This window comes from Nicotiana tabacum, chromosome 22 (genome assembly GCF_000715075.1).
Source record: "Nicotiana tabacum cultivar K326 chromosome 22, ASM71507v2, whole genome shotgun sequence".
In the NCBI taxonomy this organism is placed as follows: Eukaryota; Viridiplantae; Streptophyta; class Magnoliopsida; order Solanales; family Solanaceae; genus Nicotiana; species Nicotiana tabacum.
Genome location: NC_134101.1, coordinates 174,085,793 through 174,157,881, shown reverse-complemented (window position 1 = coordinate 174,157,881; position 72,089 = coordinate 174,085,793). Strand labels below are relative to the sequence as shown.

The 72,089-nt window shown below is 37.7% G+C and overlaps 1 protein-coding gene and 1 long non-coding RNA gene across 2 annotated transcripts; one reads left to right on the top strand and one right to left on the bottom strand.

The window, feature by feature from the left end:
• The first annotated feature begins 11,267 nt into the window (after positions 1 to 11,267).
• LOC107828014 (uncharacterized) lies at positions 11,268 to 14,623 on the top strand. The gene is made up of 2 exons (XR_012705087.1): positions 11,268 to 11,802; positions 14,424 to 14,623. It is a non-coding gene; the product is annotated as an uncharacterized LOC107828014 (long non-coding RNA).
• A 4,503-nt stretch (positions 14,624 to 19,126) lies between these two features.
• Positions 19,127 to 28,684, bottom strand: LOC107828013 (transcription factor PIF1). Its single transcript, XM_016655263.2, has 8 exons — positions 28,057 to 28,684; positions 27,068 to 27,953; positions 22,803 to 22,901; positions 22,638 to 22,703; positions 22,479 to 22,544; positions 20,102 to 20,485; positions 19,654 to 19,732; positions 19,127 to 19,313 (listed from the first exon to the last, which is right to left on the bottom strand). Exons 1-8 carry the CDS (start codon positions 28,143 to 28,145, stop codon positions 19,309 to 19,311), a joined length of 1,674 nt encoding a protein of 557 aa, XP_016510749.1. The 5' UTR covers positions 28,146 to 28,684; the 3' UTR covers positions 19,127 to 19,308.
• Positions 28,685 to 72,089: the final 43,405 nt, after the last annotated feature.

The following is a 72,089-nucleotide window of genomic DNA, read 5'->3' as shown; positions in this document are numbered from 1 at the left end:
GGAATTGGGATCCAAAGATTCCAGCAGGTTCGTATGATGATTTCGGACTTGGGCGTATGCCCGGATCGGGTTTTGGATAACCCGGCAGCATTTTGGCGCCTATTGTGGAAGATAGCATTTTAGAAGAAATTGCATCAGTTTGGTTTAAAATGTATTTCAGTGTTATTGATGTTCGTTTGGGATTCCGAGACTGGGAGTAGCTCCGTATGGTGATTCTGGATTTGGAGCGCGATCGGAAGTGAATTCGGAGGTCCGTAGGTCATTTTGGAGCCGTTCGGCTAAAGATGGAAAATTGAAGGTTTTTGAGAAAATTTGGCCGGAAGTGGAAATTTTGATATCGGATTCGAAATGCGAATTTTATGGTTTGGATAGCTTCGTTAGGTTATTTGGGACTTAGGAGTGTGTCCGGAATATCTTTGTGTTGAAATATATGAATTATGGGAAAATTTTGAAAAACTTTTGATATTTAATATTGTTAAAGTTGACTTTGGTCAACATTTTTGGTAAACGGACCCGGAACCGTGATTTTTCGGTCTCGAAAGGTCCATAGAAAAATATGGGAGTTGAACGTGTTTTTGGAATCGAATTCTGAGGTCCCAGGCCCGAGAAATGAATTTTTTCGTGAAATTGTTTTCTGAAAATGTTTAAGGAAAATGAAAGTTGATCAAAAAGTAATGGTATCGGGCTCTTATTTTGGTTCCGATGCCCGGTACAGGTCATATATGTTGGTTAAGCGCTTCCTGTAAAGTTTGGTTACAACGGACGTTGTTTGACGGGTTTCGGCCTTAAATTTGAAAATTTGAAAGTTTATGAAATTTAAAAGAATTCTTGGATTTAAGGCTCAAATAATTGATTTTGATGTTATTTTGGCAATTTGATCGCTCGAGTAAGTTCGTGTGATGTTTTAGAGTCAGTGTTAATATTTGGTTTGGAGCCCCAAGGGCTCGGGAGTGTCTCAGAGGTGTCCAGTTTGGAAGCTCATATCTTGTAATCTATAAGAAATCCGAAAAAGTGCAAAACACGAAAGTTGTAGTCCATACATTCTAGTTTTTGGAAAGTTAAATCATTTACGATTTGGATATAATCTCAGAAAGTTACAACGGATCGAAAAGGGCTGCTGGAGCAATTTCGGCAGAATTTACGATGCACTTTAGAAGCTCATATCTCGGGATATATAAAGAGTTATATGGTGTACAACCTATAATATTAAAGATCTTTGAGTCTAGTTTCTAAATCTTCAAACCGTTTGTCATTTGGATATTTATACAATACGTTATGAGTGTTTAAACAGAAGGTGTCCGACAAGGAACAATTTTAATAGGATGTACAACTTGTATAGCACAAGTGCAAGGTACAACTCGACGAAGCACAGGCAAATTCTTTTATACACGGATTTAGCTCACTTTTCTTCATTTCTTCAAAGTATGGACGATTTTTGGGGAGCTTCAAGAGGGGAGTTTCATCATCAATGTGAAGGTAAGTTATCCCCACCTATTTGAGTTAAGTACATCAATTATGTATGGATTTGAGCATGAAAATTGTAGAAAAATTAAGGATTTAGTCCTAGGGATTTGAAAATAAGATTTGGTGATTTGAGGGGTCAAATGAACTCCGATTTAGTAAATTTTATATGTACGGACTCGCGGCGAGACGAGGAATTCGGTGATGTGACTTTCGTAATTTTTCGAGAAGTGGGCCTGGGGCTCGGGTTTTGCAAATTTCATGATTTTCGATATTTTTTGAGTCTTTTCGATTGGATTATATTCCCTTAGCCTATTGTAATATATTCCTTGTAGTTTTGGCAAGATTCGACGCGCGAGGAGGTCGATTCGAAAGGAAAGGGCATCGCGGAGTAGACTTTTGGCCATCTTGAGGTGAGTAATAGATGTAAATGTTGTTATGAGGGTTTGAAACCCCGGACTTTCACATCGTAACGCTATATTGAGGTGTGACACGCACTCCATGGCAAGTGCGGGGTCGGATACTATTGGGAATTTTGACTTGGTCCATCTCGTGTGATGTTTATACTATACTGGTGATTGATACACATACTTCATTGATATTACTGGGCTTGATGCCATGTTTGGGGCCTTGTGCCGATTTGTAAAATCCTTCGAGGATTGATATTACTGCTTAGCATGATTTGCATATCATTTAATTTCAGTCCAAGGTTTTAAATGTTGTTTTGCAAACTCAGCTATAATTCTAAGTGTTGAAAACTTAAATGATATTTTTAAATGTATTCCGAGCTGGGAACTTCTGTTTTGTAAATGCCCAAGGGGCTTATTATATTATTTTCTGGACTGATTATAAAGTGACTTGAAACAGTGGTAACAATGACACTGTGTGATATACTTGAAATAGTGGTAACAATGACACTGTGTGATATACTTGAAACAGTGGTAACAATGACACTGTGTGATATACTTGAAACAGTGGTAACAATGACACTGTGTGATATACTTGAAATAGTGGTAACAATGACACTGGATGATATACTTGAACAGTGGTAACAATGGCATTGTATGATATAAATTGGTCAGGTAACAATGGCTGACCGGTCAGGTAACAATGACTGACCAAGATATTGCGCTTGGGCTGTAGGAGCCCCTCCGGAGTCTGTACACACCCCTAGTGAGCGCCGTCGACGATAAATAAATGTGGATGGCTCGGGTTGCACGCCGCAGTGGGTACTGGAATGTACCATCATATGCATTGCATTGCATTCATGTATTTGTATTTATACTGGTGTTTAGCTGCTCAGTTCCATATGTTGTTGTATATTCGGATTGTAGCTTACTTTGTGTATTTACTGGATTTTCTTACCTTCGAAATGTAGTTACTTTTATTACGCATTGGGTCGGAGTACTCACTTTACTCTCTGCACCTTGTGTGCAGATCCAGGGCAGTCTTAAGCTTAGTAGATCCAGTTGATCAGCAGATCCAGCCTCTGGGAGTATCGAGGTAGCTGCACGGCGTTCGCAGCCATTGATCTTCTCCCTCCTATCCTATCTCTTTATTTCCGCATTATCGGACTTTGGATATACCGTGTATTAGGATGATATTCTATATTCTAGAGGCTCAGATTCGTGACACCGGGTCCTAGTGAGATTATATTGTATATTTTGTTAAAATCTTCAGTACTTTAATCTTGCTTAATTGATATTTCTTTCCGCTATTTTTGATAAATTGGGTTAAGTGTTGAATATTGATCGGGCTTACCTAGTAGTGTGTTGGGCGCCATCACAATCGGGATTTGGGTCGCGACACTGGGTCAATCTGGTCATTGGTGCAGTAATAGATGATAAACCCTCTACGAATCGATGGTGATACCCGACCAAACCAAGAAAACTCCGAATCTCAGTAGTTGAAGACAGTCTGGGCCAACTCTACACTGTTTCAATCTTTTATGGCTCTGCCTTGATTCCCTCACTCGATACCACATGATCCAAAATCGCCACCGAATCAAGCCAGAATTCACACTTTGAGAACTTTGCATATAACTTCTTCTCTCTCAATGTCTGGAGCACAATCCTCAAGTGTTTCTCATGATCTTCTAGATTGTGGGAGTACACCAGAATGACGTCAATAACCACAATGACGAATGAATCAAGATAAGGCTGAAATATAATGTTCATCGGGTGCATAAATGTTACTGGAGCGTTGTTCAGCCTAAAAGACATCATGAGGAACTCGTAGTGACCATACCAAGTCCTAAAGGCAGTCTTCGCAATATTCGGATACCAATCTTCAATTGATGATAACCTAACCACAAATCAATCTTGGAGAATACTCTGGCACCCTGTAGCTGATCAAATAGGTCATCAATGCATTGTAATGGATACATGTGTTTCATTGTAACCTTGTTCAACTGACGATAACCAATACGCATGCGCATAGTACCATCCTTCTTCTTCACAAACAAGATCGGAGCAACCCAAGATGACACACTAGGCCGAATAAATGCATTATCAAGAAACTCTTATAACTGCTCATATAACTCCTTCAACTCTGCTGTGGCCATACGATATGGTAGAATAGAATGGACTAAGTGACCGCAACAAATCAATGCCAAAGTCGATATCCCAGTCGGGTAGCATGCCAGGAAGATCTGTTGGGAGTACATCTAGATAATCCCTCACTACTTGAACTGACTCAATAGTAGGAGTATCAATACTGACATCTCTCACATATGCTAGATACGTATCATATCCCTTCTTAACCATCCGCTGAGCCTTTAGAAATGAGATAACCTTGCTAGGAACATAATATAAAACACCCTTCCACTCAATCCATGCCAAATCTGGCATAGCGCGCATCATAGTCTTGGCATGACAAACAAGAATAGCATGATAAGTCGATAACTAGTTCATGCCCAAGATAATATTAAAGTCTACCATACTAAGCAGCAACAGATCAACTCTGGTCTCAAAACCACCAAGAACAACTAAACACAACCAATACACACGGTCAACAACAATGGAATCTCACATAGGTGCGGAAACTTAGAAAGAAGAACTCAAGGAATCATGGGATACACCCAAATATGGAGCAAAGTAAGATGAAACATAGGAATAAGTGGAGCATGGATTAAATAAGACTGGTGCATTTCTATGACAAATCAGAACAATACCTGTAATGACAGAGTCGAGTGCAGCAACCTCTGTCCTAGTAGGAAGAGCTTAATATATGGCATGGCCTCCCTCTCTAGGGCGACCTCTACCTGCCCAACCTCCACCTCTAGCTGGCTGAGCAGGTGGAGCGGCAACTGGGGCAGCAATTATGGTGTGAGAAGTCCACGGACCTGACTAAATCCGTGGAGCCTGAGCAGTCTGGGAAGGTGCACCCTACTGAGTCTGGGCAATTTTTGACCATGTGGCGGGTATCACCATACTCAAAACAAGCTCTCAGAGGATCTGGCAGCTAGGACTGGCTCGGACCTAGTCGATTGGACAGACCGATGTAGGTACCCCGTAAAGTAGGTGCACTAGATAGTGGCTGAGCAAAGTGTGCAACTTGGTACCTCAATACAACCGGAGCACCGCTAGAAGTTGTAAGTGCTGAATGAACTAGGCGGCTCACATAGCCCCTACCATAACGAGCTAAAAATGCAGTGTGACCACCACTAAATACCTCTGTGCCATGAGGCCTCTTGGTGTCCCTATCCTCTCTATCACGGTCTCGCATACCCTCCAACCTCTGTGCAATCTCAACCACCTACTGATGCGGATTGTCTGACAACTTCCTAGATATGCTGTATCTAATACTCTGGTTGAGCCCCTCGATAAATCGACGGACATGCTCTCTAACTGTGGCAACCAAGGCTAGTGCATGCCTAGAAAAATCGTTCAATCGCACAACATACTCCGACACTGACATGGTACCCTAGCACAACCGCTCAAACTCCATACACCAAGCATCCGGAAGGGTGTGAGGGATAAACTCTCTCAAGAAAAACTCTGAAAATCGATCCCATGTGTGTGAAGCTTCCTAGGTTGGGCTACCCACCTCGTATGTCCGCCACCACTGATATACTGCTCCCTTCAGCTGGAACCTAGTAAAGGCAATCACACTCATCTCCACAATACCCATAGTGCAGAGAATGGGGTGACACTCTTCAAGAAACCCATGCGCATCCTCTGAAGCCAAGCCACTGAAAGTATGAGGGCGATACTTCTTGAGCATCTCAAGCCTAAGCTCCACCTCCTCATATGTTGATGCCCTAACCACGGGCTAAACTGGAGCAACATGATTTACTGGAATGACCTCTAGGACCTAATCAACCTGGACCTGCTACTCTGAGGTACGAGCCGCAAGAGTCAATGCTCCTCCCTCAGCCTGAGATGTGGCTGATGCAAGTGGGATCAACCTCGCCTATGCTAAGGTACTGAACATGCTCATGAACTATGTGAGGTCTCGTGAAGTGTACGGGGACGGCAATAGGCGCGTCGGGTGTCTGAGCCCCATGGAGCTACTGGTTGCTCCTCTATCGCAGTTCGGGCAGGTGCTCTAGCTGCACCCCATGCTCGTCCTCAGCCTCTTTCCGGCTTTGGCCTCTCGCAACTCGGTCAAGATTTAGTTTTCAAAATCAACCTATTTGCAATCAAAGAAGTGAAGTTTTTCCTAACAGTTCTAGAGCCTCTCGAAGATAAGTACAGATGTCTCCGTACCAATCCGTAAGACTCTACTAAACCTTCTTATGACTCATAACACCTATGAATCTAGTGCTCTAATACCAACTTGTCATGACCCCAAATTCCCTCCGAAGGATGTCGTATTGGCACCTAGTCTCTACGATTGGGTAAGCTTAATAGATAGCAACTACTGAATAGATATGTAAATACCAGATACTGAAAATGATTAAATAATAGATAAAACCATCTGTCAATAGAATCTCACAATCTCACACCCACAATTGATGAAACTGAGTCATAAGCTCTACAGAGTGTAACAAAAATAATTACTACATCACTGTCTGAGAATAAATACAACAGTAGATGAGGATAGAGGAAGGTGACTCCAAGGCCTGCAGACGCCGAGCAGGCCTACCTTGAAGCCTAACCTTAGTAGAGTAATGACGAGGCCAGGTCAAGACACCTACTAGGATATGAAACAGACAGTATAAAATGGAATAAGCTTTTCTTTTTCCTTTAATTAAAAATCCTAAATTAATCTAATTATCTATTTATAAAAATTATAAAAATCACTTAATCCTAAAAAGTAAAAAATCAAAAACTCTAAAAAATAAAAGTGAAAAAATGTAGAAATGGGCCATTTTTGCGACTTTCATTTTTAATAAAGCGAATAATTAATTAATTAATACTAAAAATGTAAAAATAAACCTAAATGCAATGCATGATATTTTTTGTCATTTTTTCATGATTTTTAATAAAATTAAATGTGCACAGAAATGCAAACAATTAATAAAAAACTACAAAAATTATAGGAGTAGTTCGTATATGGCAGAAATTACATGCTCACAATGAAGATCATGTCTGATATGATCAAATTAATCAGTTTCAAATTATGGCCAAAAAAAGAGCCACCTTCAGCAAAGATTAACTGTGTCCGGATAAATCATTCCACTTCGTTTTATTTTTGTCAGATCCACCAAAGTCAAAACAACCTGAAATCGTTATTTGACTTGGACCTTATTCGGGATTTAAAAGTCGATGACAAAATTTATGCTATCGCATCGATGTTATATTAGTTACACTGAGTCCGAGACACAAGTTATATATTCTAAGTCCTAAGCAAAAACAAATACAAAAAAGTTAAAGGACACGATATATAGCCAAATGGATAATTTCATATGTTCACCAAAAAATATCTAGAGAGGTATGAGAAAATAGACCCAAAGTACAAAATATACGAGTACAGAAACCCAAAAAATAACACAAACTAAGGCATTCCCTGCCTAATCTTCATCAGAGCCCAGGTCGTTATCCGATCCTTTGGGATGATACTTTGCTTTAACCTCGGCTTCAAACCTCTTGCCCTCTTCAATATTGTCTAGGCTTGGATCTCCCTAAGAGTCTCACTCTGAAATAGCCACTTCACGTACGCAGGCTTCGTTATAATCTGGGCTTCTGGGCTTCTGGACCAGCATATCCCGAACATCCGAGATCTCGTTCGAAGCCACTTCCAACTTGGACTTTAGATCAGTATACTCTTGGCCAAGAGAGTCAGCCTCTACAACGGTAGAGGTGAGCTGTGCCCGGATCTCCTCGTTCAGCCGAGACCATTCTTCGGTCTTGTCTTTCATCACTCGAAGATGCACTTTGATCGACACCAAATCCTCTTTGGTGGCATCCCGCTCAGATGATAGGGGATCCATTTTGCCTCTCAACTTGTCGGCTGAAGCCTTGACCTTGTTCACCTCCAACCTGAGCTAGTCGATCAAAGTTATCTTTTCCTATACCTGTGAGGTTGCGGCATTAGCATTGATGTTTAGCCTCTCATTATCGATCTCAATCACTCATAAGAATTTCACAACATATAGACCTTAAATGAATGTAGGCGTGGAAGCCGCCAACAAGAACATTTGCATTAAAATGGGTAGAGATCCTGCCTATACATGCTTTTATGTGCTCAAATGTGTTATTATTATTATTATAGAAATCCTACCTATAGGAATTCTATTTGCTCAAAATATGGCATTATACTCCAACATGTTCGATTATTATGTGTTAGTGATCCTACTTATAGGTACTTCATTTGGTTTAAATGTGTTCTATTTTTATCTGTTAGAAATCATTCCTATAGGATTACGTTGATTCACAAATACCTATTCTTTGCAATGTTCACGTAGAGATCATGCCTATAGGAGCATAATCAGATGCCATTTATGTTATTCTCATTACACTGTCACCCGCCTAGAAAGCATGCCTTTAAGGATAAAAGATTGTAAAATCAAGTACAATTGTCAATTGCTAGAAATCCTGCCTATAGGGTGTTCTATTCATGCTGTTAACATTAACTCTTCAAACAACTGCATAATCACAATGACTAGATACCTAATACGTCAAAAATTATAGCTTTACCTTTATAATGCTAGAATCCAGAATAACCTAGCAATCATGTCTATAGGATCAATAAGTTATAACATATGGTCTCAATAATGAATATGTAATATCTGATTCCCTAAATTGTGCACCTGTTTAGAAATCACGTCTATAAAATTGCATTTTACATCTGGAACTGCTGCATGTATTAAAATCTAGAATCACGTAGAGATCATGCCTATAAGATTCAAACACATGCATTCGTTGTCAAAGTGTGGAGGCTACTTGAGCCCTTAACTGCTTTTATATGAAGTCCAACCTGTTTTGCATGACGATTAGTTTTTTGAGCAGCCTAAGTTGAAGTCTAGCACTACTTAAATAGAGGTCCAAAGCCTCCTGGACCATAGGCATGGGATGAGTAGTGCACGCATAGGGTACGATTTAGAATTGAATTAGTACGCTTCAGGTAACAACTTAAAGATAGTAATCGGGTAGCAGAAGATGATAGTCTGTGACCACTGAATAATATGAGTAACACCCCATATTGAGGGAGTTATGAAGTAATATTTATGTTGCACGGGGTGATCCTTTAGGCTAAAAAGTTTAGGACCCCCCCCCCCCGTTCTTGTCTTTAAATCAATTATTTGTATTTAATAATGAACTTCCCAAATTCCTTATTTTCCTGTCCTTGATCATATAAACTAATTCATATAATTGAGTTCGACTGGGACCCACAGTTGTGGACCTCAAAGAGTGCCTAACACCTTCTCTTTGAGGTTATTTCGAGCCCTTACCCGATCTTTGGTGACGCAAACTAGTCAAACAGAGTTATCTACAAAATAGGTGCCCTAACGCACCTCAAACCCGTTAGGTGGTGACTCTCTCTTTTAACCCTACTTCCTTTAAAAGAGTTTTCACGTGTCAAAATGCGCTTTCGCGAGAAAAAGGGGCGTGACATATGATAGATGGGTTCAAGCAATGAAACTTGCAATTAAGGCTCTAGAGGATAATCATACTTGGGAGGTTGTGGATCTACCTGCTGGGAAAGTTCCAATTGGTTGCAAGTGGGTGTATAAGATTAAATACAATGTTGATAGGTCAGTGAAAATATTTAAAGCAAGTAGTTGGTAAGGGGTACACACAGCAAGAAGGCCTAGACTTTCATGATACTTTCTCCTATGTAGCCGAACTTACCACTGTTAGGACATACTGGTGTAGCTACTGCTGCACTGAAGCATTGGCCCATCTTCAAAATGAAAGTGCATAATGCATTCCTTAATAGAGATCTTGATGAGGAGTTCTACATGACACTACCCCAGGGATTTGGTAGTCAGGGGGAGTCCAAAGTGTGCAAACTACTCAAATCCCTTTATGGGTTGAAACAAGCTTCTAGACAATGGAACCTTAAGCTCACACAAGCCCGAACAACTGCTGGTTTTCAACAAAGCAAACATGACTATTCTCTGTTCACTAGACTTATCAACAACAAATTTGCTCTAGTACTTGTATATGTGGATGACATCTTGGTAACAGGAAATGATTTAGAGGAAATCAACCAGCTAAAGCTTCACTTCAACAAAATTTCAAACTAAAGGACCTAAGAGAACTAAGATACTTCCTAGGAATTGAGTTTACTAAATCATAGAAAGGGATACTTATGTCACTAAGGAAGTATGCACTTGAGATAATTTCATAAATAGGCTTAGCAGGATCAAAACCAAAAGACACCTATGGAACAAAATCTGAAACTCACAAGTGTGGAGTTTGATAACTGCACTAACACAAGTAACCATGATGAGGCATTAGTAGACAGGGGGAGTTATCAGAGACTCATAGGGAAGCTACTATACTTCACAATTACCAGGTCAGACATCTCATATGTAGTCCAGTGCTTTAGTCAATTCATGCATGCACCAAAAAGGTGACACTATGAAGCATGTTGTGAGATATGTTAAGAAGCAGCCAGGTTTAGGATTACTTATGTCTAGTAAGAGTGAAGAACAGATATATGCATTTTGTGAATCGGATTAGGCCTCATGCCCTATGTAAAGAAAGTCAGTGACATGGTACTGTATAAGGTTGGGAAGTTCACTCATCTCTTGTAAGGCAAAGAAGTAGAACACCATCTCAAGAAGCTCTACAGAAGCAGAGTACAAGAGCATGACAAGCATAATAGCTGAACTAGTCTGGTTGAAGGAACTATTGGAAGGGCTACAAGTGAGTCTAAGGTCACCTATGGAGTTACACAGTGATAACAAGGCTGCACTACAAATTGCAGTCAATCTCATGTATCATGAAAGAACAAAACACATAGAGATAGATTGCCATTTTATTAGAGAAAATATTCAGCAAGGTATTATTAAAACAACTATATTGCCACTCAATGCCAACCTACGGATATTCTAACAAAGGCATTGGGACATCAGCAACACATGGTCCTTTTATCCAAGTTGAGAATGAAAAATATTTTTCATTCACAACTTGAGGTGGAGTGTTGAAATATATAGTTGTACACCATGTAATTATAGTAGAACTCTTCTAGAAGAACAGTTTGTTAGTGAAATAGTTAGATGGTTAGCATAGTAGAGGTGAAGTCGATTACTTGATCTGTTATATATATATATATATATATATATATATATATATACACACACACACTACTAGAAAAGAGACCTATGGCAACGATTTTTTGGCAACGGTCATAGAACCATTGCTATAGAGTATCTATTGCAATAGTTTTAACCGTTCCAATAGACTCTCCTTCCTATTGGGACACTTCTAAGGTAAAACTATTGCAATCGTCAAATAATCTTTGCCATAGATGTCTCTATTGCTACGGTCACTGTAACCATTGCTAGAGAGTGTTATTTGGTAATGGTTCTATGAAAAAATAATTTATAGCGATGCTTTTCAGTTCTACCTTATTTTCCCTCCTACGTTTAATTTTTCCAAACCTAGATTATGTCCATCCGAAATAAAAAGGAAAAAGTAAAAAAAGACCTCATTTAAATTTCTTAAAATCATTCTTGCCTCGAATACATCGAGCCATAGCTCCGACGAAATCAGTTCCAGTACCTCTAACGAAGGCATCCCTCCGACGAGGCTACACATCTGGCAAGGCGTAACCTTCCCAAGGCTTCCTGTCATTTCTCTTTGCTAGAACCCTAATAGATTTCACCCCTCCGGCAAACAGAGAAGGTGCCAAGCCATGGACTTGCCCAACACCTAGAGGTCATCCTCCTTTTGCATACTCGTGGAATCTGGTCAGCATCTCCAACAAATAAAGAAGACCCCTGAGGTAGCAATTGCTTCTTAGATTGTTTGAATACCATCGTTACTAGGACCTAGGGTACAAAGGCCTCTTTCTCTAATCTTCTACATTATTTTTGCTGCCTCGTTTTTGCCTTTGCAAATCTTTATACTTGGACCCGTTGTTTTGATTTATCATTTGTGTGAGGAATTTTGCATTCCTTAAACTATAGATAAACTTTGTTGGAACAATTTCTTGAAGTCAACTCTTCTATTGTCGCTTCGAAGTTGCAGCAAGGATTTATTTAATTTAAGTTTTGGTGTCAAGTTATTAATATTATACTCCTAAATATTCCACTGCTTATTGATGCATTTCGTCATCCAAAAAAAATAAATACAGCTACCATGGATGGCGTCTCTTAAATTCTTTTGCTAGCTGTGCTAGTTGAATTGGTTGATGAAGTGCACCTGTGACTTAAAATGAGTACCACGACCCTCCCCCCCCCCCCCCCCCAAAAAAAAAAACCATCTTCTCTATCCTTCAATTTTTCTTGTACATTTAGTTCCAAGCTATAAATAATTAGAAGTAAGAATTTGTTGGAGGATCTTAGGGAGAGTAAACCATGTCTAGTATGATAACAATACATTTATATAAGATCAAAAACTGATGTATTATAGTGAAGATTCATGATACTCTGAGTTATAAGTAATTGACTAGAGAAAAGAGTTGGATAATAGTGTAATTGCTAAATCATTGAAGACTTATGCTACCACTAATGACAGGTTGCACAGATTAAAGTAGGAGTTGAGAGGAATTGTATATGGTAAAAAGTAATAATTATTTGTTGTTGCTTGATGTCAAACTAACACCATTGTTATTGGAATATTCGAAATAATGCATAGATTCTAAAGTCTAAATCTTTAAATTACTTTCACGGATTCATCTTAGTAATTCTTTAACCTTTGGTTTTATAGGCATATCACAATTTCTTAGTAGAGTATGTGAACAATGATGAGCTGAAAGAATTATTATATTCTTACTTCTTCCATCACTTTCTGATGTTCTTTTGGGTTAAATTTTGTTAACTTGCTAAATGTATTTATATAACTTCTGTTGCAAATATAATTGATGTATATCGGCCAGAAAAAATGAACAGTAAATTTTGCTGACTATTTGTATAAAATATCGTTCTTAGATAAGATTGTTTAATTAGTAGAAATCTAGCCATCTATATACTGAAGTAGAGTGAATTGTATAAGTACTAGTATATAGACTAGAAGGAATTAATGTAGTATCCATTAGCCATGCCTTTCAGATTGGATACGATTTGTCAGTTGAGGCAGAATACTCAAAGAGATTACTACAAGAAGAGCTAAGAGTTTCCAGGCTACCTGTGTCATTCTTGATAGGTACTCACTATTATTATATCTTTCCACAAAGAATAACTACCTAACGGAATCTTGTTTGTGGAATATTTTTGTTATTGTTAGGACACTGGCTACAAAGCAGTGCTAGTTATGATTTGTGCTATTTATTTTTATTTTTTGCCCAGAATAGGTGAACTTGAGAACTTTTATTCTGATCTTTTAGTATTAAATAATCCATGATTGAGGCCAAAAAAGATATTTGAATTCTATATTTACTTGAATTCTCTCTTTATGATTGTCCACAATTGATTTTATAATTTTCATTATAGCGTGTTCACAAGAAAAACTAAAAAGGGGAACTTGGGATCTGAAGTAATTTTACTGTTGTAGGTTAATTTACTATTGACTGAGATTTACTTAGCCTTCCCAAATGATCACATTTTTTTGTCTCATGAATAATTTATGTTTCTGAATAATATATCTAAGTAATTTTATCTCTGAAGTTCTATTTATAAATAATTATTATAAGTACCTTTGAGTGATAGGCTATCCACGTCACACCCCTTGGGATGCGGCCCTTCCCCGAATTCAGTATAAATACGGGATGCCTTATACAACGGGCTGCCCTTTTGACCTTTGAGTGATAAACGTGGTTAGGATACAATAATAGGCGGTAATGCTTGTGTAATATTTTTGGATAGTACAACTAACCTCAAAGCTAATTTCATATACTAAAAGTTAATGGCATCTTGATTTCTTGTCTGCACCGGAAAGTAAATCTCTCTGATTGTACAAAAATCAAGCACATGACTTAACAGCTTTGTACATGCACATAGAGAAACAAAGATTAACTGCACTAGAAGCAGTTTAAATATATTGAGATATCAAGAGAAAGTGACCATCATTTGGATTCCCTACATCTATTCATTTAAACAGATCTCAGAATGCATTTAAAATAATATCATCTCTCTTTTTATTACAAATGTTTTAAAGATACTTCCTACTCTCCCATCACATAAAATTCCCTTGATGTTTACCTGATTACGCTCTTTTTGTTCTTTGCAAAATAAATTCCTTTTTACAGTTTTAATATTAGTCTTTTAAAGTGGAGTAACAAAGAGTAAAGGAAAGTAGTGAAGACCTTACTTAAATATATTGATTGATTAGTGCTAGATCTTCAGATTTTCTAGGAAACTTTTTTGTCTGAACATTTTGTGGACTTGTGTATGCTAACTTTTGAATTGTTAAAAGGTATTGTATGTCAAAAGAGTTATTGAATTATTTATTGGCACTCTTTTGTAGGTAAGACACAAGAACAACGGAAGATGGAAGTTGTGAAGACCCTACTTAATATTGGTTTCTCGCAGCTAGATTTTCACATATTCTAGGAATCTTGTATTGTAGAACCTTTGCAACTTGTGTACACTAACTCTTGACTTATGAAACAATATTCTATATTTTGCTTTTATATGTGAAACAATAACCTCTCGTGATTTGTACAAGTTTCAATTTTGAAGTGTTCCATTTGACTGGACAACCGTTGTGATAGATAGGCCTATGACCACGGTTGGATAAGCGTTGCAATAGACCAAAAAATCGACCACTAAACTGTTGCAATAGCCCTAATAATAATTGCAATAGTAAGCCAAACCGTTATTATAGCATAAACAAGCGTTGCAATAGCCTCAACTACCGTTCCTTAGAATGATAATGCAACGATTTTGAAGCGTTCCATTTGACTGGATAACCGTTGTGATAGATAGGCCTATGACCTCGGTTGTATAACCGTTGCAACAGAGGCCTATGGCAATGATTATCAAACCAACCGTTGCGATAGATCTATTGGCACGCGACCTGATGTGACGGTCCCTAAACCGTTGCAGTAGGCCTATTGCAACGGTATTCTTATCTATTGCAACGGGTTTTGGTGCGTTGCCATAGATCAATTTTCTGGTATATATATATATAGTGTGTGTGTGTGGAAGTACCGTACATTTTAGTTAGAACTATCTCTGCTTAACCACTGTTTTTCTTTCTCTTAGCTATCCTTTCTCACTCTCTCTACAGACGAGCTTCAATTGCATGAATGGCTGCCGATATCTTCACATATTTTGATATGACGAATTATCACTGTTGAGTTTGTGGTCTATTTCTATAATTTTTGTTGGAAACGCTACGTGGTTTGGCAGGCGAAAGCAAAAAAAAAAAAACTACCAATATTAGCCTCATTTATAAATTGCAACCAATATTAGCCATAAACCAATTTTTATTACAAAAGTGGCTTATTTTCTTCTCTGCTTCGTTCTCTACTTGTCCATGCTTCCCTGCTCAGCCATCTTCAATCTTCAAATCCCTCTTCGTCGAACTCCTCTGTATTTTGAAATAGTCTTAGGGCAAGATTACTTAGCAAAGAAGGGAGTAAACTATGAATAATCAAGTTCTAGTTAAAATCTCTTTGAACTATTCTTCTGAATAAAGTATTTGATTTCTTCCCTAGGAAATTTAACAAATTAATACTACAAAATTACAAAAAGATTCCCATAACAAGGTCAAGCATTAACTATTTTTTTGTCCTCTTAGCTAGTTGGAATTGATGGGTTACATATTTTGGAGTAAATTTCGTGCATAGAATACTGTTTTAGTTGCTTGAAAAGTGAAGAAGACCGATGAGCTAAAATTTCATTAAAAGTTATTGAAGCTCGTTTAAGTTTGAGTTTGACAATTTGGGATCCCCTGTTTAGATCGGGTGTTGTTGGAATATATTGGGCCATTTTAAGGAGATTGAATCTCATGTTTAGGAAGTTTTCGTAGAGATTTGAAGTAGTTTAAATTAAAAATTCGACATAGGCAATGAACAAAGAATAAGAAGGTGTGTAACCCCCTATATATCTCATTTGTGTCCCATATATATCTATGTGTCTCAATTATTTTTATTTGACTCAATTTCAACTACTAATTTTGACTCCAAACCAATTTAAATCACTTCCACTCTTCCTCTTGTATATGTTGTCTCGTCTATGTGTATTCAACGAGTTACAAAAAACCCATTGACTTTTTACCCTAGATATTCTGAATATTGTACTTCATTGGTACCGATAGCCAAAAATGGTTAAATGCATAGAAGGCTAAAGTACTGTAAAAGTGACCATAATATGGACATTTCCGTACTAGGTAAAATTTTCATGCCCAGTTTTGTGCTACTCATAGAATTTGTACTCATTCTTTAAAAAAGTTTAATTGATACCAAATTTTTAGTAACTTCATGCTTCTCTTATTCTTAGTTGTTGCTTTCTTTTTTTTCTTTTTTTTTTTTTTGTACCTAGGGCTTCTTTTTCTTCGTCTTCTTAATTACAAAATAGGTTTGTTAAATTTGTTTTTACTTTGACAATTTGATTATTGGAATTTGTTCTTTATGATATTTGAAAATTATGTTTGAAATGTGCGCTCATTTGGAATAAATTTGTGTGTTGAATCGTATGTTGGATTTGAAATTCGAAGAACAAATATATGCTTCAGAACTTAAGATTCGAAATCCGAAGATGCATTGAAGAGATTGGTCTACTTAAGATTTTAATTTCTGAAATTACATTTGAAAGATAAAGAACTCCAGATTTTATATCTGAAATTGTATTGAAAATATTGGACTACTTAAGATTCAAATATTTGAAGCTGCATTTGAAAAATAGAAGAACTTCAAATTTGATTTCTGAAATTGCATTGAAGAGATTGAACTACGTCAAGATTCAAGTAGGTATACTTTGCAAAAATTTATGCAATATGGATAGAACATTAATGGTGGTCCCCAAAGTGAATATATATCAAAATGCCCCAACTTCTGGGAGAAATTCAAAAATAGCCAGATTTACAATTGGTCGTTCAAAAATAGCACAGTTTCAAAATTAATCGAAATTTAGCCATTTTTCATGTAAAGATAAATCTGAGCGAAAATACTGTTCAAAACCCGGAAAATACGTCAGTATATTATACTGGAGTTCCAACATAAGTACGCTAGAACTCCAACATAATATACTGGAGTTCCAACAAGTAAAATTGTCCAGTATAATATACTAGAGTTTGGAGCACCGGTGCTCCAGTCTCCAGTATATTATACTGGAGTCAGCAAAGTATATCGATCCAACATAATATGCTGGAGTTCATACACAGGTGCACCGAACTCCAGTATATTATGCTGGACCGGTCTCTTTTGCAGCAAAATAGTGGCTATTTTTCATTGACTTCGTAAACGCGGGCTATTTTTGAATGACCAGTCCGAAAACTGGCTATACCATGCTATTTTTACCCAACTTTTAGCCATTTCAAAATTTTCTAGGCCCATAAAACGCCCACCCTAGTCAGAGGAGGGGGAAAAACGTAAAAATTGTACGGGGCGCCCTAATTTAACATATACCAATTTTTTTAAAAAAGGTTTAACTTGTACCCACTTTTTAAATAATTTCAGCCCCCTTTCTCCTCCTCCTCCTCCTCCTCCTCCTCCTCCTCCTCCTCCTCCTTCTTCTTCTTCATCTTCTTCTTCTTCTTCTTTTTCTTCTTCTTCTGTTGGTGCTACTATGAAACTTCAGTTCATGAGATGATTGCCATAAATATGTTTATCAGATTATTTAAAAATAAATTATAAATAATTACGTAAGTTAGTAGATAATAATTTATGAATATTTCCACATAGTTCTGTTCTTTTCACGTTTATTATTTCCAAAATTTATGATTTAGACACTGTTGGCAATCTGATTATTTTATAGTAGTAATACACTATAAAAGAATAAGGTGATTATTTATCTAGTATGTTAGAAAGCTTTTTTAAAAACTTCAGCTTATATAGTGCTGAAGTTTTTATAAATGAACTAAATAACTCCAGCATCTTCTACTGAAGTTTTTGAAAAAGCTTTATGACAAAACTAATAAATCCATGACAAAAAACTTCAGCTTATATAGTGCTGAAGTTTTTACAAATAAACTAAATAACTTCAGCATCTTCTGCTGAAGTTTTTGAAAAAGTTTATCCAGGACAAAAAAAACTTCAGCTTATTTAATGCTGAAGTTTTTACAAATGAACTAAATAACTTCAGCATGAAGTTTTTGAAAAAGCTTTATGACAAAACTAATGAATCCAGAACAAAAAAAACTTCAGCTATTTGAGTACTGAACTTTTTACAAATGAACTAAATAACTTCAGCATCTTATCCAGGACAAAAAAACTTCAGCGTATTGCCTTTGCTACTTCAGGCCCGTCTACTAGAATGCTGAAGTTTTGTGTGATTAACTTTGTTACTTCAGCCCCGTATGCTGAAGTTACGCGAAAAAGTGAGTACGCTTGCAATTTTTTTTACAAAGCGGACACAAGTTAAAACGTGACCCAAAAAGCGGGTAAAGATGCAAATCCCCCAAAACACAAAAGCAAACAAAAACACCATAGGAGCATTATGAATTCGCTCACCTCCCAAGCTAACACTTGCTACTACAACTCAATTCCACGCAAGCCCCGAACTAAGAATTAATCAAATAAGTTGGAAGAACGCGTCCGAAAAGCAAAATAAAATTTACTCGCCAAAAATAACTCCAGAATACCTCATGCACGGGGTATAAAATGGAGTTGTCGATGTAGTTTCACAATGAATTAATGGTTGATTTGCATCCCAACTTAAAATGATGATCCGAAGTATCTACGAAATGATTTGAGCTTAACGACTGTGGTTCGTCTTACCTTATTTTTGCAAGGTGGTAGTTGTTATATCACAGAAAAGTAGAGAAAGATATGAAGCAATGCAGCTGATGACTGATGTGCGCCTCATTTTTGTGTACCAGAGTGAGAATTATCATAAATATGTTTATGATCATCAATGTCTGCAGCAGTTAAAAGGGGCAGCGCGCACATAAAATTTGGGGTGAACAAGAATCATAAGCCTGGAAATGCTTAAAGCCTCTTCACCGGCTGAACATCTCTCTTATGCCGGATCACTTGTGATGTTAAACGCTGGCCACAAATTATATCCAAATGCCAAAATGGGAATTGAGATTTCATGGGCCACAATATATAAAGCAAACTGAGTTTTGCAGTAATAATTACAAGTTAGTGGTGCTATATTTTGTATCAGCCCGACTGCAGCGGATGTTCCTCTTACACTACAAAATTTAGTTTGTGAGAAGCTCTTACGTTCTGGCCCTCAGGTAATCAACCTGCAAATAAATAAGTAGTGAATAAAGTCCTAATTTTATGCCATTGAAATACTGCAGGAATGTCCACTTGCACCAATATGTTATTCTCAATGCCAGAGAACAATTGAGTTCTATCCTTATCCTTATGCTGCTAAACGCATATATCAGAACATAAGCCCATCAACAATCGTGTAGAATGCGCGCATATATCAGAACATAAGACCATCAACAATCGTGTAGAATGCATTTTTTGGCACTATGACAAGCAATTTTTTTCTAGTTTCATCCCCTTAGTTTGTTGCATAAGAACCACCCCATTGTGGTATATATATGAGCTATAAAATTTGAATGGTAAGCTTACCAGATTGAGGATTCCCTGGATTTCCAACTTCTTTGCTGCTGCCGGGTTTATTGTAACCTTGCTGTTCTACTGCCTGATTCTGCATTTAAAAGCTAAGCATTAGGCATGACAGGTGAGATCATTAGGGAAAACATAAGGAGAATATCAAAAGGCTCTGGTGGATGGCTCCAAGCTGCATCCATCTTGTAGGTATTCACTTAATAAAACTCGTTTTGGCAAGATTGTATCTAGCAATAAAATATTCTAAGAGTAATTGACCTATGACCATGGTGAAAGTAATTCCTCATTGCAAGATGAGTGGATTTGTAGCTGGTTGTTTCTACAATGGACATATTCATCACAATATGCAACAACTAGACTTTTCAATGGTGGTTGACTGGTTTCTACATGAACATAGTCGGCATGATAATAAATGAACTAAGAACCAAGTCGAAGAAGAAGGACTTGCCTGCGGTAATTGCACTTGTGCCTGGTGGAGACCAAAATGCTGTTGATATGGATCATTAAAATTCGGAAGTCTTGGCTGGTTGGGATTACGTGCTACAAGTGGATTTAGCATTGGATCTTGCTGACTTGAGGCTTGCATCCTGGAAGGATCTGGTACTGGAACTGGTGGCAAATGAAACGGTGCCATAGGAAATCTAGGACCCATTTGTGCTGCTGCAGCTGCATTCTGCATCGCTGCACCCGGCAATAGAGGTGGATATGGAACCATTGGCCTGTTCATGCCAATCTCCATACCCATTCCCACCATGCCCATTCCCATAGCTGGCATGTATTGCTGCATTCCAGGATACATCATCGGGACCATGCCGCATCCCATGGACATCATCTGCAGACAAAAGCAGATATGATCAAACTATGTTCTGATTTGACTAAAAATTCTTTTTTAAGATAACAAGCAGGACTGTATCACCAACTAGCTTCAGCATGCATATTACACAACCAGAGATAAGTTTAGAAATTATTCCATTGACGCTGAACATATGTAAATCAGCTCAGACCAGCTGCGAGCTGAAAGCGCAGGTCAATAAGGAGAAGGATGAACCTTATTTTTAGCAATGAATGCCGCTTCTACAACAGGAGAAGGCAGTGAGAATATGAGGGGAGAACTTTTAGTGTTCACGATGTAACGCTGGAAGATATTGTGCATTCAAATATACTGAGCTGAATAACATAGGTTTCTTGTTCCAGCAATGGTATTAAATTGAACATTCAAGTTCAACTAAAATTCAGTAATAAGGCTTCAGCACCTTCATGGAATTTGAATCAAGAGTGTGCTACAACTAAATTAACCAGTCAGCTCCACATAGAGTAGGGTTTGATTAAAAAGGAGTATTTAATTTTCACAAAGGAAAAAACAAATTTTACAAGGTGAACCGCTCTTTTGGGGCAATGAATGGAAGTACGGAAGAATTAACACCAGAATGGAGCCAAACAGGATTCTATCAAACATTTTTCGGCAAAAGCACTGAATGACCTAAAAGTGGCCCAGTTTAGTTAGCCCTGTCCTTAGAAAGTCAACATTCAAATTTTGTCAATCTTATAGATAGAAGCTGAAGAAGAAGACTTGGAGAATAACAACACGGGTCCCTTCTCTCAGTAAGTCAACATACGACTTTTGTCAATCATATAGAGAGGAGGAGAAGTGCAATCTCTTAGCAATAAATTGTTAGAAACCAGATAGCAGTGTGGATATATAGTGAACATTAATATACCTGTATACATTAGAATTTCGGAATAAACAGCATAAAATGAAAATATAGAATCGGAGTTATGGCCATACAAGTCTCTAATCAAAACACAAGCAGCGTTCGCGACTTCATTTAAATAAGTTATACGACAGTGAAACAAATAATTTCGTACTTAAAATAGCATAAGGGAACACACGTGCGCGCCGGCGGGGCGTGTATGTCCACATATATACATAAAATGTATGAAAAACGTAATGTAATTTGATGCATAGGGAAGGCATGGGTAATATGTTTCACTTTTACAAAAATCTGGTGCTGAAGAAAAGACGAGATGAGTTAAAAATCTGGTGCTGAAGTAAAGACAAGATGAGTTTTGTTTTTCATTTGGGACAATACAAGTAGGAAACAGACTTAAGGCTGTAGTACATGACTAGCATGCAAGTTTTTAAAATTTAGGCAATATCCAAAAACTCAATTAGTGTTATCCACATACTGCTACTGATAAAAAGTGTCCATATACTGCTACATGAATTACAAATGCTGGTAATTCAGATTCTACATTTCTTAGATCTCGTACAATTGCTCCATTTGACTTTGTCAGATGTAATTTACTTGAGAATGTGTAGCGCTGCGAAATAAGGATATGCTGATTGACCCAATTGGCGTTCTCAATAATCTAGTTACATTTACTACTTCCTATTAATACGATAAACAAGAAAAAGTGTGTTATGCCAAAAGAAATGCTAAAGTTTGAAGACACAATGCCAACATAATTATAACTTAGCATAATAGAGAAAAAAGGATTACCATATATAAACTATAAAATAAAGCAATGACTAGCGACTTGCAACCGAAAATGTACTAATATTTACAGTAAATAAGCTTTAGATATTTATAGTAATATCTTGACTTAATATTATTCACATTTAAGATGCAAGTAATAAAAAATGAGGTTCTTGAGGTGTAAATCCAATTTTCTGGTGCTTAAGGGTCAAATATTTTTTAGGACTAAAGAAATTATTCCCTCTTCAGCAAGGACTGTCAAATTCCTTTACTACTAAGAAATCGAACAAAAAGAGGGTTGAGAGGTATCAAGAGGCAATACACAGAGAGGAGTGTTAATAAATATACCTGCACTTGCAATTGCAGTGATTTCAAATACTCAATTGCCTCATCCAGCATTGAAGCTTTGTCTGTCTGAAATTCAACAGAAGATTAACTTGAATATATTAAGAGGACAGTAAACTATCTGTTCTAGACATTGTAGAGAACTTAAAGAAGAGGTCAAACCTTGTTACAGCGTGGTATCAGTTCCTGCAGAGCCCTCATCTTCTCATTTATTCTGTCTCGACGTCTCTGTGTTGATTGGTGCATTGGCATGTTAATTAAACAATCAAACAAGAAAAAGCAGTAGAATTATCAAAATCCTCAAATAAACAATTCCACAATACATACCCTTTCCGAAAGATTATGGACCTCTGCAGCACGAGATCGTTTTGTAGACGTTGAACCACGTGCATGCTTCTTTGTATCACCAGACCCAAATTCAGCGTCCTAGGGCAGTTGAGATATAAGTTAATGAAGCACTAACAGTAAAATCGGGGTCATCATAAATCTATCAAAGAAAAATACTTGAAGCAGACTCAAATGTTCAAAATAAGAACGATTGGAACATCTGGTCTGCTTCAGAGGTTTGCAGTTATATATGATGTGGTAAGCTCAACAGGAAGCAAGAATTTGTTCTCAACTTTCAGTATTTCTTGTCTTTCTCCCGCAAGGCAAGGCATCACAAATGTCAAAGTTAACAATCACAGAAATATTTACCATGATCTCTCAAAAAGAAAGATCGCATATGCTTTCTGGGGAGGAAAGAAGGTAAAAGTGGGCCAGCTATTCCCAGTGTACCTCGACCATCACAACTTCTTTTGAAAAGTTCTTCCTACCTCCTCCTTGTAGTTATTAATTTATACTTCAAAAAATCATGACATTTTCTTGGCATTCATGAGTTCTCCTTTGCCCCCAGTCCTCGCTAAAGTTAGAAAGTGTTTCAACTTCAATATACCACCCTTTTTCTCTTTAATCAACTTCATTTTTTTTCCTGGGAAAATAATCGATTTTACCAATTACTCATAGTCTCATTCTCTAGAATCTAATCAAGTGGCACTAAAGCTGCTAAGTAATACACCGAGGCAGTAAACAGAGGATAAAGTGAGAAATCAATGTTATTAATACATCCAGAAAAATTCTATGACTCTGCTTGGAACAAATTTGTTATCCTGCCAGAGGAACAAACAGATAAAGAAGTTGCTCATAGGTTCACCTGGTCAACTTAGTACACTCTATACAATCTAGAATCAGGAAAAGCCACAAGGAGCTCTGAAGTGAGTTTCACCAGATGTACTGATTATGGAACTGATGAGGTATCTTGTCAAAACAGTTATGCAATCCTGCTGAGGCCCTTTCAGACATTTCAAAGTTCAAAGAGAGCTAACAAAGTTCAAAGAGAGCTGAAAAATAAATGAATTTCTATTACTTTGGGCAGAAGTCGGATCAATTCGGTTGCAAAGGAAGTTCTACTCTGTCAGCTCAAAGTTGCCTCATTCGACCAAACTACCACCGCTGTTATTTGTAATGTGAAACATGCAGAAATTAAGTGCTCCCTCCGCTCCAAATAGAATGATAATTATTTTCTTATCAATAAGTTAAAAAAGAATAGCACATTTCTAAATTTGAAAACAATTGAACTTTTCGTTCTACTCTTAATGACAAGCTTTTATAACCAAACAAATATTATGGTACGTTTAAAACCATAAATTTCAAAAGTCTTATAGCTCAACAAATGCTTATGTTAAAACCACAAGTTTAAGGTCTTCCTTTCTTTTTTAAATTTTGTACCCAATCAAATTACATCACTCAAAAATTGAAACCGAGGAAGTATACAACTAACCGTGCTATATTATTCCAGCAGACAAAGAATTCGATTTCATTACTCAAATGGTCACTCAACTATTCAAAATTATCTAATAAAGTCATTTTTCTTTCGTTTGTAACAGAAAATTCACTTACCTATGCTTATTGCACTCAGAAAGTCACTCAACTAGATTTCTCAAACTTTTGATTGCCAAAATACCTATTTTACCCTCTAAATTATCAACTTTTGCCTTTTTTTTTTTTACTTTTTTTTATAAGGTCTTTTGCCCCCCCCCCCCTTTTTTACTTTTTAATATTATAATTTGTTTCTCTTTTAAATTTATGTTATGGACTTACCTAAACAATAAATAAAAATAAATTTTTTTTTATAAATTGAAAAATTATATTTAATCATATATAATATTGGAATAATAAAATATTGAGCATAGTAAAAAAATTCTTAGATCAATTTGTTCGTAGTAATAATCTTAATATTAACAACAAAAACTCAAAAATTTATTTACACAATTAAGAATGAAAGAAAATAAAAAATTTAAAATACATATCCCATGCACGTAATATAAAAAATAATTATTTAAAATAGAGGTATATTTTATAATATATATTATATATTCTTGAAAACTATGCTCAATTATTTTATTATTCCGATTATATATGCTAGGAAACTAATTTTTCATTTTTTTTTATAGTTTATAAATAAAATTTATTTGTTCTATAAATAAGTCTGTAATGTAAAATAAAAAGAGAAAAATTATAATATTAAAAAAATTAAAATAAAAAGAAGACAAAAGTTAAAATTTAAAGGGTAAAATAGGTATTTGACAATCAAAAATTTGAGAAATCTAGTTGAATGACCTTCTGAGTGCTTATAGGCATAGTTAAGTGACTTTTCTATTTCGTTAAAGATGAGTTTACCAAATAATTTGAAATAGTTGAATGACAATTTAAGTAATGGACTCATCTCCGAGGCAACTAGTTCACATCTTTCCTTTACTTTCTCATTAGAGTATAATTCTTTTCCAAGCTGCCCCCAACTTTTCCAAGTCCCTTATGGTAACCAGCGAGGACTTATTTTTACCTTGTCAAACAAACTTCATTCATTAGATTTACTGATACTACTTAACTATTTGCAGCGCTGCTGTATTAAATTAAACGTTATCTTATAATTGGCCATTTGACCCCGAGGTGAAGGAGTGGAAAACAAGACTTAAAATAGTTTAAGGTGGTTATAAAATATTCCTTTTATTTACGTACTAGTATCTTGGTACTCATGAAACTGGGATTTTAATTATTGTGACTGCTGGGTCACCAAAAGGTCAGCACACCACAGAGTTAGGCTGATTTCAAGGAAACATGAATACAGGTACAGCCCCCTCTGAAGCCGCCCTGTTCCATGGTTAACACAGAATGGGACAAAGTGGAACAACAGTCCAAACAGTCCCGTGACTTTACGCTTAAAATGAAACCAAAATAAAATCCTTGTTGAACAATCTGGAGTGTTCTTCACTACTGGAGGTGCGCTGCCACCTATTACTCTCTTCGTTTTATATTAAATGAGGTACTTTCCTTTTTAATTTGTTCCGAAACAAATAATACATTTTTAAATTTGAAAATAATTCAACTTTAAACTCTTTTATTTTACCCATTTACCTTTAAAGAGAAGTTTTTATAGTCACATAAATGTTATGGTCCCCCAAACTTTTTATCCCTTAAGCTTTTAAGATCACAAGTTTGAAAAGTCTTCTTCTTTTTTCTTAAACTTCGTGCCGAGTCAAACTACCTCATCTAATATGAAACGGAGGGAGTACTTAATCCCCCTCCCCCTACCATGATACATTTTTTTCTTTTTGCTATGTTTAAAATGAATTATCAATTTACATACTCCCTCTATTCCAATTTATGTGAACCTATTTCCTTTTTAGTTTGTTCCAAAAAGAATGACCATTTCTAAATTTGGTAACAATTTAGCTTAAACTTACAATTTTATCCTTAATGAGAAATTTTTTTAATCACATAAATACTCTGGGTCCCTTTTTGACTTGTTTAGGACTACAAATTCCAAATATCTTCATTTCTTCTTAAATTTCGCGCCCAATCAAACAAATTCGCATAAATTGAAACGGAGGGAGTATTTAAAATAATTTATAACAACATAAATATCTATAACTTGATTTAGATCATAAATTTTAAAAATAATTAATGTATTTCTTTTTAAAAATTGAATGCCCAATTAAATCGCACCACATAAGTTAGTACGAGGAACTAGCATCTTAGAAGTACTTAAAATATTCAAAGATTCTTTTTCGAAGAACAGGTACTCCTTCCGTTTCAAATTAGATGGTGTACTTTTCTTTTTAATCTGTTATAAAATAAATGACACATTTTTAAATTTGAAAATAATTCAACTTTAAACTCTTTATTTTATTCATTTTACCCTTAATAAGTAACTTTTGTAACCACAAAATGTCATGATCCCACAAAATTTTTATACCCCTAAACCTTTTACGATCTCAAGTTTCAAAGATATTCTTAAAACAATTTTTTTGGTTTAGTGATTTAGACACGTGTCACGTACTATGACACTCAAATGAACCACAGCCACAAATAATAGGCTCGCAGTACGTCAAGCATAAGCAGATGACGTGGCCAATGAGAAAATCCCTCCTTGGGCTAAAATGCACCGTAAGTTGGATATTCTTGCGAGCCACGAAAAACGACAGCGCTTAGACAGGTACAGGTGCGAGTAATTGGGAATTACAAAGGAAGAAAACAACAAATTAACTGCTCACCTCATTCTGACCATCCCCGTCGTCCGTTTCTATTCCTTTGCGTTTCCGATCATTCGATGCCGCAGCCGTCGGTGTCGCCAACGCCGCCGTTTCCGACAGCGGTGGTTCAGCGCTGGCGTTTATACTGTTTCCTGAGCCGGGAGATGACGTCACCGAAAGCTCACATGTTGTCGCCGGTTCCCTAATTGCCGTTGACGCAGTCGCAGTTCCGTTGACATTTACAGCCCCACATGCTCCATTTCCGCCGGGAACCGGTACTACATTATCCGCTACCTGTGAAACCCTAGATTCAGGCCCTGAAATTGGAGTTTCGTTTGAGTCCACAACCGTTGATTCTCTAGGTGACTTGCTCGAATTTGACGGACCAAGTTCTGACCTTGTTCGACTAGGCAATCGCGAGAAGTGTCCGAAGTTCTGGAACCGATGTGAGCTTTCAGTGCCGGGACGTCTTGCAGGAGGAGGTATAGGCGGTCGTGGAGCCACTGCAATCGGCGGTGCAGGGGATGGATGCGGCGGAGGTGGACGGATCTCCACCGGGGGCGTACGGATTTCTCGCGGCGGCGCAGCGGTTGTAACGGTTGCGCTCGGTGTGGAATAAAGGAGATCGGCGTAAAGATCACGTTCGAAGGAGGAGGAGTCATCGAGTGGGTAGTGAAGCCATGAGGCCATCTCGTCCTCCTGCATAAACAGTTGCTGTGGTGTAGTAGTTTCCTCTACATGTCGGATCTCTCTACTGACAGCTTGTTCGGAGGGAATAAGCGCATCACCGCTGCCACCTCCGCCACCGCCGTTGCTAATGTGAGATTTCTTCAGAGATCTTTGATTTTGGCTCTGCATAACCACTTGTCCATTATGCCACAATAGTTCCATGATATCCTCTTCCGCCCTGTGAAACCATTAAATTAAAAAAGAAGAAACTCTTCATTCAATCACAAATCAGAAAACCTTTCATTTAAATCAAAAAACATTAAAAAGTGCGTAAAGCTTACATTGCAGACTTTTTAGGTCTGGTAAGACCAGAAGACGTAGGAATAGTGTAGTCATCATCCATATCAAACTCAGGAACTGAATGATTCATCTTATGCAGCTCAGCTTAAATTTCCCCGAAAACGAAAATTGATCAAATTTGTAAATCCACTACACAGTCGGCAACAACCAGTCCAAAACTCACCATAACACTCGAGTGTAATAACACCGCTCATAAATCTACCAAATCCCAATGATTCAAAAAGCTTCTTTAACCTCCATTTATAGAAGACAGAGTTAGCTCAAAAATAGAATTAAAAAAAGCAACCTTTTTGGTACTCTTTAATATGGTACTGTACTCTCTAGCAATATTTCTGATATGTTGGGGTTGAAAATGGAGAGACACAGAGTATTGATTGAGAGCAGCAGAGAGCGAGAAGGTGGGCGATTTTGGGCGTGACTGTGAGTACTTTCCTCTTTCTGTTCTTTCCTTTGTTTTCTTTTCTCTTGGGTATTTGCCTTTATTGTTAATGTCCTTTCTGCAAGAGAGATAAGGTGCTCCTCTCTCTTTCCTCTCTCGCCTTTAATCTTCGAATAAAAATAGGAAGGAAAAAGACGAAACTGTTTGTTGACACTATTGCATCGGACACAGTCCTTTCTCTGTCATATAAACACAATTCCCCACCTGTTTCAATCAAGCAGCTTATCATCAACTACTCTACTACTTTCTACTCTTTTCTCCTCAACTTGGATCTTTTACATTTTCGCCCAAATAAAGGAAAAACACTTGCAAATGTGAAAAAAATATGGAAACTTTGCAATATACGTAGTAATTTTAGATTGGAAACCGACTCAAATTTTCATGTTGGTTTTTGAATCAGCTCGTTTAAAGTTTAGTAATTTGTCTAAGTTGATGACTTCGCTTGATTATGTAAGCATATTTAAAACTGATTAGTGACAGAGCGAACGCTTTGTTTGGATGCAGAGCCGTTGATTTGTGGGTGTTTGGTGGGGCCCACACTAGATTAGCATTTGTACGGTAGTATCTATAACATTATTAGGTAATAAGATAAACCCGATAAAGACATAATATATAACTTCATATTTGGATAATTTGGGATTTCCAACCATCATGTATTATTAAATGTATACATACTTTAATGATTAGAATAAAAGTGCATCTATCACCAAAAGGAGTGTGATAATTTATGTTGTACAGTCGAAGTGTTATGTAATGCTCCATAAAATAATCTGCTAAGTACATGTCTAAGATACTCTTACCGTTGCTTATTACTTGAAAAAATACCTTTAATTAATCCTTAAAAGTTTAAAAAGTAGTGATTGCTCTGTATAGTAGCATTATCTATTGTGGATGGTCCAAATATTATAAGCTGATTCGGGCGGGAGCAGTCCAGATTTATTTGTTTAATTATAGCTTTAAGCCGAAAATGACATCTAACGATACCTGTCTCCAATTTAATATAGGTGTTTCATGGTCAAAACGGATTTAAATACGAGATAGAGCTAATTTATTCATCTATACTATTTATAGTGTCCGTCTCTTAAAATAATTATCTTGATCTCTAATTCTTTTGTTGATATCTAAATATATTATTTTCGCATGGTTCAACTCCTAATCATTAAAATTTGATACTAAGTAATTGGGTCCTTTCATCATCTCAAAACGTAAAGTACCACCTTTTTTCTTCCTTTTTAAAGATATGGATACAGTTGAATTTGTCAAAGTCGTGTGAAATCAAAATGAGGAGCGTGGTTGAGAGTGTAAGCTACTCCTTGCTTTCGTGCTATAGCATAATTCTTAGGATATGTCACTGAAGCTAGGTCCAAGTATATCGAATATTATATGCACACGAATAGTGTTTTAAGAATTGAATGTATATTTTTTCTTTGAAGTCGACATTTCAACATCATTTATTTTCTTGTGGCATAACTCAAAAAGTGGTATCTTCTTCTTCTTTTTTTTTTCTTTCTTTTTGTGAAGAGACATGATGAACTATAATTTACACATTATGGATATATAAAGAACCAGATTATGGGTAAATTAAATAATTTTTAAAATTTGAAAAGAAGTATATATATCACATAAAATAACAGGACCAACCCAAGGCCCTTTGTGCAACCTCAAGCAGGTATGTAAACAAGATGAACCCCTCCACAGCAAAAGAAGTTGGTCAACAAAGGGAAGAAAAGAAAGGGAGAAAATGCATTATGTGTCATCATAATCCCATAGATACTCTCTGCGAGCCTACCCATTTACGTTACGAACATTTTGTTTACCTTTCCTGGCAATTTAATCATATTTGCCTCATCATTTTCCTAAGGCTATTAACTGACAGCAGCGACAGAGTGGGCTTCAGTTCGCCCAGATCCATCACTATTAATGCTAGTTCGTCTTTTACGAGACACATCATGATATTCACACCAAACATATAACTACATAGTACTTCCTCCCTCCTGTACCAATTTGTTTTTTTATTTTGATCCAAAATAAGTGTTTATTTATATAATCAAAAAAAAATTTAATTTATTTTTATAAAATTAGCCTTTTGTACATATCTCTAAAAAGATTTTTTACTCCTTACATTAAATATTTAATTAAGGGTAGTTTAGTCATACTAGGTATTTTTGTATAGAAATTAGTATTTTCTTGATGGGCGTGCCAAAAGCAAATTGGTCACTTATTATGGACCGGAGGAATATGTATTCAATTTTACCCAATTTATTTGTCATACTTTTTTTTAAGTGTTTTCCATCCAAAAAAATGTCTTGTTTATATGAGAATAATTTAACTTTTAACTTTATATTTTAAGTAATTTATAGTCATACAAATATTTATGTTAATTTTAAACTGCAATTTCGAAAGTCTTCCTTCTTATCTTAAGCTTTATATCAAGATAAACATTATCACATAAATTGAGACCAATGGAATATCTTTTATATACATATTTATGGTAACGACTAGACCGGTCATTTTGCTTTCTAAATCCATGTTCCCCTAATTAAGACTCCCCGCATGTGCTTTACTATTTTATGACTTGAGCGGATGGTTGGTTTGGGATTGAAAGGGTTCAGATTAAAATCAGAACACTTGGTTCCTTAATAGTGGCCTAAGATGGCCACTTTGACTTGGGTCACATTTTTAGTAAACGACCTCAGAACATGGAATTGATGATTCCAATAGGTTTGTATGATGATTTTTGACTTGGCCGTATGTTCGGATTGAGTTTCTGGTGATCTAGGAGCATTTTGATGTCTAATGTTGAAAGTTGACGCATTGAAGGTTTTCAAGTTCTTTAAATTTGGTTTGAAGTAGACTTTGGTCAAATCAGGGTTCGTTTGGGATTCCGAGCATGGAGATATGTTCGTATAGTGATTCATGACTTGTACATAAAATTTGGTGTCATTCCGAGTTGTCTAAGTACGATTTGACGCGTTCGGAGCTAGTTAAAGAAGTTTGAAGTTCATAAGTTGATTAATGAGGTTTTGAGGTGTGATTCGTGATGTTGGCATTGTTTAATGTTATTTGAGGCTTCGAGTGAGTTAGTATTGTGTTTAAGTACTTGTTGGTATGTTTGGAGGGTGCCCTCGAGTACTATTCAGATGACGTGTGGAACATGTTTGAACTTAGAAAATTGTTGAAGGCTATTTGGATCTGGTGTTTTTGCACCTGCGAAGTTTGGGCCGCAGCTGCGGCGTCGTAGAAGCATCTGCCTAGCCGCATGTGCGAGTTTGGCTAAGTGGGCTGAGTCCGCACGTGCGAACGAGGGAGCGTAGGTGCGTAACCGTGAAAGCGGTATATATCCGCAAAAGTGGACCAGAGTTGGGGGGAGGGCAGGGATGAAGGTGCGGTGGCTCGACCGCATCTGCAAGCCCGCAGATGCGAAGAAGGCATCGCAGAAGTGAAGAGGGCCGGCTGCGCTAGAATCGCATGTGGGGAAATGTTCCGTAGGTGCGAACCCGCAGAAGCGGGTTTTGGACATCAGAAACTGTGGGGAGGGACCTAAATCTACGGTGAATTTGCTGCAGAAGCGAAAAATCGCAAGGCATGAGGGTCTATTTATTTTGGGACTTAGCCTATTTTCCACACACTTCTATTTGGCCTTGGGCGAATTTGAGAGCACTTTTGTGGGAAATTCTCATCAACATCACAAGGTAAGTAAATTCTACCCATTTTAAAGTTAAATATATGGATTATGGGTAGATTAAATATGAAAATTAGTGAAAATTTGTGGAAAACCTAGGTTTTTGATAGAAATGGGATCAGACCACGAAAAAGATTATGGGATTGAGTAGAAGTTATATATTTGTGTTCGTAAGGTTATGTGTAATATCTATTTACAAAAAATTTCGGAATTAGGGCATGTGGGCTCGGGGATGAATTTTAGTAATCTTCCAAATTGGGGTGCGTAATTACTCTAATAGTTAAATTTTGAACTTTTTAGCATATATTGATTAGTTTGCATAATATTTGGCTAGTGTTGGATTGATCAGCACCGATTTGAGGCTTTTAGTATGAATTGTGGACCGAAAAGAGGACTTGGAAACCAGGTAAGTCTCTTGCCTAATCTTGTAATAAGAGGGAATTATCCTCGTAGGTATTATAAATAGTTATTTTCTAATAATTGTGGGTGCTACGTGCGTACGGTGTGACGAGAGTCCGTATGTAGCTAAAATCATGCTTATGTCTGGGTAGTTTTAGGACACTACCATGCATTACTTATATTATTTACACCTAACTTATTAGTTTAATTACCTAAATTTATAAATAAAAGTGGATAAAGGATTTGTAAAGACTGAGCTTCATTACTTTGAGTTTCGACGGAATACTCGATTGTTAGCGGGATTCATGCCTTCCTTGAGTATTATTCTTATGTAGTAGTCGTTAATCGGAGTTTGTAGAGTATTCTCTATTCTTGTGGATCGGGTCGAACACCTCATCAGTATATTAGATGCATCTATGGTTTGCGTCGGTCGACCCTCGGCAGTGTACACACTATTTCGGATCGGGCTGTACGACATTGGCTTAAATCGTGCGTGATATTGTTCGGAGTCCGATTATACTTGATATTTCTTTCTTGATTTGAGAATTGAAAAATTACTTGGTGTCTCTTATGTGTTAAAGACTTGGCCTATGATAGTTGGAGACTTTAAGTTGACATTAAGATTAGAAATCATTATTTACTACTTCTTATTTCATTGTTAGTGTTGTATATCATGCCTACTCATGATTTTTGCATCTTATTTATTGACCTCTAGTAAGTGTCGATGTCGATCTCTCGTCACTACTTCTTCGAGGTTAGACTAGATACTTACTTAGTACATGTTGTTTATGTACTCACACTATACTTCTATACTACTCGCGCAGGGTCAAAGGCAGGTGCATCTGGTAGCTAGTCAGACGCGTACCCCCGTTATCCAGAAATTTAGTGGTGAGCTACTCCCTATGCTCCGTTTTGCAGCACCCAAAGTCTCTTCCTTGTTGTATTTATTTTTATGTCTATCTTACTCCAGACAGTAATATAGAAGTTTTGTATATTCTATTAGTTGCCCATGCATTTGTAACATCGGGTTTTGAAAAATTCTAGAAGATATTTCATGATTTTGATTATTAAATTCGCTACTTCACTCTTACGTTTATTTTAGGCTTTACATTACTACAGTAACCCACTAATTGTCTCTTTATTAAATAAAATCATTGACTTTAAAAATATAAAAATGAACAATTAAATGGTTAGTTCATTGTCGGCTCTAGCAGCAACGTTGGGCGCCGTCACGGCCTATAGTGGGAATGAAGTCATGACAGCTTGGTATCAGGGCTCTAGGTTCACATAGGTCTCACAAATCATGAGCGGGCTGATAAGTATGAGTTTGACCACTTATTAGTACCTTTTTTACTTTTGTTTTAGTCCGAAAATATTGATTTATGTTCCCAAAACTAATAAAAGTGTGCAAATTGCAGGAATGTTGGAGATTTGGGCTAAAACGAAGAAATCCAACTCAAAAAGAAGTGTTCCAGCTCACAAGGGAAAAGGGGCGCAGCAGACCAAAATTGCAGTTCGCAGAAGCAAGTACGGACCGCAGAATTCTCCTTGCAGCCGCTGATCTGTTCCTAAAACTCAGAGATGGAATAAAGAGAAGTACGGATCACACACAATTTGTGCGGCCGCAGAACATGGTCCGCACTAACAAGAATTCAAAAAGTTCAGAGAGTGCATAATGACCAAGATTGAAGCCTTGCCGAAGTGCGGACCGCACATGAATTGTGTGACCATAGAAGCAGAATTGCAACCGCATGCCAAATTGTGTGGTTGTAGAATCCATTCCCCTGCAAAACTCAAGCAATGTGCAGCACATGGAATTGTGCGGTCGTAGAACCTTCCGAGGGGCATTTTTGTCAACGAATTTTGAGCCACTATAAATAGATAGGAATCACATATTTAGGTCAAGTTTTGAAATTTTCTAAGCTGTGCCCTTTGTGCTTTACTATTTTAGGAAATTTATGATCATTTTGGGACAAAAAAATCATATTTTATCATTTTAATTTTATATTATGGGTTTAATTAGTATTTCTTCTTAGTTTTGTTCATTTTCTACTATGAGTAGCTAAACATTTACTAGGGTTGTGACCCAACGCTAGTGTGTAAACCTTATGGATTTAATTTAATTATTGTTTATGATTGGGTGTTTGTTATTTAGCCTTGTTCATACTTTAATTTTAAAATTAATGGTTTCAAACATTGATTCATGCCTTTCTGTCTTGGTCTTTGCTTGAGAAAAAGGGACCTAGTCTAGGAAACTTGGCTAATAAGAAATTGGGTTAGTTAAGGATTTGACTAGCCTAATTAAAGGGTTTAAACTAGAGATAGGAAAAACCCGACTTGAGCTCATATCAACTATTAAACTTGATACCCATTTGGGCTAGAAAAAGCCAAATTAGGTAAAATCATTCTATGACCGAAATGTATTGATTGGGTAACTTAGAGTTGAGAGCTATAACATACCCCGATCAAGAAAATAAGTGTTAACGTATTTAACCCATGGGGCAAACACCTAGGCGAAGGTTACATCCTTAGGCTTTTTACCTTTTTGAAAACAACCAAAAATAATTAGTCAATTTCTAGTTTCATTTCTCTTATTGAGCATTGATAGTGTAGTTTATAGAAGTTAATAGCAAACCAATTTGATTGGAAGTGTATTTAAGTTGTTTCGTCTTCATGTATCAAGTATACAATCTAACACCCATTGTTAGCTCCTTGAGGAAATTGACCCCGACTCATAGTTGGGTACTATTTTTCCAACGACCTCTTCCACTCATTATTGAGTGTGGATTGGGAGTGGATCACGGGCCTAATAGAGTCTTGCGGATGGAGACATCCATATTTATCTTCGAGAGGCTATAGGGTGTTAGGAAACTTCTCTTTTTCATCTCCTATCATGCAGTTGATGTTGTGCTAAGTATCTTTCTCTTATTCTCTCACAGATGGTGAGAACGCGCATGGTAGATATACCCGACGGTGGAGGAGCAACCCCATTATTGCTAGAGGCCGAGTAAGGGCTTAGCTCCTGCTAGAGGACGAGTGCATCCTAGAGTTGTTCCCTTTATACCACAATCGGATCTAATGGAGGATCCTATCATTGAGGAGCAAGACAAGGTACCTGCATCTGAGCTGGCCCCAACAGATTTCATGTCCCATCGGGATTTCAGGAGGTCATGGGCCTTATGCTGCGGTTCATGGACTCTATGACGCAAGCTGGTTTATTTCCACCGGACCCAGCCACTTCTCAGGCAAGGGAGGGAGCACAGACCCCTACAACTCATGCCCCAGGGCACACTAATACCGCATATTAGACCTTTTGTGCAATACATGTGGGCGGGGCTCAGCCAGTTGCAGCGGCTATACCAAAGCCCGGACCAACCACGACTGGTGAGCCACAGAAGCTGTTGGGTAGATGGACCAGGCTACATCATCCTTCTTTTGGCGGTGAGCGACATGAGGACCCCTAGTACTTTATTGATCATTGTAGGGATAGACTGCACAACATGAGTGTATTGGAGTCCCACCGGATGGACTTTACCATGTTTTAGTTGGAGGGCAGGCCCCGTAGATGTTGGCAGTCCTATCTTCTTAGCAGACGAGCAAGTTCGCGTCCCTTGACTTGGGACCAGTTCACACATCTCTTAATGGAGAGATATATTCCACTCTCTCATAGGGAAGAGCTACGGGGTCAGTTCGAGCGGCTCTAACAGGGACATATGTTCGTGACTGATTATGAGGCGAGATTCTCTTAGTTGTCTTGCCATGCACTTATGATACTCCCACCGATACAGAGAGAGTTCGGAAGTTTATTGCGGGCTTCCACTGTGGTATCCAGGTTACTATGGCCCGAGAGATTGAGTTGTGGATTCCTTATGAGCAAGTTGTAGAGATAGCTCGAAGGATCGAGGGTATCCATCAGCAGGGCCGAGAGCATGCACCGAGGGACAAGCGACATCGATATTCTGGAGGGTTCAGTAGTGCTCCGTGTAGGGGCAGAGGTCAGTTTGTGAGGGGCTAGTCTAGCAGGCCCACATATTCAGCACCACTACGTACTCGGGGTGCTCTACTGGTCCTATTTCAGTGCCATTCCAGAGAGCTCCTACCGCTCACCAGCTATTCAAGGTTCTTCCAGTAGGTGTTTTGGTTTCTAGGGTCAAACCCAGGGCCAGTCTTCTTCCAAACCAAGAGGTTGCTATGAGTGCGGGGAGCTTGGTCATATAAGGAGATTCTGCCTCAGGCATCACGACAAGGCAGTATAGCAGGGCCATCAACCTATGATCACCGCACCAGCTGCCGCACTAGCTGTTCGGCCAACTAGAGGTAGGGAGGGGGGGCAGGTGGGTATCGATCGCCCTAGAGGTGGAGGCCAATCAGGTGGCGATCCAACTAGGTTCTATGCTTTTCCAGCCAGACTAGATGCGGTAGCCTCTGTAAGCACGTGATTTTTGCCCTATATGAGAATTACTCCCAAAAAATTCAAAAATAAAATGATTTTTCTTTGGTGTGCAATTTTGTGATATTTTGAATAATTATTTGTATTTGTCTGTGCATGTTTATTTGTTAAATTAATAAAAAAAATACAAAAATATGTCGCATTTGCATGTAGGATTTAATTCTATAATTGTTACTAATTAAATTTGTTTACAAAAAAACGAAAATTACAAAAAATAGGCATCATTTGCATTTTTAGCATTTAATGTCCAAATATACAATTTTATGCTTAATTAATACTTAATTGTGCGTTAATTGTTATTGGGAGTTAATTTGCGCTTTTATAACTTAATTTAGTTCTTACTAATAGTTTATGTATTTTTATAATTTAGTTTTAGAAAAATAAAAGAAGAATAGAGAGACACACAAACAGAAACACAGACAAGAGAAAAACACACACAGATAGAGAGAAAAAACGGACAGAGAATAGAAGAGAGAAAAAAAGGGCTGAACATTTAAGAGAAAGAAAAATTCCGAAAAATATTTAAGCTTTCAAAATAAAAATAAAAACTAAAAACTCTTCTGCTTTCTTTCTTTGTTTGAAATTAGTATTAATGGTTGTTGTTTCATTTAAAGCTTAAAGCTTTTGTTTTTTTGGGATTACTACTCCACCGGTCTGTTACTGGGTTGTTACTGTTGCTGGGTAATTGTTGCTGTTGTACTATTATTACTGCTGCTGATTCTCATCTTCATTTTCTTTTGCTTCCAATATCAGGTATATATTTTAGACTCATGTTGTGGAAAGCTTCAGCATTGCCAAATAAATGAAGTTCGGAATTATAATTATGTCTTTTACTCGTTTAAATCTATTAGTTTAAATTTCAGTTTTGTTTCAGCTGGTTAATATAGTAGCTTACATTTGATGTGAGAACTGTTAGTTAATCATCCTTTGAAATTCGCATAAGCTTTGTAATAATGTTATTTATTTCAGAATTTCATTAATTATAGCTATATTCAAATTATAAGATAGGGAACATGGCAGAAAGCTAGCCATAAATTAAATCTTATGATATTGTTGGCTAAATATGGAATAGTATGGAAGTATCAAGAAACTACATTACTAGCATATTTTGTCACAAAAGTCCGATTTTATTTAAAGCTAGATTGATGAAATTTGTATGTTGTTCGTACATGGCGTGATAACAGTTACATGTATAACCATAAGTGAAAGGTGAGTTGATATAATTCGTCACGAGTTTAGAATATTAGGAATGGTTCAAACGTACAACTATATTGCATGTGATGCAATTTTATTGAATCAATTTGTATAATAGTTCTCTTTCTTATCAACTTGATTCTTATCTACCATTGTAAACAAATTAACCAAACAATTATAACTTTGGACTAAAAATAAGTATATGAGAAGGATATGGGATTTATAAGCACAAATTGCAACATTTTATGTCAAGGATATGTAGAAATAGAGTTCGCATTAAATATAACAATAAAAATTCTTCAGAAACTATTAATTTGTTTATCAAATTAATTCTTTTTCCAGTTTTAAATTCGATTCGATTTTTTGATATATTAATGTTGTATCCACGATAAAAATGGTAGTATTTTTAGTTACATGTTGTTTGTTTCTTTTTCATATCATTAGTTCTTTAAAATTTGAATAGTTTTGAGGTATATAATTCATACGCTTAAAATAAGACTTGTAGCAACGCCTAATAAATTTTGAATTCTTTGTCAAGAAATTTGGTGGCATCCCAATCGGTGATTCTCCATGACTCTTACATTTAAAAATAGATGGATGCAATAAACATTTGTAGAGAATTTATATTACTGTCAAGAATATTTGCATAATTAAGGATGCGTTCGCGTGACTTGATTATACTTCTAAAGGCAATTCGGATTATGCATTCGCGCAACTTCGAGTAAATTTTTATTAAAAAGAGATTCGTCGGAGGATCTTAAATTAATTTCATAAAACCCGAGATGTGCGGTTCACTACTTAATCATACAAAAAGTGCGAAAGTTCTTGATTTTATTTAAAACACAATTTCGAAAAATAATTATTTTATAATAAATATATTATCAATATCATTGTGTACACGTACGCGTGATACAATTTTTCACGTTAAAAAATATATAATATATAAAACGAATACACGTATGCGTGATTAGATTCGAAGAAGGGTCTTTAATTGTAAACAATCTAAACAGAAGCGATAACAAAATCATGCAATAAAAAATGTAAAATCGAGATAATTAAGCCAAATATAACAGTTGAGCGACCGTGCTAGAACCACGGAACTCGAGAATGCCTAACACCTTCTCCCGGGTTAACAGAATTCCTTATCCGGATTTCTGGTGCGCAGACTGTAATACAGAGTCATTCTTTTCCTCGATTCGGGATTAAAATAGGTGACTTGGGACACCCTAAATCTCCCAAGTGGCGACTCTGAAATAAAGAAATAAATCCCGTTTCGACTGTCCTTTAATTGGAAAAAACTCCCTTGCACCCTCGCGGGCGCGGAAAAAGGAGGTGCGACAGCTCAACATTTTTTTTCATTTTCTCGAAATTTCGGTAGAGGTTTGACAATATTTAGGCATTGAGTTTTTTTTCAAAAATAAACAATCAATTCCCTAACCGCTATTTCTTTTTTCATTTCAAAATATTGTTCTTGATATTCAAAAGTCAGTCAACACACAAGTCCGAATCAAATAAATGCGCAAGTAGGAGCAAGTAAGATGCATCAGGATGGTCATTTTCATTTTTGGTACACCTGTCCTAGACAGACCCAACCCCTGTGTTGAGCCTCCAAAGTCAAATGCACGTGATGCCTTACATTTTACAAAAAACAAAGCAAAAATTAAAGGAAGAAAACCCTAAAAAAAACACTAAACCAATCCGCCCCCACCCCTCCTATCTTCTTCTTCTTCCTCAAGCTTCTCCACCTCCCATGGCTTCCCTTTGCCTTCAACCTCAAGAAGCCATGGCTACACACACACACACGTACGTCACCTTCACGACCCCGGCTCAACTAAATGACCCCAGCCCTATCCGCCATTGAAGCTCGTCAAGCTCAAAGCTTGCTCGACTATGGCTGTTTCCCCGCTGCGTTTCAGCTAGCTTTTGCTCCTTCTGTTACGTCCAGCCATGGGCGAGCTTCATCGTCACCTTGATGTTGCGTCGTCCATGGCTTCCCCTACTGCTGCGTCATCCAAACAAGCCGCTACTGCTGCTGCCTGTCGCCGCCGATGCTGCCAGCCGTTGCCGCTGCTCCTCCTTCCTCCGCCGCTGCTTCTGCTTCTCGACGTCGTGCTGCTGCTGCTCGTCGCAGCAGGTGTTAGACAGACAGCTGCTGCTGCTCGTCGTTGCTGCGTTCCATCTTCTTCTGCCATCTAATACGTCCAGCCATGGACGAGCTTCAACGTCGACCATGTCGTCGTCCATGGCTGTCCGCGCCGTGCTGATGTTCGCCGCTTCGTACTGTTGTTGACGACGCAAGGCAGTCCGGTTAAAGTCCGGCAAAGGTCGAGGGTTTTTCGTCAAGTGAAGATCCTATACGTCGTGAGTTCATCGTCAAGTTCGTTGTTTGTTTGGTCGTTGTTCGTCTTTCGATCCGGTTAGTAGTTTTTGAGTTTTATTTTGTCCATATTTTGTTTTGATATTTTCGAATCTAAAATCAACAAATGTTTGTTTTGTTTATCGTTTGAATTAATTTTTAGTTCATGTTCATGTGTTGTTTGTTAAATTAATTTTCAGATTTTAAAATGGAAGTTTAATTAGTTGTTTTCATGTTTATTTCATGTTTGTATTATTGTTTAAGTGAGTATTTGTTAGTTTGATGTTTGTTAGATTCAAATTGAAATTTAATTAACTATTTCTTCAATTTGTTTCATGTGTTTATGTATTGTTAGAAATTGTTAATATTGTTAAGTTCAAGCTTAAGTTCATAATTGTTTATTCGTCGATCTTGTTATTTGTCTAAAAAAAATTAGTTGTGTTTAGAGAAATATGTTGGTTTAATCGTTTAAATCCATCATGTTTGTTGTTTAAAATAGATTTAATTCATGTTCATACTTTGTTTGATTGTTCTTGAATCCGAAATTTGTATAGCTTGATTTCTTGTTTACCATTTGTGATTATTTCTTGAATTTGTCTCATAAAGTTTAATATAGGAATTGTTGGTTGTAATGTTGTTAGAATTGATTTTAAGTTCAATATGATTGAAGTTAGAAATCTAAATATACTTGTTTGTTGTAGTTGTTGAATCCGAAAATAGAATTATTTGTTGCTAAAATATTGTTCAATCAAATTTTATACCCAGTCCAAAAAGATAACCCTTTTATCCCCAGCAGAGTCGCCAGAGCTGTCGCACCTCCTTTTTCCGCGCCCGCGCGGGTACAAGGGAGTTTTTTCCAATTAAAGGACAGTCGAAACGGGATTTATTTCTTTATTTCAGAGTCGCCACTTGGGAGATTTAGGGTGTCCCAAGTCACCTATTTTAATCCCGAATCGAGGAAAAGAATGACTCTGTATTATAGTCTGCGCACCAGAAATCCGGATAAGGATTCTTTTAACCCGGGAAAAGGTGTTAGGCATTCCCGAGTTCCGTGGTTCTAGCACGGTCGCTCAACTGTTATATTTGGCTTAATTATCTCGATTTTATATTTTTTATTGCATGATTTTGTTATCGCTTCTGTTTAGATTGTTTACAATTAAAGACCCTTCTTCGAATCGAATCACGCATACGTGTATTCGTTTTATATATTATATATTTTTTAACGTGAAAAATTGTGTCACGCGTACATGTACACAATGATATTGATAATATATTTATTATAAAATAATTATTTTTCGAAAATGTGTTTTAAATAAAATCAAGAACTTTCGCACTTTTTGTATGATTAAGTAGTGAACCGCACATCTCGGGTTTTATAAAATTAATTTAAGATCCTCCGACGAATCTCTTTTTAATAAAAATTTACTCGAAGTTGCGCGAATGCATAATCCGAATTGCCTTTAGAAGTATAATCAAGTCACGCGAACGCATCCTTAATTATGCAAATATTCTTGACAGTAATATAAATTCTCTACAAATGTTTATTGCATCCATCTATTTTTAAATGTAAGAGTCATGGAGAATCACCGATTGGGATGCCACCAAATTTCTTGACAAAGAATTCAAAATTTATTAGGCGTTGCTACAAGTCTTATTTTACGCGTATGAATTATATACCTCAAAACTATTCAAATTTTAAAGAATTAATGATATGAAAAAGAAACAAACAACATGTAACTAAAAATACTACCATTTTTATCGTGGATACAACATTAATATATCAAAAAATCGAATCGCATTTAAAACTGGAAAAAGAATTAATTTGATAAACAAATTAATAGTTTCTGAAGAATTTTTATTGTTATATTTAATGCGAACTCTATTTCTACATATCCTTGACATAAAATGTTGCAATTTGTGCTTATAAATCCCATATCCTTCTCATATACTTGTTTTAAGTCCAAAGTTATAATTGTTTGGTTAATTTGTTTACAATGGTAGATAAGAATCAAGTTGATAAGAAAGAGAACTATTATACAAATTGATTCAATAAAATTGCATCACATGCAATATAGTTGTACGTTTGAACCATTCCTAATATTCTAAACTCGTGACGAATTATATCAACTCACTTTCACTTATGGTTATACATGTAACTGTTATCACGCCATGTACGAACAACATACAAATTTCATCAATCTAGCTTTAAATAAAATCGGACTTTTGTGACAAAATATGCTAGTAATGTAGTTTCTTGATACTTCCATACTATTCCATATTTAGCCAACAATATCATAAGATTTAATTTATGGCTAGCTTTCTGCCATGTTCCCTATCTTATAATTTGAATATAGCTATACTTAATGAAATTCTGAAATAAATAACATTATTACAAAGCTTATGCGAATTTCAAAGGATGATTAACTAACAGTTCTCACATCAAATGTAAGCTACTATATTAACCAGCTGAAACAAAACTGAAATTTAAACTAATAGATTTAAACGAGTAAAAGACATAATTATAATTCCGAACTTCATTTATTTGGCAATGTTGAAGCTTTCCACAACATGAGTCTAAAATATATACCTGATATTGGAAGCAAAAGAAAATGAAGATGAGAATCAGCAGCAGTAATAACAGTACAACAGCAACAACTGCCCAGCAACAGTAACAACCTAGTAACAGACCGGTGGAGTAGTAATCCCAAAAAAATAAAAGCTTTAAGCTTTAAATGAAACAACAACCATTAATACTAATTTCAAACAAAGAAAGAAAGCAGAAGAGTTTTTAGTTTTTATTTTTATTTTGAAAGCTTAAATATTTTTCGGAATTTTTCTTTCTCTTAAATGTTCAGCCCTTTTTTTTCTCTCTTCTATTCTCTGTCCGTTTTTTCTCTCTATCTGTGTGTGTTTTTCTCTTGTCTGTGTTTCTGTTTGTGTGTCTCTCTATTCTTCTTTTATTTTTCTAAAACTAAATTATAAAAATACTTAAACTATTAGTAAGAACTAAATTAAGTTATAAAAGCGCAAATTAACTCCCAATAACAATTAACGCACAATTAAGTATTAATTAAGCATAAAATTGTATATTTGGACATTAAATGCTAAAAATGCAAATGATGCCTATTTTTTGTAATTTTCGTTTTTTTGTAAACAAATTTAATTAGTAACAATTATAGAATTAAATCCTACATGCAAATGCGACATATTTTTGTATTTTTTTTATTAATTTAACAAATAAACATGCACAGACAAATACAAATAATTATTCAAAATATCACAAAATATCACAAAATTGCACACCAAAGAAAAATCATTTTATTTTTGAATTTTTTGGGAGTAATTCTCATATAGGGCAAAAATCACGTGCTTACAGCTGTCCCTCTTTGCCCATATATTATTTCTGTTTGTGGTAGGGATGCTTCGATACTATTTGATATAGGGTCTACATATTTGTTCATTATCTGGATATCTCTCGTGAGTCCTTGGGTGCTCCAGTATATATGTCCGTGCCAGTGGGCAATTCTGTTGTTGTGGATCGGGTTTACCGGTCCTGTATTGTGACTTTCTATGGTTATGAGACCAGAGCGAATCTTTGTTGCTAGACATGACCGACTTTGAGGTCATCCTAGGCATGGACTGGTTGTCTCCGTACCATGCCGTTCTTGATTTCCATGCCAAGACTGTTACCTTGGCAATGCCAGAGTTTCCTAGATTGGAGTGAAGGGGTTCATCTATCAGTACCTCTATCCAGGTTATCTCTTTCTTGAAGGCTCGACATATGGTCGAGAAGTGTTGTTTGGCTTATCTGGCGTATGTTCGGGATACTATTGTTGCATCTTATTTTGCACAAGTCAAAACAAGATTCAACTTGTGGTTTCTCTGTTGTTGATAAAAGAAAGTCACCGCGTAATATTTAAAAGTATACTAGGGTACCTATTTAATTACTAAAGGTCATATTCTTTATTAGTCTACTAACCGGTGAGATTATGGGTAAGGGTTCTTGTTCTTCTAAGGGGAAGATATTAGGCACCCCTTACAATCTACCTGAGGTAGCTCCATAGGACTTAGACTAGATTTAGGACTAATTGTTTGTAACAAGTGTTTAAAGAGTGTAACCTACCATATATTAGGCATAATTCCTATAAAGGAAGAGTGTAGTTTAAAGAGGTATGGGCTTATAGAAGAATCTTAGAAAATAATGTTAGTATATATATTACACAAAAAGAGCTTTGAAAGATGTATGATGTTTGTGTAAAAATGTGTGAAAGAGAAGTTAATTTAAAACACTTTATTTCCTAAAGCATGGAAGTTCATATTACTCTAATGAGGTGAAGGTGTTATGAGAAATAAGCCTAAGATGTACCTTGGTTTTAAATATTGGGTTTGAAGGAATCATTTGAAAATCCTTGTTTAGGACGACAACACCTTGGTTTTCAAAAGGAGTTGATTTCCTTTCAGAAAGTTAAACTCGTGATTTAGTTATGGTTTTTCTTTTTTGAAAGAGGGACTGCCGCCTTTTGTTAGGACTTTGGGCTTCAAAATCTTTAAGAAGGGTTCGCAAAGCATAATGAACTAATAATATAAACAACTCATGATTAGCGAATGTACAATAAATTACTAACTAATGCTTCTTTTAATCCTATTTTTTAAAACTTGCCTAAGTTATTTTATATAAATTAAAAGATAAAATAAAGCATCCAATCCAATATATAATTATTGTATACATATGAAGTAAAACAACAGGAACACAATAATGGACAACGACATAGTAGACCTATAGAATAGCGAAAACAGTAAATAGAGTAGTAAAGGAAAAGAAAGGACTCTGGTGTTTGGGCCCCAAAGAGGCAGGCCCAGCAGTAACAGGGACGAAAGCTGACTTTGGACCCCCAGGAATAGCAATGCTGGATTTGGGCCCGAGTTCCTTAAGAACTTAGCAGGCCCAAGCCATTGTACATGTTCAAAAATGAAAAGAGAAGGCCATTAGATAGACTATACTATATACATGCTCATATATGAAATTTTCAAGCAAGAATAAAGGAAAGATCTCTAACAATAATTTAAGCACTAAGAAGGTTATAATATTGTGGTGGTTATGTATAGTAAATGATTCACATTGAACACCTTTCGTTGTCATTAAAAAACCTAAAGAGAATAACAAGTGTCAAAGAATTAAGGGCTAAGAAGAGAATCTCACTCAAGGTCGATGCCCCCTTTGAATCCCCCGACACTTTAAAGTTCCCAAGAGTCTCAAGGCCTAAGGCAATGCTTGTGCTGGGGAGAGAAGACAAACCTAGAGTTAAACTCTACTCCCAAATACTCCCAACCACTAACGACTCATTCTTCCCTATAGGTTTGAATACCACTGAGGCACTTTCAATGTAAACCAATTACTGTAATATTCCCTACAATATAAGCATACCCTTTCTTAACAGAATAACACAAAAACAATTTTATTTCTTATGACCATACTTCCAGTCCTAAGTGATTTATTAACATACTAGATAGACTTGGAGCTCAAGTTTCCAAACACACACAAGAGGCAGGGACATCATATTGGTTTTGCTAAAGATTCAAACAACTGGAATCAAACATCTCAAGGATAGATAAATAACACATAATTTATAGCAGTTGCCGCTCAGGGATGCAGATGCTTTTGCTCTAATAGACTAATCATAGATTAGCTCAACTCAACTCTCACACATATAAGTTAACAATGCCATTTGGAACCTTTTGAAAACATCAGCAAAGATTCAGACAAAACAATCATAATCAGGAACCTCTATAGGTATTATTAGGAATACCAGAGTATAATCAGAGCTTATAACATGACTACATGTTTGCAGATTAAAAAAGGAATTCCCTAAAAGTGCTTAACATGATCACAAACTATTAGTCTCATTTTATTTTGGAACTGAAGGTAAAACCAACTTCTCGTGTTTTAGTCACTTATTGCACTCTAATTCACTACACTTTACTTGTGTTGAGCTTTAATTGATAGTGTTTTGCACTTAGTGTGTATTTTATGCCTTGTAGGAGTGATTCCGAGTTATGTGGATGTTGTGGAGCTAATTCGAGCTATTTGGAGTGTTCGGGAGTCGAGGACCACATCTGGACAGCAAAAACCAAGTAAAAAGCAATACTTTGAGGAAATGCACTAATGCGACGCACTAGGCATAACAGTGTGCAACACATTAGTGCAACTATGCATCAGAAGTTTGACAAAGTTCAGAGGCTATATTTCTGTGGTTTGACAAGAAAAAGAGCTGCTGCGACGCGGCCAGCGACACATGGTGCGACACATGAAGAGTAATAAGTTTGCAGATTTTCCCACTTCGGCTAGGAAAAAGGTGGATTCGTTTGGGCTCGACCCTACTTGGTGTAAATACATGGAAAAACTTTATTTCTAGACTTTTGACATACTTTAGACCTAAGGAAGTTCAGGAAGAGTTGGAAGAGAAAAGCACAAGGATTTCATCATTCCTTTCTCACTCAAGATCCGAGTTTGGATTGAATTTATGTTTTCCTATACTTTGATTATATTTGTGATGAGTTACTCTATGTCTATGGAGTATCTCCCTTTAGGGTTTGATGAATTTGTTGTATTGATATTTGTTTGTGGATTATAATTCTAGTTTTATGTATTGAAGCATTTTTGGATGATTCAATCGTTGCGTCTATATTCACTAGTTCATGTAATCGAGAGAGGCATAAGTTGTGGTATATTTGCATTATATTGTTGGTTAAATTCATAGATTCTTTTAAATAATCAAAAAAGGCTAGTTGAATCATTGATTAAAACTAATTACGAGAACAATCGAGAAAGGTTCTCCTAAAGACCAATCCACTACACATTTTTGCATATTTTCATAGAGCTTATCGCAAGGTTGAGTCTTAATAGAGAGAGAAGTTTCTACTAAACGTTTGAACTAATAATTGAGTGAATTTGAGAGACTCGCTTGAATATTAGAAGTAATTATCTAGAGTTAGATCCCGAACAATTATCTTGCACCTATCTTATCAAAACCCTATCTTTTCCCACTAATAGCCTTCTTTGCTTATTCCTTGTTTCGATTGTCACTAGTCAATAACTTTAGATTCTTAGTTAAGTGCATGACTCGAGCTTCTGCGAATGAAGTTCTACCATACAAACCGGAGATAGAAAAATAACTGTGACAACTAAGGAAGGAAAGAAATCTCACCGAGACGTTAAAAAATGTTGGGCAATCTTCAACCAAAGAAACTATGGCTGGAAACGGTGATGATAATGTGGATTTGGCTGCAGGAGAGGCAACCCAACAACAAGAAAAAGCTGCATGGGATACTGAGGAAGCAACTATTAGAGATGCACAAATTATCTATGAAGAAGAGAAGGGTCAGAGAATTACTCAAAATAAACCCATGGTTGCAGACCAGTTCGGAAATATAGCTCCCATGCCCAGGAGACCTGTCATAACCCAAAATCCACTATAAGTCATGATGGCGCCTAACGATGCTGTAAGGCAAGCCAACATTGACTTATCAATTTATTTACTCATTTTATTACTTTCGAAATCAAAATCTTCATTAATTCAATGATATAAAATAGAATTTGCATGGTGAATGATGATAATTACATGATCTATAATAATAAACAACCAGTAGGAACTCCCATAACCAGTGTCACAACTGCATGGACATTTTTCTAAGGAGTACAATAATAATACAACATGTGTCCCAAATATAATAAGACATAATAAAATAAATAATACAATGAAGACTCGGTGAACCGTGGAGCGTAGCCTGGAATGCAGCTCACATAAAAATCTCCTCAGTAGGTGCGCCCACGCACCAAGATGATCACCAAGTGACATGTCAGATCCTGCACATTTAGTGCAGGAGTGCAACATGAGTACGTAAATCAACGCGTACCCAGTAAGTATCTAGCCTAAGCCCGGAGAAGTAGTGACGAGGGGTCGACATCGATACTTACAAGAGGTCCAAATAAATAATATGATAATTCATAACAGATACAAAGTACACATCGATAGTGAGGTAAAATCAGAAATTTCATAATGTTCCGATTATTCCTTTTAAAGCATAAGTTTCTCGATATTGCATTCTACCTTAATATCTGAGAAAATTTCTAGGGCCAATACCAAATAAATAAGAAATACTATAAAGTGTGGGGCATCAGTAGGAAGATTAGCTCGTGAATATTTAGATTACTAGCGATATAACGCATGATTCTGCCAAGGTCGTTCGGCCTAATCCAGAATAACGTGTACATTGCCGAGGGTTGAGCGGCACGAACCATATATGCATTTATATACTATCAAGTCATTCGACCCACTCCACAAGAAAGGAAGAAAGTTACCGAATTACAAGACACGTGTTCACAATACAATACATGAGCACAATAATAGGTACACCTCTATACATTTATCAAATATCTTAGCCACAACTCAAGGTGATAAAGCTTGGCCATATATATATATTTATTTCCAAATCAACTTCAGGTATAACTTTACTTTATAAAGCCAACAGAACAAATCCAAATAATTCAATTATTGCATGATAAGGTCCTAAGTCTACCCGGACATAAACATGCTTTAGTTATGTATGGACTCTCGTCACCTCGTACGTACGTAGCACCCACAACTAGTTGCACATAACAATAAATATCACCTAGGGATAGTTTCCCCCTCATAGAGATAGACATGATACTTACCTCGCTCCGAAGTTCCATAACGGCTCCAACACCTCTCTAATCTTCAATCCCAAGCCAAACGATCTGAAACTAGTCAAATAAATGAGCAATCGGATAAAATACACTCCAATACTCATAATAACTCAATTCATAACAATTCCCAACTCCTGTTAAAAAGTCAATAAAGTCAACCCTCAGGCCCACGTGCTTGAATTTGAATTTTTTCGAAGATAAACATTATGCATAACATTACGAACTCAAATATATAATTTATTCCAAATTCCATGCCCAATTTCGTGGCCAAATTCCAAAAATACCAATTTCTAGGTTTTTCTTCAAAATCCTATAATTTCTACAAATTTCAATGTTTAAATCCTTATAGAATTCATGTATTTAACTTACAATAGGTGGGGATAACTTACCTTGCCATTGACGATGAAAACCTCCACTTGAAGCTCTCCAAGAATCGCCCAAACCAAGAGAGAATGAAAGAAAATGCGCCAAATCCTGTTCTAAAAGAACACACTACCCAACGACCTCTCACACATGCGATCACTTGACCGCTTCTGCGGTAAAAATACCGCTTCTGAGGTCCTCCTTCAGGCCCCTAAAATCCGCATCTTGGGCCCCAACCGCGCTTTTACGCCTTTGCTTCTGCGGCTCCACATGCACAGGTGTGGTCCCACTTATGCGGAACTTGACTGCATCTGCGATCCCAGCCTTCCCTAGCCAGATCCGCTTCTACGACCTTCTTGACCGCTTCTACGGCTCCGCACCTGCGGCCAAAACCTCGCAAGTCCGGTAACACCAGACGACAGCTGCTTCAGCATTTCCTCAAGCCCAAACTCGATCCATTTACCATTCGGAATCCACCCGAGGCCCTTAGAACCTTAACCAAATATACCAACATGTCCTAAAATACGATACGAACTTAGTCGAAGCCTCAAACCACGTCAAACAACATCAAAACTACAAATTGCACATCGATTCAAGCATAATGAACTGTTGAACTTCTAACTTCCATATCGGATGCTGAAACTTATCAAATCTACGTTCGATTGACCTTAAATTTTGCACACAAGTCACATTCGACATTACAGACCTACTCCAACTTCCAGAATGAGAATCCGAACTCGATATCAAAAAGTTCACTCCGAGTCAAACTTCCTAAAAACCTTCAAACTTCCAACTTTCGCCAAATGACCCCGAAATGACCTACGGACCTCCAAATCTACATTCGAACGCGCTCCTAAGACTAAAATCACCATACAGAGCTATTCCCAGGTTTGGAATCCCAAACGGACATCGATAACATCAAAATCCACTCCAACCCAAACTTATGAAATTCATCCAAAATGCCAACTTTCCACAATAAGCGCCAGAATTCTCCCAGTTCATCCAAAACCTGATCCGAACATACACCTAAGTCCAAAATTATCATACAAACCTATTGAAACCTTCAAATACTAATTCCAAGGTCGTTTACTCAAAAGTTAAACCTTAGTCAATTTTTCCAACTTAAAGCTTCCGAAATTAGAATTTTCTTCCCAAATCAATTCCGACTACATGTGTAAGTCATAATACCTGAAATGAAGCTACTCAAGGCCTCAAACCGCAGAACGACACGCTTGAGCTTAAAATGACTGGTCGAGTCATTACATTCTCCCCTAGTTAAACATACGTTCGTCCTCGTATGTGCTAAGAATTGATCCAGAGTTGTCCAAGACCACTGTTTAACACCTCGTGCACCTACACATGTCACCACAGTCCGGTTGAACACATTAGCTCGAGTTTGACTGAAGATCCTTTGTTTTATTTAGTCAATAAGCCTTAGAACCAAATTCCAATCTTTGAATTTCTCTACAATACCTGATTCTAACATATGAACACCATATCAATCACTATACATTGCACCTAATCATGACCATGCTCCTTCGCTGAAATCACACCATGCACCACATAGGTCGCTTGACCATAACAATATCCTATGACAACAATATAACTCCACTTCCATGAATCTGATGCCTATAACACACCTCATGATGCATACAAGTCCTGGTCCAACTATCGCAGTTCCGCCACGATGAAAGCGATGCGTAGAAACTAATAACCGCCTGCCGAATCAACAAATCATGGAGTCTCTCTTTGTGACAAGGACCATTACCTCATTATGAATTGAATAATGATATTTGCTCCTTAATATACCCTTCCTAACTCCAATCGCACTAATCCCAAGTCCAATAACCTCGTCTCGCCAAATACAAGTTGTTCAGGCAATAAGCCATCTCAAATACCGCCAAAATCGCATATAACACCAACAATGCACCAACAAGCTACAAATTCGAATATAACCCATAAGTAAGAACGAACTCTGATAGAGAATTACCCAGCTCGCGTAACGAATAAAACGGTCTAATAGGACCTACCTCAAGGATGAAGACAATGCACATAAAATAAGTGTAAGGAACTATGCTCAACATCTCACTGTTGTAGCGTGCAACCCGATTCAATATGACACTGTTGCGGTGTGCAAACCGATCCAAACATGACAATGTTGCAACGTGCAACCCGATCCACACAACCTACCCGTGGCGACGTGCCACCCGATCCAAATAATATATACGTGGTTGCGTGCCACCCAATCCGCACATAATAATCAAGAAGAAAACACAATCAAATCATAATGCTTATACTTACGAACTACCCGAATATCGACCACAAGCACGCCAAGTGCATAATACAAATCCTGGGGAGACGGACAACGCCATACTCTACGAAACCCAAGCACAACTAAGGTGTGATATATGATCTACATCTCGAGAGCCATCCTGCTCACATAACACTACAACTATACAGGACCTCAACAAATGTGCGAATAATCAAACTGTCTCACAACCCACATGGCATAATAAAGTATTACACGAAATAACTGACGATGAAATTAACATCTAATGTCTGAAGACTCCTCCATAAGAAATGCTATGCTGAATGAACACACCCAGCATGGTGTAGAGCACACATCCACATTTAGACCGATCAACGGACCTCAAGCTGATTCTGATCATACCACACTGGGCTAATAACCTTTCAAGGATCCACACTGACCTATTCATGACATATAAGAACATCAGTCAAATCCAGAAGAAAGTCACAACCTATAGCCCTAGGAATAGAACGACTCTCAGGCATTAACTCTCGCATTTGTGATATTACCATAACCTCCATACTTGGTTTCAATCTTTAACAATCAAGTTACTAACATGTCACACTTATACAAATCTCCCCGTGGGGTACACTCCCATGACCTTCCACTCAGGTAGCTAAGTCCGCATATCCAAACCACCAACCGTTCCAATTCTGTAAAGCGAATCAAAATCTGTAAGTCAATACATAAAGCCTCTTCCTCAGAACATCATTCTCGGGTGACACTAAAGAAAATGCCAGCTTACTTTAAACATCTGAATTCATCCCTGCTCATCCGAGCTCGTGACATACATTTAACACCGAACCGCGACCTTGACCTTCATCTTCCAGTTCCCATGTCGCTCACCGCACCCATCATGCCGCTACGCGATAATACACATATTCACCATAACCCTTGAACTACTAGTGGAATAAACACTTCATTGGCTAGAAACCTTTCACTTAGCTCATTTCAGAAGGACCAATGCAACACGCAACAGAATCCTCAAACCGCAAAAAATACAAACCTCAAGTCGTGATCTAAACTGCCATAACTCTTCCGAAATCCATTTACACAACAAAGACATTTGAACCAAATACCTCTCAAATCAACCAAGTTGTGGTGGAGCTCAAGCCCAAGTGTACAACCAGAAACTACATGTATAACTTCATGCTGAAGAAACTGATCACTGCCACAATCATGCTGATTCAACCATTACTAACTGACCCAACTTCTTCAAATTTATTCTCGACTTGACTAAGAAATAATAATAGCTCTATTCAAACATGTAACGAACCAAATCTTCACTCATCCTAAGTGACCCATATCACGAGATCACACCGTCTCATTGCCCATGAATCATCCCATACTGGCACAATAGCGTCACCGTTGGTACACCTATTCTGCAAGACCTTCCGTGAATCTGAGGCTATTCCTTCCTTTCCTCCAATACTGCACTGCCTACCCAATGATAACATAGAACATCCCAAGTCCTTAGGAACTACACTTAAATTATTGACCCCACTAGGACCACTATTAAGAGTCATCCACTCCGACTTGTTCCCAAATATAAGCCAAACGCTAGTGTGCTATTAGCACGTAAACACCCGATCAATGAAGCACCCGACTGAATTCCTTCCCCTTGTACATTACACCCAACAGAAGTAGAAACTCTAAGTCTTCCCAAAACCGGAACATGAGCCGATAAGGCCCAAATATAGCACACATTCCTCAAATCCTTCGCTTGAATTACCACTGATGTTTTTTTTCCTTATTCATATTAACCTACCAATATGCCGATAACCCGAAACCGCACAAGCAGATGACCACGCGATCATATCGTAGAGGTGGGGCTCCCCTACTTAGCTTGAAGCTACAATTACATAACTTGGGACCCACCAAGGTTCCTCCTTCCCAATTACCATGATCTTGCATAATTAACCCACCAAACTTTTTGTAGTTTCTTATTAAGCTTTTCATGAACATTTCGAATTATCAGCCATGATTTCCTGTTCGACCTTCTACTGGATAGTAAGTAAAACTCTTCGTGAAAACTTCACCAAAATCATGCAACCGCTAACCTACTCACAGGAGATAACCCACCCATGGATTCGCATGCCGACATTTTCCAACGGCGCTGCATTGGGTACAACTACTATGAAATTAGTAGGCCCTCCTGAGCCTGTGCTCATCCACCAGCTGTACAAGTCTATTCATTTCCCATTGACATCAACTGAAAGTCCAACAATACATTTCACACTTGACGTCACACTGCATTCCCCTTCATTTTAAGCAAACTCCTTTTTGCCATATTTAAGGTTCCTCAGTACAGTAGCCATTATCCCAAATACAATCCGTAGACCTCGTCACTTCTCCACCATGATTCCGAAATCACTCTAAATATTCTTCAAATAAGTAGATCCCTACCACAGAATTCATATGCTACTCTACTACTGCCACTTCAGTTATACCTGTTCTTTAAGTAATTGCTCAACCTTTGCTTTTCATACTTGGCCTACTAATAATTAAACCACTGCGAGACACCTCCCGCCATGCCTTTCCTCATACTTTGCTGCTTGATTATTGCCCCAATCAAATCTATACTTGTAGCACCTGAACTAATGAGTCGTTACCAACTCTAAACCTCCTATAAGATCACCTTTCTCAAACCATCAACATTAGAAATAAAAATTCGATCTTGAACCACTACACACCACTACCTCTAACAACCGATCCTTAGGCACCATTTCACAACACCCTACCCCATAGGCAAAAAATCAAAAAGATTATAACACTGGCGAACTTTAATGTGTTCCAACAAAGACGGCGACACCACATATAAAATTAGAATTCCACCCCACTCGAGAATATCAAGTTTCGTTACTCCATCAACTAAAGCCTGAGCATTCACAGATCGATTGTCTTTCCTCCGCTGGATTTAAACGCTGAACCCCTAAATCATGTGCTCAAAAATCCTCCTTTACAGTCATTCACTGCCTTGACACATAAACAAACACCCTACCATTACATCAATATTGTTCGACAAAGCCTTATAAACATCATAGAAACCTGTAAATAGCCTCAGAACTATCAAAAATACAACAATTGAGCTAAAATGATCAAACATCCTTCCGCAAGAAGATGATAATAACTTGCTCGAATGCGCTGGGAGAAATATCCTACCCTACGATAAGTAGGAATTTTAGCCTATTATTTTCCCTCTTTTACTTAGGTTTTGGGTTAAAAATGCGCGAAGGTATTCCCGGAAACTAACTTAATGTGCTTGCTTACAGGGTTTGTTCAAAATATGTCAAAGAAACCATAATCAACTTATAAAGGAGTCAAACTTGAACAAATCCAAGACTGGGATAAGAGCGCGGACCACGACATAAAAGTGCATCCGCATAAGGATCAACGTCGAGGCAACCATATTTCGCAAAACGCGAAGTAGAGATTCAGAGAAGTGGTTTTGGGCACATACATGGACGCGGACAACGACAGAAAGACGCGGCCGCTAAATTATTGGCGCGGCCGCAATTGTAATTCCACTGACAACGTGTGATAAGGATCAGATACTTTGCAAGTTATAAAAAAATGAAGAAAGCGGTCCGTTTCAAGAATACACGGCTGCAAAAAATTGCCCACGCGGACACGATGAAAAATACGCGGTTCGCGAAACAAGTTCCAGCCCATTCTCAAATGTATAGAAACTCGAACCACGCTCAATATTACGTGGCCGCGAAACCTCTATAGAGGCATTTTTGTCTAGAAATTTCTGCCTAGTATAAATAGATCTTTTTCACATCTTCAGGTTATGTTATGTTTTTGCTGAGCACGTGAGACGACTAGGTTTTTCCTTTTTGGGCAATTTTGTACAAGATTTACCTTATAACATTAGAGTTTCATCTTTTAATTTAGCATTATGGATTTTATCTTCTCTTTATCTTTGATTTCTACTATTATCATGAGTAGCTAAGCCCATAGCTAGGGTTGTGACCCAACCCTAGTATGGGTATTTGATGGGTCTTGAATTTTAGGGCTTGAATGTGTATGGGTTAGTGATTTTTAGCCTAGTTCTTGCTAGAACTATTGAATCAGTAGTTGCAAACACTGATTTATGCCTTTATGACTTAGTTTCTACGTGAGAAAGAGGGACTAAGTCTAGGAAAATTAGGCTAACAAGAAATTGGGGTGAACTCAAGAAATTGATAGCCCCAATAAAAGGGTTAAACCTAGAGATAGTAATACTCAACTTGAACTAAAATCACTTGAATTGCATGAGTACCCATTTGGACTTGAGAAAGCCAAATTGGGCAAAATCGCTCAAACTACCGAGAGGTATAGAGTGAGTACCCGGGTGTGATAGCTATATTATGACCCCACTTAATCATATGGTTTCCCTAGATCCATGCTACCCGTTAGATATCTACCTAGGTGGAAGTAGCTACCCTAGTCCCTTTAAATCCTTGAAAACAACCAACAAAAACATTGTACTTAGTTTCAAATACTGCATGCTATAGACTAGAAGTAGAAGTAGAAAACAAACCAACCATTTGTATAAGTGCAATTAAGAGCAAAACCCGCATCTCTACTTGGATATAAACCTAACTCCAAACAAATTAACTCCCCGTGGATTCGATCTCGACCTTGTTAGGTAAAACTGCATCAATCATCCTCCCTACTCAATAGTAGTGCAGGCTTGGATCCGATCACTTTTTGGCACCGTTGCCGGGGAGTTAGACAGTTTTAGCTATATATACAAGTATTCATGTATTTTGTTTTTCTTTTCTTCCATTTTTATAATTTTTTGTGAATTACTTTTAGGTACCAAATGGATCTTAACAATGATGCCCTCAGAAATTTGCCATTGGGGGAGGAGGTAGATGATAATAACGTGGATGAGATTCAACCCAAACCTCAAGTACAAAGGAGAGGCCGACCGCCTCATGATAATATTCCAAACCCTCCCCCACCTCCAGCAAGGGCAACACACCGGGTGTTGCCCAACGAAGGCTATGCAAGTGCAATAGTCCCGCCCCGAATTAGGGTGGGCAACTTTAAAATAACCAATGTCATGCTTACACTCTTGGATCAGAGGGGTTTCTTCACCTGAGCTCCACACAAAAATTCCTACAATCATCTCAAGGGTTTTGTTGACACGTGTTGGGGGAGCAAGCAAACCAACGTTTCTGAGGACGCACTGAGGTTAAGGCTATTCCCATTTTCTCTAAGGGGAAAGGCTTTGGATTGGCTAGAAAGGTTGCCCAACCATTCCATCACCACTTGGGATGAGTTGGCCAAAATGTTCATTGCAAAGTTCTTTTCTCTGGGACATATGGCGATGCTAAGAGATGAGATCCTTGCTTTTAAACAAGATCCAAATGAACCGCTTCATGAGATTTGGAAAAGGTATTGGACGATGGTTAAAGAGTGTCCGAATAATGATATGACCAAAGCCATGATCCAACAAACATTCTACCGTGGCATAAATACAACAAACCAACCTTTGGTGGAAGTGAAATTAAGAGCAAAACCCACATCTCTACTTGGATATATAAACCTAAATCCAAACAAATTAACTCCTTATGGATTCAATCCTGACCTTGTTGGGTAAAACTGCATCGACCATCCTTGCTACGCAATAGTAGTGGCTTGGACCCGATCAATTTTTGGGGTCAGGGGAAGTTCATGAACACGCCATATGCCTAAGCGTGTGAAATACTTAATGAGATGGCAGATACCTCTTCGGCATGGCAAAGTCAAGCTAATGTGCCACAAGGTGGCCTTAATATTATTCACCTAAACAAGGAGCTCCATGACCACAACCAAACTATAGCCGAGTTGACTACTACCATGAACCAATTGGCCAAAGCTCTGTTACAACAAGTTCAAGGGCCAAAACAAGTGAATGCCATGGAAGGAGTGAATATGATGATCAACAAGAGAAGGCAACGAGGTCAACAAGTTCAAAACTATCTGAACCAATTTGAGAAAAGTGGTAGTGGGCATAATCAAGATGATTCCTATGATGATCAAAGTGAATAGGTGCAATATGTCAACAATTATCAAGGTCAACGGGGCTATGCTCCGAATGAACAACAATGGAGATCGCAAGGAAATTGGGAAAATCAAGGTCAACAAAGCAATTGAAATAGTGGCAACAACAACAACCAAGGCAATTGGGGTGGCAAAACTAATAGTAATTGGCGAGGTAATAACAATCAAGGGGGTTGGAACAACAATAATCAAAGGAATTGGGGGCCGGGCTTTCAAAGGCCTCCGATGTATCAACAATCAAACAACCCGCCTCCATATCCATCACAAGGTCGTAGCTCGTACAATCATGAGCTGGGACGGATTGAATCCATGTTTGAGCAGATGATGAAGAAAAATGCCGACTCCGATATTGGCCTCCTACAACACTTCCATCCGCAACTTGAAAGTCCAACTTGGCCAAATTTCTCAAGCTTTGAATACTCGCGTAAGGGGGCACTACCAAATGATACGGTAGTAAACTCGAAGGGTGGAAACAATACGGGCCATGCGATGGCGATGACTACAAGAAGTGGTAGGGGTGGAGTTGCTAGTTCCTCTAATCCAAGAAAGATTGTGAGTGATGATGTGTTGGTGCAAGATGATGATGAACCAAGCAATGAGTTGCAAGTGAATGATGAGAATGTGAATAATGAAGTGAGGATAGACATTGATAACAACATGGAGGAGACACAAAATGATGTGAACCCATCTAGGGAATACGTGATAGACATACCATAAATGGTAGTGCCTAAAGCTAAGGCTCCCTTGCCTAGGCCTCCTCCACCATATCCTCAAAGGATCGCAAATCAAAACAATAAGAATCAGTTCAAGAAATTCATTGATATGATGAAAAGTTTGTCCATAAATGTGCCTTTGGTTGAAGCTATAAAACAAATGCCTGGATATGCAAAGTTCATGAAAGAATTGGTAACAAAGAAGAGATCAGTGAATTGTGAAACGATCAAAATGACACATCAAGTGAGTAACATTGTACATTCTATGGTCCCAAATCTAGAAGACCCCAGTGCTTTTACAATCCCGTGCACTATTGGTAGTGCCACTTTCGCCAAAGCTTTGTGCGACTTGTGGGAAAGCATTAACTTGATGCCATATTCTGTGTTCAAGACATTAGGGATTGGGCAGCCAAGGCCCACGTCTATGAGGTTGCAAATGGCAGACAGGACAATGAAGAGGACATTGGGGAAAATTGATGATATGCTAGTTCGGGTCGACACGTTCATACTTCCAGCAGATTTTGTGATACTTTACTATGAGGTTGACTATGAGGTGCTGATCATATTGGGGAGACCTTTCCTAGCTATAGGTAAGGCCTTAGTTGATGTGGAAACAGGGGAGCTCACCTTCCGGGTGGGTGATGAAAAGGTTGTGTTCCATATTTGCAAGTCAATGAGGCAACCCAATAGCAATGAAGTATGTTCATTTGTGGATGTTGTGACCGAAGTGATTGTTTAAGACACAACTGTTGTGATTAATATGGAAGACCCATTGGAAGCTATGTTGTTGAATCATGATGTGGATGAGAAGGAAAGCTTGGTTGAATATGTCAATGCTTTACAAGGAGTGGGTTTGTATACATATGAGCCCCAGAAACTTTCCTTGGACCTTGAGAACCGGAAGACTCCACCAACAAAACCCTCAATCGAGGAGCCTCCCATATTAGAGTTGAAGCCTTTGCCTTCACACCTCAGGTATGAGTTCTTAGGCCCTTGTTCCATGTCCCGTTATTCTTTCCTCATTCTTAACTAACGTGCAGGTAGATGCCACCCTTGTGGTACTCCAAAGGAGGAAGAAGGCAATAGGTTGGACTTTGGCGGATATTCGGGGTATAATCCCCTCCTTTTGCATGCAAAAAATCATATTGGAGGAAGATGCCAAACCCTCTGTGGAACATCAAAGAAGGTTGAATGAGGCCATGCAAGAGGATGTCAAGAAAGAAGTTATCAAGTGGATATATGCAGGGGTTGTGTACCCTATTTTGGATAGTTCATTGACTTCGTCGGTACAATGTGTACTGAAGAAGGAGGGTATGACTATGGTCACACAGGAGAAAAATGAGTTGATCCCCACTAGGACTGTCACCAGATGGAGGGTATGCATGGATTACCGAAAGCTGAACAAAGTGACCCACAAAGATCATTTTCCATTGCCCTTTCTTCATCAAATGTTGGATAGACTTGCCAGGCGTGCCTACTATTGCTTTTTGGATGGGTACTCAAGATACAACCAAATTCTCATTGCACTGGAAGACCAAGAGAAAATCACATTCACATGTCTGTATGGCGCATTTGCATTATCACAGATGCCATTTGGTTTGTGTAATGCACCGGCTACCTTTCAGCGGTGTATGATGGCAATATTTATGGATATGGTGGAGGACTTCCTCGAAGAGTTCATGGATGATTTTAGTGTTGTGGGTGACTCCTTTGAAGAATGCTTGGATAATCTTGACAAAGTGTTGGCCCGATGTGAAGAGACCAACCTATTGCTTAATTGGGAAAAATGCCACTTAATGGTCGAGGAGGGCATTGTCCTCGGCCATCAGATCTCAAAGAATGGTATTGAAGTGGAAAAGTCGAAGATTTAAGTGATTTCAAAACTCCCTCCTCCTACTTCCGTCAAGGGATCTGGGAGCTTTCTTGGGCACGCGGGGTTCTACCGAAGGTTCCTCAAGGATTTCTCAAAAATGGTGAACCCCTTGTGCAAGTTGTTGTAAAAGGATACAAAGTTTGTGTTTAATGATAATTGCATGAAAGCTTTTGAGCTTCTCAAGTATAGATTGACTACTACTCTAATCATTACCTTACCCAGTTGGATCTTACCATTTAAGCTCATGTGCGATGCTAGTGACATTGAGGTAAGAGTGGTTTTGGGGCAAATGATCAACAAGATATTTCATCCGGTCTATTATGCAGGCAAAATGATGAATGCCGCCCAAGTAAATTATACGGTGACCAAGAAAGAGTTATTATCCATTGTCTTTTCCATGGAAAAGTTTAGGCCATATCTCATGGGTTCCAAAGTGATTGTGCACACCAATCACGCAACACTCCGTTACTTGATGACAAAAAAGGAATCTAAGGCTAGGTTGATGAGATGGGTTCTTCTACTTCAAGAGTTTGACCTTGAAATCATTGATCAAAAAGGGAGTAAGAATCAAGTAGCAAACCACTTGTCCCGCTTAGAAGAGGAGGGGAAGCCCCATGATGGCCTCGAAATTAATGATTCGTGCCGGATGAACAACTCCTCTCCGTGTCTTTAAATGATATTCCTTGGTTCGCCGATGTGGCTAACTTTCTTGTGACCGACATTGTCTCGAGTGAGCTCTCTTCTAACCAAAGGAAGAAGCTTAAATGGGGCAGCTTGGATTATTATTGGGATGAGCCATATATTTTCAAGATTTGCAATGATGATGCGAACCGGAGATGTGTTCCGGAAGATAAGCAAATGAGTATTCTTGATGCTTGCCATTCCTTGCCCTATGGTGGTCATCATGGTGGGGCGAGAACTAATTCAAAGGTTCTCAGCTATGGATTTTATTGGCCTACCCTGTATAAAGATTCTAGTGAGCTTGTTAAGATATGTGATGAGTGCCAGAGAGTTGGTGGAATTTCCAAGAAGGATGAAATGCCTCTCACCACTATTCTTGAGATTGATATTTTTGATGTGTGGGGCATCGACTTCATGGGGACATTTATGAGTTCATGTAGTAACACTTACAATCTAGTTGTTGTTTATTATGTTTCCAAGTGGGTTGAAGTTGTGGCTTTGCCCAACAATGAAGCACGGAGTGTGGTGGCGTTCTTAAAGAAAAATATCTTCATAAGTTTTGGCACTCCAAGGGCGATCATCAGTGATGGGGGTTCTCATTTTTGCAACAAGGCCTTCGATACTTTACTGTCCAAGTATGGTGTCAATCATAAGGTGTCAACCCCTTATCATCCCTAGGATAGTGGACAAGTTGAGGTCTCCAACAAGGAGATAAAGAGGGATTGGTCAAGGAAACTTGACGATGCTTTGTGGGCTTACAAAATTGCATACAAGACTCCAATTGGTATGTCTCCGTACCGGTTGGTATTTGGGAAAGCATGCCATCTTCTGGTTGAATTAGAGCATAAAGCCATGTGGGCACTGAAGAAGTTAAACCTTGAATGGGATATAGCTGCCAATCTTCGGGTAGGGCAACTAAATGAACTTGATGAGTTCTGGTTTCATGCTTATTCCAGCTCATCCTTGTATAAGGACAAAATGAAGTACTTACATGACAAATATGCCCGAAATAAATAATTCAAGGAGGGTGACTTGGTTCTTCTATTCATAATGGAGTGGCCCTTTTGAAGTGGTGCATGTAACTCCGTTTGATGCTCTTGATTTGAAAAACAAAAATGGTGAAATCTTTAGAGTTAATGGGCACCAAGTGAAGCACTATCTTCGCAAGTTTGATGACAGCCACATGGTGACCTTGATCAATTTTAAATGATGATGGTAACATACGTCGTGTCGTGATGTTAAATCAGGCGCTTCTTGGGAGGCAACCCATGTGTTTTTCTTTTATTTTGATTTTCTTCTTAGTTTAGGATTTGTTTTGTACTAACTGGTTGTGAAGTTTGTGTAGGAATTATTTGTGTAATGTAGGACTTTGGCTGAAAAATTCGCCCAACTGTGGGAATTTTGTGGACTGCGCCCAAAATCTCGCGGTCCGCATTAGCAATACGCAGTGGCACTTTTTGTTCGTGGATGCGTACTTGAAGAGCTCAAAATATCAGCTCTCTGAAGTTGAGTTCCCATCCACGTTCATAATCTGGCGGACCACAGTGACTTTCGCGGCCGCGCATATTTTTTCGCTGACGGCATCCAGGTTTTTGCAGCAGCCCTACATAAAGGTAAAAAGCATGGACCACGGTAGAATTCCGTGGATCACTCTTAGGTAAGGCGGTGGGTCCCCATCTGTTTGTTATAAATAGAAGGTCCTTAACACTTTTACACTTTTCGAACCTCAAATTTCGCCACACTATAGCATTGTTCACCTTCATCTCCTTTGGCTCTCAATATCATTTCACACTAATCAATAGTCTAATTTCCACTAAATTTCACAACTGGTATGCTCAAATCCTTTATGCAGGGCTGACCAGTTTGAGGAGCCGGCTGGCACTACACATGCTGTTGCAGAGATGATCCAGATGCTCCACAACCACGTGGTCCCCCAACTAAATTTGGAGATCCAGTTAGAGGACCCGGAGGGAGCTGCTGATCCTATGCAGTCCGAGGAGCCCACTCATGTGCCGGACCTGATGCAGATCACATAGGGAGTTTTCTTTACTCTCTAACCCTTTCCCTGATTTTGTTTTGATATTAGCATTGAGGATAATGCTATCTTTTATTATGGGGGGGTGGGGGGTGGTCTATTTTGATTTTGTGATAATTGGATAACATTGGTATGTAATAACTATGAGATTATTTTTTTTCTTTTATCTTTACTTCTCGTTATTTTACTTTTGGTATGTATATATTCGTTACTTTCACATTTGGTATGTATATATTTGTACCATTTGATGTATATATTCATTTTCATTTATGTAAATATTCACTTTACTTCAATTTTGTATATATTCAGTTTGATTTCTGTAGTTTACTTCCTAACTTCTTTTCTAATTTTACTTCATAGCTTCTTATTTCCTTTAGTAATTTCTTTTTAAGTTGTTAGCTTCTTTTTACATTTTTGTGAACAATAAGCCTTTGGTTTTCTTAATGCCACAGTTCTTTTCAAAGGTGGATGTTGTGTGAAGGTGGCTCTTTCCGACGATGGATGACTTGACAACCTTCATAACGGATTGAGTCCATTTTTCTTTTTGCTTTGATATGTAGTAGTAATGAATAAAAGTGTCTCAGAAAAGCGTCACTTGGTCCTAGCACATTTACCTATGATCTTATGGTTAGAAACAAGTTGATTTGCAAAGAATAGTTCTAGTTGTGACCTTTAGACTCTTGTGTTGACTAAACAATCATCGAGTGGCTTCTTGGAGCCATTTGTGATGCTCAATCTTAGCTAGGGTTGTTTTGGGTCCTCGACTATGTTCTCTTTAGCAATCCAACAACTTGTGAGGTGAAGTATTGAATTGCAAGTCCAAATCCCATGTAAATAAGTCTAGAACTTGCCCTGAATGTTTGTCTAGGCAAAATTCTAAGTGTAGCTCGACTTGTGAAATGATTATAGGCTCTCCTTGATCCAATTTGAAACTTGAAAGCATCCATGCCCTACCAAATATGATACCCCTAATCAACCTCGTTGAGCCGAATCCCTTTTTCTTTTAATAACCATGATACAAGCCTTTATACGTTCTATAATGACCATCTCTTGTCACTCAATCTTTCCTTAGGATATTGGCAAAAGCATAAGTTTGGGGAGAGACGAGGAATGTGAAAGTGATAAAAGGTACAAAATGAAGAAAAAGGGAAGGCAAAAGAAAAGAAAGAAAACCCAAAAAGTCAATGAAAGCCAAAAAGAAAGTGAATAAGATAGAAAACTGAAGGGATTCAATGAAAGCAATGATGAAAGGCATGGAATGATTAGAAAGGAGAAAAATGATCGTCATGAACAAGAAAGAGTGGCAGTGTGTCTCTCTAGTTCCCCTAAGGAAGAAGAAAATGACTTAAAGAGTCAAGCAAGTGTGAGCCAAAATAAGAAAATGAAGTGCTTAAGGAAAGATGAAACCTTTATAGACCGATAAATCCTACCTTGATCCAAAATCCTTCATTACATTCCCGCAAAATCCCTATATGATTTCGAGTTGAGTGAGCTTACATTAGTGGTGATTCATATTAGGGGCAAGCTTATGGTACTTAGAGCCGGACTTGTGACATTCCCTTGTGAGAGATGAATGTACTTCTTCACAATCCTTGTTTTGAATGCTACAATTCTTAAGTGAGATTTGCTTATGGAGAGTAGAGGAGAAAGAGTTTGGGTTCCACAACGACCTACGTAATAGAGCGAGCTTCCTTGGTGAATTCAGTCAGCTCTTGATGCTCTAGTGTTGCATCAGAACTATGGTACTCAAAAGGTTTTGTGTTGTTGATAATTCATTTGTGTTGAGGGTAATTGTTAGTCCCAATTGATGCTTAATGAAGACACCTTAGGACAACTGAAACTTTCCCTTATTTTTCTTGTGGATGTGTGAATTACCTTATTTACTTGAGGACAAGCAAAAACTTATGTTTGGGGGAGCTGATAAGTAGGAATTTTAGCCTATTATTTTCTCTCTTTTACTTAGGTTTTGGGTAAAAAATGCGTGAAGGTATTCCCGAAAACTAACTTATTGTGCTTGCTTGCAGGATTTGTTCAAAATGAGCCAAAGAAGCCATAATCAACTCATAAAAGAGTCAATCTTGAACAAATCCAAGACTGGGATAAGAGCACAGACCGCGACATAAAAGTGCATCCGTGTAAGGATCAACGCTGAGGCGACCATAATTCGCGGACCGTGGAGTAGAGATTTAGACAAGTGGTTTTGGGTATAGGCATGGGCGCGGACAACAATAGAAAGGAGCTGCTACTAAATTACTAGCACGAGCGCGATTGGAATTCCGCTGACAGCGTGTGCTAAGGATCGAAGACTTTGCAATTTATGCAAAAATGAAGAAAGCAGTCCACGTCAAGAATATGCGGCCGCAATGAAAAATATGCGGTCCAAGAAACAAGTTCCAACCCACTCTCAGATGTAAAGAATCACGAGCCGCGCTTAATATTACGCGGCAATGAAAGCAAGAGTGCGGCCACGGTTAGAATTACGCAGCCGCAAAACCTCCACAGGGGCATTTTTGTCCGAAAATTTCAGCCTAGTATAAATAGATCTTTTTCACATTTTTAGGTTATGTTATGTTTTTGCTGAGCACGTGAGACGGCTAGGTTTTCCTATTTGGGCAATTTTGTACAAGATAGAGTTTCATCTTTTAATTTAGAATTATGGATTTTATCTTTTCTTTATCTTTGATTTCTGCTATTATCATGAGTAACTAAACTCATATCCAATTCTAGTGTGGGTATTAGATGGGTCTTGAATTTTAGGGCTTGAATGTGTGTGGGTTAGTGATTTTTAGCCTAGTTCTTACTAGAACTATTGAATTAGTGGTTGCAAACACTGATTTTTGCCTTTATGACTTAGTCTCTACTTGAGAAAGAGGGACTAAGTCTAGGAAAACTAAGCTAACAAGGAATTGGGGTGAACTCAAGAAATTGATAGCCCCGATAAAAGGGTTAAACCTAGAAATAGTAATACCCGACTTGAGCTAAAATCACTTGAATTGCATGAGTACCCATTTGGACTTGAGAAAGCCAAATTGGGCAAAATCATTCAAACTACTGAGAGGTATAGAGTGAGTACCCGAGTGTGATAGCTATATTAGGACCCCACTTAATCACATGATTTCCCTAGATTCTTGCTACCCGTTAGATATCCACCTATGCAGAAGTCACTACCCTAGTCCCTTTAAATCCCTGAAAACAACCAACAAAAAGTTTGTACTTAGTTTCAAATACTACATGCTATAGACTAGAAGTAGAAGTAAAAAACAAACCAACCATTTGTGGAAGTGCAAAACCCGCATCTCTACTTGGATAAAAACCTAACTCCAAACAAATTAACTCCCTGCGGACTTGTTGGGTAAAAGTTCATCGACCATCCTCGCTGCTTAAAAGTAGTACAGGCTTGGATCCGATCACCCCATATCTATAGTAATGCTGCAACCCTTGATGCCCAATTGACATGAGCACTCCACATTGTATAAGAATGAGTAGGAAGGAAATAAAGGCACAAGCCTCAAAGGGGTCAAATCGCACAATGAGGAATCAAGAAGGGAAGTGCTCCTAACAGCCCTGTAGCACCTCAAAGATAAGTACAGACGTCTCCGTACCAATTCGCAAGACTCTACTAGACTTTCTCATGACTCGTGAGACCTAAGTAAACCTAACGCTCTGATAACAAGCTAACATGACCCAAAATCCACTATAGGTCGTGATGGCGCCTAACGATGCCGTCAGGCAACCCAACATTGATTTATCAATTTATTTACTTGTTTTATTACTTTTGAAATCATAATCTTCATTAATTCAATGATATAAAACAGAATTTATAGGGTGAATTATGATAATTATGTGATCTATGATAACAAACAATTAGTAGGAACTCCTAAACCCCGGTGTCACAAGTGCATGAGCATTTTTCTAAGGAGTACAATAATAATACAACATATGTCCAGAATGTAATAAGGCAGAATAAAATAAATAATACAATAGAGACTCAGTGAACCGTGGAGCGTAGCCTGGAATGCAGCTCACATAAAAATCTCCTCCACAGGTGCACCCACGTGCCAAGATGATCACCAAGTGACCTGTCAGATCCTGCACATTTAGTGCAGAAGTGCAGCATGAGTATGTAAATCAATGCGTACCTAGTAAGTATCTAGCCTAATCCCAGAGAAGTAGTGATGAGGGGTCGATATCGACACTTACTAGAGGTCTAAATAAATAATATAATAATTCATAGCAGATATGAAGTGCACAACAATACTGAGGTAAAATATGAAATTTCATAATGTTCCGATTATTCCTATTAAAGCATAAGTTTCTCGTTCTTTCATTCTATCTTAATATCTCAGAAAATTTCAAGGGTCAATGCCAAATAAATAAGAAATACTGTAAAGTTTTGGGCATTAGTAGGAAGATTAGCTCCTGAATATTCAGACTACTAGCGATATAACGCACAATTCTGCTGAGGTTATTCGGCCCGATCCAGAACAACATGTACACTGCCGAGGGTCGAGCAGCACAAATCATAGATGTTTTTATATAGTAACGAGGCATTCGGCCCGCTCTACACGAAAGGAAGGAAGTTAACAAATTACAACACACATGTTCACAATATAGTACATAAGCACAATAATAGGTACACCTCTATACATTTATCAAATATCTTAGAACCAACACAAGGTGATAAGCTTGACCATATATATTTATTTCTAAATCAACTTCAGATATAACTTTAATTAATTAAGACAACAGAACAAATTCAAATAATTCAATTATTACATGATAAGGTCCTAAGTCTACCTGGACATAAACATTCTTTAGTTAGGTACGGACTCTCATCACCTCGTACGTACGTAGCACCCACAACCAGTTGCACATAACAATAAATATCACCTAGGGCGTAGTTTCCCCCTCACAGAGTTAGACAGGAGACTTACCTTGCTCCGAAGTTCAATAAACGGCTCCAACGCCTCTCTAACTCTTGAATCCCAAGGCAATCGATCCAAAACTAGTCAAATAAATGAGCAAACCAATAAAATATACTCCAATACTAAAATAACTCAATTCATAACAATTTCCAACTCTAATCGAAAAGTCAATAAAGTCAACCCTCATGCCCACGTGCCCGGATTCCAAAATATTTCGAAGATAAATATTACCTATAGCATTACGAACTCAAATATTCCAAATTCCATGTCCAATTTTGTGGCCAAATTCAAAAATACCAATTTCTATATCTTTCTTCAAAATCCCAGAATTTCTACAAATTTCCATGTTTAAATACTTATAGAATCCATGTATTTAACTCACAATAGGTGGGGATAACTTACCTTGCCATTGATGATGAAAACCTCCACTTAAAGCTCGCCAAGAATCGCCCAAACCAAGAGAGAATGATAGAAAAAGGGCCAAATCTCGTTCCTAAAAGAACACACTGCCCATCGACCTCTTGCACCTGCGGTCACTTGACTGCTTCTGTGGTTTCACAGGTGCAGCAAAAATACCGCTTCTGCGGTCCTCCTTCAGGCCCCTCAACTCTGCATCTGCGGCTCCAGCCGCGCTTCTGCGCCTTCGCTTTTCCAGCTCCACATGCGCAGGTGTGGTCCCGCTTATGCGGAACTCGACCGCATCTGCGTTCCAAGTCTTCCCCTGCCAAATCTGCTTTTGCGACCCTTTTGGCCACTTCTGTGGCTCCACACCGGCGGCCAAAACCTCGCAGGTGCGGTTACACTAGATGACAACTGCTTCAGCATTTTCCCAAGCCCAAACTCTATCCATTTACCATCCGAATCCACCCGAGGCCCTCGGGACCTTAACTAAATATACCAACACATCCCAAAATATGATACGAACTTAGTCAAAGCCTCAAACCAAGTCAAACAATATCAAAACTACAAATTGCACATCGACTCAAGCATAATGAACTATTGAACTTCTAACTTCCACATCCGATGCCGAAAGGGGAGATAGTTGCAATTCTTGATGAGTTATCTGAAGATGCTAATAAGTCACCCTTTGAGAGTGCTGAAAGAATAAGATCAACTGGTGTTCACCAAGTTGATGCTAATACATCTGTGCAAGTACAACTTGATACTATGGCTAAAGAAATACAGAAGCTGACCTTAGCAACAATAGAAAGTGAGCCTCATGCTGCTTGTGATATATGTGGAAGAGGATACCCTAGTCATGAGTGTCAAGCTCAACTAAGGAAGTGAATGATATGGAAAATTATAACTTTAATGCAATGGGTCAGAAGCACCCCGATTTTTCATGGAGTTTATCTGGGGGTTACCGCAAATGCATGGAAACAAAACAATCCCAAATTCTAGGGAAAAGGAGCTCCTAGTTTTGTGAATTAGCTGAGGCATATGTTTCAGCCTCAACAGCCCAATCAACCTAGTCTAGAAGATATCATAAAGGCCTTTATTGTGAAAACTTATGAACGATTTGAAGTACAAGGGGACATAATTCAAAATTTTGAGAAGCAAGTGGGACAGATTGCAAAAATATTATCTGAGAGGGTTCCAGGAACTCTCTTTGCTGATACTGAAAGAAATACCGAAGAAAAGTGAATGATGTAACCTTGAGAAGTGGGAAAGTGTTGAAAGAGCTCACCCCAGTCCAAAGAGAGGTGAGACTTGAAAAATAAAGTGGAGAGCAGCTGAAAAGTGATATTGATAAAAAAGGAAGAAAATTCGAGAAGGAAGGAACCTGAAGAGAACAAGAATACACCCGATTTACCTTTCCCCAAAAGCTATATAGAGAAAAGCTAAACAAGCAATTTGAGAAATTTCTGGATATGCTGAAATAGGTTCATGTAAACTTACCATTCATAGAAGTGCTCTCACAAATGCCGGCCTATGCGAAGTTCTTGAAAGAGATCCTTACGAAGAAGAGGAAAATATAGGAGATCTCAGTGGTTGAGCTCACAGAGCATTGCAACGCGATTTTGCAAAAACAACTCCCACAAAAGTATGGAGATCTAGGGAGTTTTACTATACCTTGCTCTTTAGGAACTATTAATTTTGATAAATCTTTATGTGATTCTTGTGCCTCAATTAATTTAATGCCTTTATATATCTACATGAAACTAGAGAAGAAGATTTGATAGATAGGGTCTGCACCCATATCTTTGCAGCTGGTAGACCAAACGACTGTAATACCCGAGGGGATAGTGGAAGATGTGTTAGTTCAGGTGGATAAGTTCTTATTTCCTATGGATTTTATTATGGTAAAGATGGAGGAAAATAAGGAGGTCCCCCTCATCCTAGGAAGACCATTCTTAGCAACATGCAGAGCTATATTAGATATACAACAGAGAAAACCCATGCTTAGAGTGGGTGAAGAGACTGTAACTTTTAAGATGGATGTAGCAAGGGGGACACAAAAGGAAAAACCAGCTACTAGTGTTGAGTGGAAAGTAAATGGCTCAAAAGAGAAGGCTAAGGTGAGCGAAAAAGATAAGTGTGGGGTGTACCCAAAGAAGGCTGAGAAGAAGCTGTCTGCATGGATGTGTGCATTAGTTCGGGCGTGAGGAATGGAGCCCGACTTTAACTTAGACCCCGACTAGATGTTCAGGGAAATTTTCTTTACCTTATGATTTTTAATTGTGTGTCATGGGGACATGCCACAACTTAAAGTTTGGGGTAGGGGATATCTGTTTGTATGTATGTATATATACTAGTTTTAGTTTTTTTTGTTAGTTGTAGTAGTTAGAGATAGAAAAAATGAAGAAAAAAACATAAAGTTTAGAATTTGTGATTTTCCCGATGATGGATATCATCAATAAGTTTCTTGAGGGATTAAAGTCAAAGGAAAAAAGACCAAAAAGATTTTCTTTTGTATGTAGAGTAATAATTCCCCCTTGGTTTTTCTTTGTGCCACGATCTTTTCCAAGGATTTTGTTTGAACCGGATTTAGTTAGTTTTTAATTTTGTTAGGAGTAGGAAACCTTGTGCTATGATTTGAAATGGAAGCAATATTTCTTGACTTATTATGCCTTGAGAATATTGAGTGCTTTAGTTGTGACATTTAGGCTCAATTTTTGACTCTTGTATAAGTGCCTTAAATTGTATGATCTTAACTTTGTTTAACTGCTTTTACTAAAGTGTCTTGATGAGTCTGATCTAAGTGAGTTATGTGCCATGTGTGTGTGAGGTTTTGTGTTATTCTGTGCATTGCATTTGATATCTAGAACTTGCCTCGTGTGTTTGCAAAGCAAAATTAGTAGTTTTGTTCAGTCTAGAAAGTGATATAGGTATTTCTTTGTTGAACCGGTTATATGCTTTCACCCACCTAATTGTTATGTGTCTTAGTTAACCCCTTTGAGCTTGTAATCCTATTTCTTTGTCAACCACATTACGAACCTTACCCATCTGGTTGAATTGACTATCTATTTGAACTTTGTACCTCTCGTGAGCACTTGAATTTGTTATGAACTTTGTAAAAGTTAAAGTGTGGGGTATTAGTTTGGCTTTTGAGTGGAACTATTTAAATAAGGAGAAAGGTGCACTGTTTTGAAAAAGTAAGAGCCACTTGAATTGAAAAAAAACTTGTATTTTTGTGCAAATATTCCTTGACAAGTGGTAACTCTTGATGTAATTGTGCTTAAAGAAGTAGGGGAGTTGATGTGTTTTGATGTGAAGGTGGAGTTATGGTTTGACATAAGTGTGGGGTTTTGAATGGTAAATTGTATGTATTAAAGTTCTTAGGAGGTGTAGTCACTCTTATATATAAATGTATCTTACCCATCTCACAGCCTAC

Coding starts and splice junctions, on each gene's coding strand:
- LOC107828013 (XM_016655263.2), bottom strand. CDS start 28,145: ATGAATCATTCAGTTCCTGAGTTTGATATGGATGATGACTACACTATT. Junction 27,954..28,056: donor AGACCTAAAAAGTCTGCAAT/GTAAGCTTTACG, acceptor ATGGTTTCACAG/GGCGGAAGAGGATATCATGG. Junction 22,704..22,802: donor TCCATAATCTTTCGGAAAGG/GTATGTATTGTG, acceptor CAATCAACACAG/AGACGTCGAGACAGAATAAA.